General features: G+C 44.0%; 3 protein-coding genes and 1 pseudogene across 4 annotated transcripts in view; 3 read left to right on the plus strand and 1 right to left on the minus strand.

Moving 5' to 3' along the window:
• Nucleotides 1–4,933: 4,933 nt before the first annotated feature.
• LOC308174414 (uncharacterized protein) lies at nucleotides 4,934–7,154 on the plus strand (the record flags this gene model as incomplete). The annotated part of the gene is made up of 3 exons (XM_080549493.1): nucleotides 4,934–5,015; nucleotides 6,562–6,688; nucleotides 7,000–7,154. Exons 1-3 carry the CDS (start codon nucleotides 4,989–4,991, stop codon nucleotides 7,152–7,154), a joined length of 309 nt encoding a protein of 102 aa, XP_080405619.1. The 5' UTR covers nucleotides 4,934–4,988.
• Nucleotides 7,155–19,174: 12,020 nt separating this feature from the next.
• Nucleotides 19,175–39,306, plus strand: pora (P450 (cytochrome) oxidoreductase a). Its single transcript, XM_080549902.1, has 16 exons — nucleotides 19,175–19,187; nucleotides 21,549–21,744; nucleotides 25,900–25,948; nucleotides 27,985–28,113; nucleotides 28,218–28,367; nucleotides 29,282–29,406; nucleotides 29,553–29,642; nucleotides 30,228–30,326; nucleotides 30,792–30,908; nucleotides 31,104–31,222; nucleotides 32,014–32,195; nucleotides 34,884–35,033; nucleotides 35,245–35,512; nucleotides 36,131–36,276; nucleotides 36,456–36,541; nucleotides 38,690–39,306. Exons 2-16 carry the CDS (start codon nucleotides 21,572–21,574, stop codon nucleotides 38,832–38,834), a joined length of 2,028 nt encoding a protein of 675 aa, XP_080406028.1. The 5' UTR covers nucleotides 19,175–19,187; nucleotides 21,549–21,571; the 3' UTR covers nucleotides 38,835–39,306.
• A 2,793-nt stretch (nucleotides 39,307–42,099) lies between these two features.
• On the minus strand, nucleotides 42,100–45,110 carry rhbdd2 (rhomboid domain containing 2). The gene is made up of 4 exons (XM_080549679.1): nucleotides 44,566–45,110; nucleotides 43,262–43,666; nucleotides 42,833–42,980; nucleotides 42,100–42,686 (listed from the first exon to the last, which is right to left on the minus strand). Exons 1-4 carry the CDS (start codon nucleotides 44,750–44,752, stop codon nucleotides 42,200–42,202), a joined length of 1,227 nt encoding a protein of 408 aa, XP_080405805.1. The 5' UTR covers nucleotides 44,753–45,110; the 3' UTR covers nucleotides 42,100–42,199.
• A 19,343-nt stretch (nucleotides 45,111–64,453) lies between these two features.
• Nucleotides 64,454–72,089, plus strand: part of LOC308174979 (myosin-4-like) — a 17,645-nt pseudogene continuing 10,009 nt past the window's right edge. Inside the window, exons 1-8 of the transcript in view lie at nucleotides 64,454–64,660; nucleotides 64,877–65,020; nucleotides 65,257–65,413; nucleotides 65,533–65,560; nucleotides 70,746–70,863; nucleotides 71,397–71,489; nucleotides 71,565–71,628; nucleotides 71,719–71,817. The product of the transcript in view is annotated as a myosin-4-like (transcript). The remainder of the gene's footprint in view (nucleotides 64,661–64,876; nucleotides 65,021–65,256; nucleotides 65,414–65,532; nucleotides 65,561–70,745; nucleotides 70,864–71,396; nucleotides 71,490–71,564; nucleotides 71,629–71,718; nucleotides 71,818–72,089) is intronic.

The raw sequence follows: 72,089 nt of genomic DNA on the forward strand, positions 1-72,089 counted from the left end.
TGTTGGCTATTTTTGAGTTGAAAAATGACATCAGGGAGTTACAGTGGTCAGTGGAGTAGAAGTGTGGGGGAAGGGAGTCGGGGGGGCGGAGTGAGTTGTTGACCACTGAGAACAGGGCCCTGGTGTTCCCAGCACCAGCAGTGATTTTGTCTGTAAGATATTGGGATTTGGCTGAGGAGAGGGCGTCTTTGTAAAGGAGGATGTGGGCATGGTGCATCTGTTTGTGAACAGTGAGACCGGTTTTTCTTAAAAGCCGCTCCAGCTGACGTCCTTTGGCTTTCAGCAGACGTAGGTGAGGGGAAAACCAGGGGGCAGAATGGGGGAATGAGACAGTCCGGGTTTTGAGGGGCGCGAGTGAGTCCAGCAGAGTTTGGAGTCCATCATTGTAATGAGAGACGAGCTGATCAGGGGTGCATGGGGGGGTGATGATGGGGAAAGTGTCGATGCCTGTTATGAGATCTGCTAAATTAATATGTTTGATGTTGCGGAAGGACATAGTACGTGACTGTTTGGTTTTGGATAGAGACAAACTTAAGTTAAATGAAACAAGCATGTGGTCAGAGATGGGGAGGTCAATAGCAGAACAGTTGAGGGGAGTGACACCTGAGCAACAGACCAAGTCCAAAATATGACCTTTAGAATGGGTAGGGAAATCAATATATTGTTGGAGACCAAAACTGTCCAGGCAAGAGATGAAGTCCTTAGTGAGAGCATGATTACTATTATCCATGTGAATATTTAAATCACCTAACAGAATTATGTTGGATGAGAGTGAACAGATGTGGGTGAGAAATGTGTTGAATTCATCAAAGAAATCCTTGTTTGGTTTGGGTGGGCGGTAGATATTAACTAAAACAGTTGGGGTAGGTCCATTTAGTTGTAGAGCCACAGACTCAAAAGAATGAGACACTGGCAGAGTGACAGGAGAGACCTTCCAGGACTCGCGGTGGATTATCGCGAGACCCCCCCCTCTGCCGGTGAGACGGGGCTGGCAGTTGTAAACAAACCCAGGTGGAGTAGACTCGTTCATCTGAGAGAAGTCATTGGGTTGTTGCCAAGTCTCTGTTAAACAAAGAAAGTCATACTTGCGGTCGAGGAGGAGGTCCTGCAGTAGTTGTCCCTTGCCAGTGAGGGAGCGGATGTTAAATAAACCAAATTTGAGATCGGAGTGCTGGTTGGAGAAGCCGACGCTAGCCGACCTGGCCAGGCCAGCCAGCGCGCCACGGTCCACTCTCCTGCAGGTGTTTCTCGGAGGGTGGCGGCGGGTGGAGGACCAGATGGAGCTTATTGCAGTGGAGTCGTCGATGTGGTAGCTTCGTCCGGCTCCTCGATGGATGTACCAAATGACCCCACCCACGGCAATTCTAGTGTTAAATCAAATAGCTGGCATCACCAAATCCACCTACATGTGCTTCTATACTCACATTTTTTAAACATGGTTGTTTGGATGTTTGTCCTGTTTAGTCTGTGTTCTGACCCAATGTCCCTCTACCCTCCAGGTTGTTATGTGTGGCAGTTCCTACCTGGTGTTGTTCATTGGAAACTTCTTCACGACACTCGGAGTGGTTTACCACAAGTACACGCACAACCAGGACAAATCCAAGAGCCTATAAGACTGGAAAAGAGAAAGATATTTGGACATTATGAACACATCTGTTCATGGAAAGGAATATGTGCAAATGGTGTTTTGTACTAATGCACTTTTTATATGTCTATTTTATGCGTTTGTCTTGTAAACAGGTTACATCTTTTTAACACCTTTTTTACAAGTCTATTTTATGCTTTGTCTTGTAAACAGGTTACACCTTTTTTCTAATGTGTTTTGCTGTTTTTTTGTTTTGTTCCTGTTACATCCAGCATTTCTGACGACATTACTGTCTGTGAAGATCTGCATAACTTTGAGTGTTAGTAATATGTATTGAACAGTAAGAAAATGTAAGCCAAAGAGTAAGTGCACTCACAATCATATACCTGATATTAAAACAAATGCAATTCATCTGTCTAAGTGGCACAATAGCCTCCCCCACAATAATAATTATAACCCATTAAGTCTGCTATCTTTCAGTAAAATGCTGGACTAAACTGTCAGTGTCATTATTACATTGTTAGTTTGCATACTTTATTTTTGTCCTGGGTTTAACATGATGTGATTTAGACGCATCAGTCTCTGGCATCGCCGAAGAATCTAGGTTTATTGAGATATTTATTATTTACCTGAATCTCTAACTTTACATATTAAGGGCTTTTATTCCGGTGTGGAAAAATTCAAATTTCAGGAACTTTCGCCAACACCGGTAAAGGCCGATTTAAACTTCTGCGTAAAATCGACGCCGTAGCCTTGCGTCGGCCCGCGTGGGCCCTCCTTGCCTACGGAGAGGGTTGACGTGCACATCTCCAAAAATTTAAGAAAGCGTCAGTTTCTACGCAACCATAAGCTCTGTGATTGGTCCGCTTGGTAGCACATGATTCCGACAAGATTCCGACTCTCTCGTCGGCCAAAATGCGGAAGCCATGACAGAAATGTCATTTACTTTTTCTGTAATTACTTATTAATAAAGATTTGAAAAATTATGATAACCATCGTATTATCTTAGTTTAATGTCATTTCAATGCATCATAGAAACAACAAGCATAACAACAAAAAGATCGCTATTATGCCGCTTTGAGCTTTGAGCTCCATTGAGTTCCTAACCGGAAGAGGCACAGCACAGGGGCATAGAAAACACACTGCCACCTAGCGATGTGACGGTGTAATTGCAGCGCGGCCTACGCAGAAGTGTAAAGTGCGAGACCCCTTACGTAGGCTACGTAAACTACGCACGTAAATTCGACGCAGAACTTTAAATCGGCCTTAAGAACTCATATCACGTGAGATTGCGTAACAACGTTACAGAGAGGGGTCCAGCTGCAGCAGCAAAACGTGTACTAGTGTGTAGGAAACTGTACTACCATATATGGCTCGTATCATCGGTAATCCCATGTGCTTTAGCGTTATCATAAGTAAGTAACACTAAGGTAAAGATTAACTATATGCTATTTTCTAACTTTGTCAATGGATTCAAGAAGCTGTATTTACATTTACATTTACATTTTTGGCATTTAGCAGACGCCTTATTCCAAAGCGACTTACAATCAATACATTTGAATGCTAAGCATTCTGTGCATATAGGTTGCATATTGAATATTTTGAGCTCAGGTCATATTTTAAAGCAAGATTAATTGAAGGAATGAAAAATTGAAATATTCAATTTTGTGAACGTTCTTTGGAGTCATGTGATTTCAACAAGGATGTCCATGTTGGAAGCCTGCTGTTTTAATTATATTAAGTTATATTCACATAATTATATTTTATTCTCCTATAGACCAACACAACATTCCCAGATGGAGTATGCCTTGAGCTCAAAAGACGGGACTTGTCACAAGGCAGGGGGGTACCCTGTCCTTAGGTCTCATTTGCAGGTCCACCAGAGGTCTATTGTACAATATGGATATCTATATTATAATATATTTAATCATTTGAAACTCTCCAAGTTTCCTTAAATGTTTTATCTATTTACTTCTTATATTTGCTTTTATTCATTTTTTTCTTCTTCTTATTGTGCTCCTCTGCCTCTCCACCACTGTTGTATGAAATGTGCTATACAAATAAACGTGCCTTGCCTTTCAGTTTTGAAGACCGAATTTGGATGTTTAGTTCACAAATAAGTATGAATCATCCTAAACAAGAACAGGATCTTGTGTTGAAAGTAAAAAAACATTCTCAGAAAGCATGAAGAAGGTTTTGTGATGGACGCGCTACTCTGTGTACCCGAGTAATCGTTATATGAGGTGACTCACAATAAGTTGTGTATCATAGCCCACACCCTGTATTTTTGTATTTTTGTATACTATCACTATATACGACATATTTATCATATATGTATCATAGCCTGTAAAATTGCACATTGTATATAATCTCAATGTATATTTATATACATCTGCACATATACATCCAGTCACCATTGTATGTCATTGCACATCACCCTACCATTTGCACTTTACTGTATAGATTGCTGTAAATACTGCTACTTATCACTGCAATATAATTGCTATTTGTTGCACTTCTGGTTAGACGCACAATCATTTCGTTGCATTTTCTTGTAGCCTACTATGTAATGACAATAAAGTGAATGTAATCTAATCTAATGTGTCTGCCCTGGGGGCAGCTGTACACATGCTTCTGATCATCCTGATCCCAGCAGTCCTTAATACAGCCCATACAGTAGCTGTGTCCACAGGCAGTGGTCTACAACATATTTGTACTACCATTGTACTAACACAACACTTCTAGTATAGATATCAATTGAATTTCAACCATGAAACAAATCATTATTGACCCTTTACTGTGTCCTCCAGTCACAGTGGCAATACTTGTTCATAATGACTGATGGTTGAAACTCAGTTGATTCTAGAAGTGTTGTCTAGTACAGTGGTAGTGGAAATCATGTTTAGCCTGGGAAATTATATTGAGTACAGTCCATTATGTGTCCGCTATACAGTACAGCAAGGTCAATTTTGATATTACGAACCCTTAAAAACACATATTATACATTGAGATGATTATATGATGATTATATGTTTATATAGGTACAATTGGTGTTGTATTTTATATTGTTGGAAAGCCTGATTAGTCACCTTTACAACCTTTACACGAAAACGAGAGTGAACTAAGGGTGGGTTAATATAATGTAATATAATAATATTAATAATTAATAATAATAATAATAATTAATAATATAATAAGGCTTTCCAACGATAATAAAAAATACTCGGCGGGCCACTTGTTGATTGTGACGCACAATGTATTATGACGTATTTGTGTTCCACTATAAAACCACGGTGCGTCTTGTCATCGATCACAACTGGGTAGACATTGATTGTGGTGGGTTAACACCTCACATGTCACGTTGTTTTTCCAGCTTCATACGTTGGATAAAAACAACTAGAAGATGGAGAATAGAAGAACCCAAGAAAAGGTAAGGACACCTATTTGAAAGCACCGTCTCAAGAGCGTAAATACGCCTATTCATAGTTTGCAGTCAACGTGACTGGCGCAGAGCCCTGGCGGCCATAATGGAAACTCCGCAGACCTGCAGACCTGCAGCACCGGCCTGTCATTAACCACCTGTTTCAAGCGACGATTAATTAGATCACCTCTCAAAAGAAGAAAAACAAGCTACACTTTTTGGACACTTGTTGATCCATATAGATCCATATAGATCCATATAGAGACCCTAGGCAGTATTTCAATCAGTAGAAACAGCTGGTCGCTGCCAGAGATGCAGTAGGTGATGTTTACATATCTGTCTGGTGGAGAATCTTTCCCCTCACACTGCCGCCAGGATGAAAGCGAACAGAAGTACAGACAGTTGTCGGTTTTTTCGATTTATTAGTTAATAGTAATAAGCGACAACAGATTATGATTTGTTTGTTTGATCATAAAAATAAACAAAAAATAGTTCCGCAACTGAACTTCAAATGGACTGTTGCCTAGTAACCTGAACAGTGAACACAAACATGTAGTCTAATTAACGGCGGAGTGATACATATAGTTAAAAGTCCCAGTGCTGTTAGACTGTATATCGTAACTCATGGAATGCCTCTTGTCCAATCAAATGACTTGGTCGGAACTAACTGTTGTATAATAATGCTAATGTTAGCTAGCTAGCTAAAGGACCTACACAACCAACTCCAAGCTGGTCGCGTCCACAACAACAAACCATGTCAGAACGATTATGCAAAGATAATAATGACCAAAAATGTCAAAGTCAGCTTTATTGTCAATCCAATATATGTACAGACATACAGAGGGCTGAAATTGCGTTTCCCTCTCATCCACGGTGCATAGCAAACAAAAACAATAAATAACAATATGATACGACCAGATTAAAAATAACTATATATACAAAAAAATCCTAGATAAAATATTTGAAATGTGCGGTACAAATGTACAGGGGTGGAATACAATATGAACAATGGTGCAATAGTGGTAATTGGCTCAGTATAATAGGGTAAAGTGGCTAAAGTACGTAAATGGCGTTGCCATTATGACGACACGTGCAAACTATGAATAGCACGGTCAAGTGTAATCAGGGTTGCCAGATGGGATTGTCAATTTCTAGCCTAACCACAGTCTAAAACCCGCCCAAATGCTTTTTTTTCCAGCCCAGTGTTATCAAAAGTAGCCCAATCGGCGGTAACCCGCCCCATCTGGCAATCCTGAGTGTAATAGGCCTATATAGCACTGTCAAGAAGAGTAGTATAGTATAGCACATATAACACTTAACCCCTGGGGTTGGGTCAGATCATTTGATGTATCTCTGATTTCCATTATACTGTGTGTCCTCCTGTCAAAGGGCTGTACACCCATGTCTTATCCTAACATGAACAGAACAAGCCTTTTGCTGTCGCCTTCTGACTGATTGTAATTTTAATCCGTTTTTATGTGATCCCGTCTGAAGCTACTTTGACTTCACGTAACAAGTTGACCAGAATGTCGATCTGAACTCTGTTGTGTTGCAGATGAACAGGAACAGTAGTGGCAAGAAGAGTGCCAAGAGCTCAGAGAAGGGCTCGGAGAAGGCCACCAAGGCCTCCAGCGCTAGGAAGAGCGCCAAGGGCCTTAAGAAGAGCTCCAACACTGATGCAGGTGAGAGGGTTTTTCTGTTTACTTCTCCCTGTAGAAGTCCCTATGTTGATTATTTGAAGACTTGTTTGATGAGAAGAAAAAAATGCCTTTCATTCCATTAAACATCCAATCACAGACAATGATAATGACTTGAACATCATTCCAATATCCACATGCTAACATTCATTATGAATGCAAGGCTGGGAAATGACTCCATCATGGTATGCTAGTGTGAATATTGTAACACAACCATTGATTGTCTTAATGTACTACAGACTAAATGTCATAGGTGGCAATAAAACCCCAGAATCCTCTCTGTTTGGTTCTTTTAGCTCCTTCTGTGATGTCCTCCGCTTCCGGAACGAAGTGTGAGGACAGAATGAAGCTGCTGGCGGAGGAAGGTGTGGTTGGTGCCTTAAACATCAACGCAGATCAGGCCTCCTTCCCCATCCTGATGAGCTTCATGAAGGGTCTCAGTGATGAGTAAGTATTATGCGCTCTACTGTATCTATGCTCCCTATGTTTCTATACACACCCATATTTTGCACCCTGCGCATAAACAGTACAACAAATTTGAGCCAAGACCAAAGAACTGAAAATGTTGACTTGTTTCTTCACCAGGCAGTGGACGGTGATCCAGGACGGCATGAGAGACCCTGTAAGTGTATTTGATGTGTGTGACTTTAGAGTTAGCAGGCATACCATACCAGTCATTGTTTGTGTTGTGAATCAGTCAATCGAAATGATTACCTTCTTTAAGCTGAACACCAACTAATTCTTCACTCTCTTTTGAATGAACACAGATGACCAAGGTGAAGCTTGACATCACGGGTCGGAAGATTGTGAAAATAATCGCCGACACGGCCATAGAGGTCCTCCTCCCGACTCTTCAGCGGGTCATAGAGATGAGTGAGGTCAGGGAGGCTGCAGTCTCTCAGAGTGGGTCAGGGCTCTCCTCCACCACCTCCACTGAGTGGAAGACCAGCACATCAAGGTCTTCCTCTGCGAGGTAGGCTATAATGACTGCTATGATCATAACATCACAAATAACTTAAATCAGGGGGTAAACCCACACTAAGCTCTTTTTTTTACGTTGTTTTGTTTTAGAACCCAATGTTTGTTGCACAGTTAAAGTGTTGGACTTTATCAATGCTGATAATACAATGGTTTTTGTTGGTGATGAAATGTTTTGGCCATAGACAAAATACCAACAATAATCAGAATGAGTAACAACGTACTGTAAAAAGTCAAATCTCTCTCCACTACATCAGAGTCTGATGTGAGCCACCAACTCTTATGCTTTTATCCCCCAGGGATTGATAAAGTTGCATTCGATTGAATTGAATGTCATATTTGTCTTTATTTTGAAGTTCCCAGACTTTGAGGCAGTGTGTGTCCGGAGGATCACCCCCCCTGGATGATCCACTCCAGGTCCACTTTGGGATCACAGAGGACACCGTCCTCCAATCACTGGGCTCTGTCTCCTCTGGCTCATTTGATCTGACCAGACCTGTGGTGAGAGACGTCCTGAAGCAGGTGAACTCTGACGTCTCCTTGATAATCTCCTTATCAAGGTCAGATAAGTCCACCCCGATAGTCTGCGACAGGGACACCACCATGTCCGCGGCTAGGAGGATGTTGCACGTGGTGTGCACCAAGCTCCGGGAGTTGGGGATCACCAAACCATTGGTGCCAAAGGTCAAGGTCACGACCTCTAAGACCGACCTGGGGCCAGTGGCGGCAGACGTCATGACTGCCATCGTTGAGACGGTGGAGTCATGCAGCTCAGCTGATCAGGAGGGCGTGCAGGGAGCAGCTGACATGCTCAGACAGTTGGCAGAGAAGATCAGCACGATCAGCTCTGTCTCTGATGAGGACGGATCCTCTGCTGGAGCGCCGGGTAGACGCGTGTCCTCCTCTCGCAGTGTGGGACACCTCAGGAGTGTGAAGAGTGAGGAGTTTCACTCCGAAGCCACCAAGGCCGTGAGTGCAATTCTGTGCCGGAATAGCTCTATATCTATAGATATAAACACGGAGGAGGCCTCAGGCATTGTTGATGAGTTTGTGGCAGACATAAGGTCTATCACTCACTCAGCTGGGTCTGGTGCTGCAAAGGAGGAGTCTCTGCCTGTTGCCCTGACCCTAGTTCAGAGGCTTCAGAGAAGGCTGAGAGCGTTTTACGCGCGGCTGGTGTCTTTTAAAGGCACAAGCCAGAAGAGTAAACTGCCCTCAGACCAGGATAGATTCATCCATGGATCTACTCTGGTAAAAGCGGAGTCTTTTCGCAGTGAGCCTATGTTTCCATCCAACTCACTGGTTGGAGTAGAGCTGCGTAGAAGTCAGAGTGAATGCTCTCGACCCATGCTGGCTCTCCAGAGCCCTCCGGTGAGCCAGCTCGAACTCGACCGCACCACCAAAGAGGTTCTGAGCGAGATTCTCGTCTCTTATAAGACAGAAGACGAGAAGACAGCCTCCGCTGGACCAACGGCGTCTGATGAGTCCCTTGCTGCCTGCGAGTTTGTGGACAACATGGTAACATGGTTAATGGAGTACTCCTCCTCCTCATCAGAGAGTTTGTGCGTGTCTCCGAAGGCAGTCGTGAGCGAACTGTCCAAGGAGGACTTCCAGAGTCAAGCCACTGAGAAAGTGAGGGATGTTCTCATGAGATCAGAGAGATGCTCCCTCAGTTCTTCCCACCACTCTGGGTCAACTACCTCCTCCTCTCTGTCACCTGCCAGTGCTGACTCGTCAGCATTAGACCTCGTCGGCATGGTTGTGAACAGTGTGAAGAGCCTGTTCCAGGACGAGGAGTCCTCAGCTGGTCCCAGTGTGCTGCCCACACACACTGAGGCCTCTGAGGTGTCCGAGGCTGGTGGGCTTAGTGCTGTGTCGGAGCTGAGACTGTGGTCTACAGCGCAGTCCATCTGCAGAGATCTGAAGAGGAAGCTGAAGGAGTTCTTCACTCGGCGTGAGATGCATGCCACTGAGCAGAGTGCATCGATGGCTGAGGCTAGAGACAGCATTAGCCAGATCCTGGTCGCCATTCAGGGTGACATGGTGGCACAGTCAGGGAAAATGGAGACCTCAGTGGAGCTACAGCAATGCCACAGTGCTGTAGGATCTCTGCTGGAGAATGTAGAGAGGGTGTGTAGTGAGGGTAGTCTCACATGTCAGCCTCCCACAGAGCTTCCAGCAGAAAGCAGTTTCCCTGTCGTCAGAAGCGCGACCTTCGATCGCACCTCTGACGAGTCTGTGCTGGAGGATTCCGTCGATGATTCCAAACAGCGGATGGCCGACGTGGTGCAAGTCCTGATGGACCACATGGACCCACTGGTTCTTCAAGAGGTCACCTCTCTCGGAGCTGACCTCACCAGACGGGAGGAGCTGCTGTCCCAGGGGGGGATCCGCACCCTGACCCTCGCCCTTGTGGACAGACTCCTGGAGCTGATGTCACTCCACAGCAGTCTGCCAGTGGCCGTTGGGACCAGTGTGTCGGACAGTGTTATGTACAAACGGCCACCGGCAGAGAAGCGTGCATTGGTGTGCAGTCAGGTGGTCTCCGCCTATGCGGAGGAGTCGGTGAAGCGTTTGCTTCTTCAGCTGTTCGTCCCTCCCTCATCATGGAGCACGGGGGTGGAAGCTTCCAACAGCAACGCCCCGACCAGAGTCTCCAGCCACAAGAGCCTGCTGTCCACCAGCTCTTCTGAGATCTACAACGACACAGTGGATCTGTTCTCCCGGGCCCTGGTCAACCAGGTCAACCAGGTGATGGCCCTCTCAATGGGATCCGACACCTCCACAGCCTCGGTCACACAGCCTCAGAGGGATGCTAGTGGGAAGAAGAAGGAAGGGAAATTCAGCAAATTCCTTTCAACGATGAAGCGCAAGCTCAAGGTAAAACAGAAAATATACAGTGAATTTATAAGAGGGCCACATTCCACATAATTTCACATTAAGGAAGTGTAATGTAAAGGTAAAGTCTTACCAGTTTATCATAAAACAGCAGACAAGCTATGCATTGTTGTTGTAGGAATAATGGGGTTTTAAGAGATATGTTCTGTCATTGATTCTTCTTCTGTAACAACTGATATAGTGCAAGAGGACCAACCGGGTAGGTGTCCAGCCTCCAGCCCCAGGACAGGAGGACATCAATGATGGTGTCCAGCCTCCAGCTCCAGGACAGGAGGACATCGAGGTAAGTATCCAGCCTCCAGCTCCAGGACAGGAGGACATCGAGGTAAGTATCCAGCCTCCAGCTTCAGGACAGGAGGGCATCGAGGTTGCCCACGACGATGGACACAGCAGAGGTAAGTCAACATGTAGAACACATAGACCTAGGACATACTAACCAAACGAATGAAGTACTCTATTCTGTAGCTATAGGCCTGGTGAAGCTCATATGAACTCTCTCTCCTCTCTCTAGCGGCCAGCCCAGTGACAGCTGAGACAACGCCTTGTGAGGAGAGCGGAGCTTCAAAGAAACAGAAGCGTTCCCTCTTCCAGAGGATGCTGAAGAGCCTTGGGCTGCTGAGCTGCTGTCGGGGGACGGAGGCCGTCTGCCTGGAGACCCTGTAACCATCTTCACAACGATGGACACAGCAGAGGTAAGTCAACATGTAGAACACATAGACCTAAGGACATACTAACTAAACTAATGAAGTATTCTATTCTGTAGCTATAGGCCTGGTGAAGCTCATATGAACTCTCTCTCCTCTCTCTAGCGCCCGGCACAGTGGCGGCTGTGACAACTCCTCCAGAGGACGCTCACAACTGCAAACAGCCTTGGCCGGAGCTGCTTTCCACCGTGAATAAAAAATGTGCATTCTATTCCTTTTGCTTGTGCATTTTTCATATCTTATGAACTTGTTATGCTGAAGATTGTGTAACTAGATAAGTGATCTTAAATATCATAGCTAGAAGCAACTGCGATTACAGCAACAAATATAGTAGCTAAGCATGTTTACAGCTATGCCTGAGGCAATATCCCAATAGAAATGTAATCATAACAAGAATCATATACAAGAATCATAACAAGAATCATGTACAAGACATATAATGAATCATTAGAAATATTGGCTCCTGCACAGACTCCTCATCGCTTAGTGTGTGTGTGTGTGTGTGTGTGTGTGTGTGTGTGTGACTGTGTGTCACATGACATATGCCATGTCTGCAGTCTGAATGAGCTTGGATTAATGTTAAATGTTCTATTTTTCATTCCTACTGCGAGACGGTAGGAAGGAGAGAAGGATAAATGGACAGGGGAAGAGAGAAAGAGGGAGAAGAAAAGAATAAAGGATGGGAGGGGGGGGAGGATAGAATGAGAGGTAGGTATCTCAGACTACAAAGGCAAACCAAGTAACATGGTGCATATTGAAGCCTCCCTTCAGGGGAAACTGAATACCTTCATTAACACCATAGCTGATATGAGGGCCCCCTCTGTACAGGAGGACTGTGTGCTCTCACTATCTGTGGCAGACATGAGTAAAATCTTTAAGCGAGTAAACACCCACGCACAGCAGCCGGCCCAAATGAGATTACCCGGTCTCATCCACAGAGCATGCGCAGACCAGCTGGCACATCTGTGGGGCCATTCTAGGTCTCGAGACAGATTAACCCATCTACCTACCGACTGCAGCCCCCCCAGATCATTGAGATTTTCCATCTTCCCGGCTCAAAGTGATGAGGACACGTCCCTTTTTCTTCCCCACGCCTGCACCTCCCCACGCCTGCACCTCCACCCCCCCGGCTGGTCTACACTGTCCGGTGTCTGCTGGATGCTCGTTGGGGCTGTGGGGGCCTTCAATACCTGGTGGACTGGGAGGGTTACGTCCTGAGGAGCGTTCTTGGGTGCCTGGCTGGGATGTCCTTGATCCGGGACTCATCCGGGACTTCAATCGGCTTTGTGGTGGTCGTCCTGGCTCCTATGGGAGGGGGTACTGTCACGGTTCCACCTGGACACTAGAGGAGAGACCGATTCATGGACTGATAAGCACACAGGTGCATCTTATTGTTTAATTTAGATTGACTAACCCTAAACGCTTCTGTTTTTGCTCCAATTTTTCACCAGTTTAAATCAGAGACCTAGTACTTTTTCTATGCCTAAACAAAAGGGCTATTTCTCTCAAATTGTGTTCACAAATGTGTTTAAGTCTGTGTTAGTGAGCGCTTCTCCTTTAACAAGATAATCCATCCACCTGACAGGTGTGACATATCCAGATGCTGACTAGACAGCATGATTATTGCACAGATGTGCCTTAGGCTGGTAACAATAAAAGGCCACTCTAAAATGTGCAGTTTTATCACACAGCACAATGCCACAGATGTTGCAAGTTTTGAGGGAGCGTTGCCTCTCTAGCGTCCTGGTTTCCTAGGTTGAGACCGAGTGTTTTACATTTTCGAAAGTTCGTTCCTGTCTACCCTGTGGATTATTCTAAGTAAAGTGGACTTTGCCTTTTAACTGCAATGCCTCGTCTGGTTCCTCTCTGCCCCTGGATCCTACACCTCCCAACCTTTGGCATACTCATGATAAACTGAAAATAGTCCCTTCACATCGACTCAAAAAGGTGGCTTTTCTTCCTCGGGCGGCTGAGGACATGTTCCATGGCACCTAAGCTCCTCGCCAACATCCTGTCTGTCTGCATCACCGCCTGGTATGGCAATTGCACCACTCAGGACTAGGGATGGGAATCGAGAACCGGGTTGTATAATCATGTTTATATACATGGCATGAATTAACATTCATTTGAATGAATTTCAAAAGATGAAAATGACAACGTTAGTTAATGAATATCTACTGTCATCATCACTTAAGTTAGCAACAGAAAGCTAGGTCAACGTTATTGTTAACACGATAACGTACAATTGTTGGCACCACACACTGTTACTGAGGGTAAATATCCTATGCTAATAATATTAGTGCCACGCAGGCAGGCATAGCAGATTTTCTATTTGATCTAAGAACCCCTAAATGAAAACGAATGCTGTACAAATATTCTCCCATTTCATCCATTTTAGATGTTTACAGACAGACTGTTGCTACGGATAGCTTTGAAGCTACAGCCAGCTGCTCGAGCTTATTTTATTTATGTTCAAATGTTATGTTCAGATACACTGAGACTCAAGATAATAAAAAACAGCTGCATTGACGCTGAAAACCTGTGTATGCCTACTTTTTTCTACACAGAAAATTCGATCAGGAATCAGGAAGCCCAACAAAATCAAAGTTCAAAGGTCAAAGGTTCATCCCGCTCCTGTATGTCTGGTAGATGCTACCAGAGAGCCCAGTCTGACATAGATTACAATAGATGATATTATTGCACATAGCTGTATTTTACAGTGCCTGAAACCCTTATATTGTAATGTTATGTTTTGTCATAATCTATTGCTCTTTAATATTGGTACTTATTGTACAAATACATCACGCAATTTAGTTAGGGTCTATTTTAGCATGCAGGAAGATTTATTGTATGTACATTTTGTATAACATTGTTGAGCCCCCGTGTGAACCAAGCATCTCACTGCATTCAGTGTACATGACAATAAAGAACTTTGTACTTGAGGTAGGTAGGGAAGGAAGGAAGGAAGGAGGAGATACAGTAGGGAGGGAAAGGGAGTACACTCTGTCTGTACTCTCTGTCGATTCCCAATGGAATACCCTGGCCTACCTTCCTAAGTTTCTAGCCTCTGCTCTGTTCTCCATACCAAACAAGTTCACTGTGTAACACTGTATCTGTCTCTCAGCTTAGTGTTCAGCCACCCCTAGGACCAAAACAAGTTTAGCTGTCACATCCTTGAGTCTCTGGGTGCTTCATCATCTTCATCATCATCATCATCATCATTCATCCTTAACCACCACAACCACCACCTTCATCATCATACATTATAATTATCATCATTCATCATCATCATCATCATCATCATCATCATCATCATCATTAGTCTTCCTTCATTGAAGTGTACAGGGTGCATGCAGGTTAGGCTGTCATGGCTGAGTTAGGGTTAGGTGAATATTTTAATATCATCCTATTTTAATGTCATCCATACAGTAGAGTTACTGTAACTCCAAAATAGGAGGTTTGTAGTTTCAAGGCCAGAGAGGTGAGGGCTAGGTGGTGGGGGTTGTGGCGGTAGGGGCGGGGAGGAAAGCCTATACTGTATTCATTCCAGAGTCGTTTTGATTGTCCTTGTCTCTGTCCTTTTCTGTTCATGAGCAATTACCTGAGAGGACTTGATAAGGAAGCCATGATATGTAGAAATGGGAAACGGTGAAAGGGACTCAATTATAATCATGTGTGGCTTCCCTACCGCCTCACTTTTTAGCTGATATTGTGGTTATTCTTACAACTTTGGAATGAGCTCATTTTTAGCTCTCAAAATCTCTTGTGTGTCCTCAATTATGAATCATCTATCTAATGGAATGAGCTCATTTTTAGCTCTCAAAATCTCTTGTGTGTCCCCAATTATGAATCATCTATTTAATAGTATATCTTCCTTTTGGGACTGGCTCCTCAGGGAGAATAACCCATTTAGACCAAGGTCTGCTCAACCAGGTTATAAGAGATAGGAAAGGATACAGGGAAAGCTCAGTCAATTTGATTTGTATTGTGACATTGCCTGCCTACTTCCATGTGACTGCTGCTCCAGGTCTCTCTCTCTCGTGCTGATTGAGTGGTGTTTACGGTACACTGCGGCCAGAACGGCCAGTTATCGTTTGAGTGCTTACCACTTTACCACTAACCCAGTTCAGTCCAAAGGTAACGCAATCTGTTCCACAATCCGGTCAATGAGACTGTTGTCTGTTCGTCTCCTCGTGCGGTCCGTTGTTGTGTGACGTCGGCATGAAACGGTGTCGGCAGACAGCTCTTGCAGAGGAACACAAAAAGTGACATGACAGGCTGTACAGGGGTCAACAAGATGGGACACACATACTCTGTAATAAGCAGCTCCTTTAGCAGTCTGGCTCCTTAATCAGGCTCATCACCGGCTGTCCCTCACTCCGTGTTGGGCTGCTGGGCTTTAGATCTTATATACATATGGGCTTTAGATCTTATATACATATGGGCTTTAGATCTTATATACATATGGGCTTTAGATCTTATATACATATGGGCATATACTCACCATCAATTGGAGTTACAGTGCTATAGGGCAGTGGTTCTCCAACCTCTCCTTGGGGACCCCCAGCCGCTCCACATTATTTGATCTGTTCCACCACCAGCACACCTGATTCAACTAATCAAGTACAAAGCAATTGAAGAGCATCAATGAGTAACGGATATCCTTTGGTGGAGAGATCCCCAGTCTAAATGGCGTCTAGAACAAGGCGGATGAATGAATGAATGAATGAATGAATGAATGGTCTTTATTGTCATTAATATAGTACAGGTACCATACAACGACATTTGGGAGGGGGGGCTCCCCTGGTGCTAAATATTGTATTATTTAGTCATTTAAAGGCAATATTATTATTATATTATAATAAGATGGGTTTTAAAAATATTTGCTGAGGTTGCATCCTTAATGTAAACTGGCAGTGTATTCCATAATTTGGGTGCATAAAATGAGAATGCAGCCTCACAAAATCTCTTCTTTTGTACATAGTGTCTAGTCAGCATCTGGATATGTCACACCTGTCAGGTGGATGGATTATCTTGTTAAATCATTCCCCTTAGGGAGGGGAGAGTGGACGGAGGGGGAAAGGGTGCAAAAATGGTGGCATCGTATAGCATGCAAAATTGTGAAAAAAATGTGATATCGATGAAGAGAATTGATCGAGGTAAACTCTTTATACCACTTCGGATGCCGATGGGGGTCCGTTGGCTCCTATGAGGTTAAGGCCTTTAAAGGTCAGCAGGGCTTCTTGTGGGTTGACAATGAAACGGTGAAGAGTGTGCACTGTGCAGATTTGGAGTCTACCGGCTAGGAGCATCTGTCTCATCACCGGAAAGGTGCTAACGTTAATAGTTAACCTGTGCCTAACCCTTACCATACGTACCAGGCCAGAAATCCAGGTGTCATAGGCCTAATTGACTCAGATCTTAATTTTGAAACCCATATTAATAATACTATTAAAACATCCTTCTATCATTTAAGAAACATTACTACGGTACAATCTTTTCTCTCCCAGGCAGACACTGAAAAACTAATGCGTGCGTTTGTCACTAGCAGGCTAGGTTACTGTACCCAGCAAGCACCGACGGACCTGGACGAATTCAGACTAGTTAGTATCTGGCCCAGAATATCATCCTATTTCAACTTAAAATATAAAAATATATATATATTTTTTTAACAGGCCTATATTTGTCGGGAGAAAATACCCAAATGTGAAACCCCAGCAACAACCCGTCAACTCTGTTGTGACGTCATCTATGTTGTGACGTCATCTCTGTTGTGACAGACATCAGAGTGGTTTTGATAAAACGGGCCGATTGCGTCACAGTGATGAGCGTGACGTCACAGGCGAAAACGACATAAATACCGGAGGTTCTCCGTTGTTCAGACACTCCCCTTACCACCATCATGCCCCAGGGTTAGACCTGACCTAACCTAACCTAACCTAACCTAACCTGACCTGACCTAACCTAACCTAACCTAACCTGACCTGACCTGACCTGACCTGACCTAACCTGACCTAACCTAACCTGATCTGACCTGACCTGACCTAACCTGACCTGACCTGACCTGACCTAACCTGACCTGACCTAACCTGACCTAACCTGACCTGACCTGACCTGACCTAACCTGACTTAACCTGACCTGACCTAACCTGACCTGACCTGACCTGACCTGACCTAGCCTAACCTAACCTAACCTAACCTAACCTAACCTAACCAGGGTTAGCCGGAGGAGGAGGAGGGGAGGCCGGAGGAGGCGCTAGGACCGAGCCGGTAGGCTGGGCTCGGCAGGCGGTGTTACTTTAAATCATTCCCCGTATGGAGGGGAGAGTGGACGGAGGGGGTAAGGGTGCCTTCCTCACCCTCCCTCCACTCCCCCCTCCCTAAGGGGAATGATTTTCCCTCATTTTGCGTGTCTGTCTGTACGCACAGAGCCACACAATAAAACCTGCATCAATTGGAGATCACCTGCTCTTGTCTTCACTGGTAACATAAGCAGTTATGGAACTAAGTAGGAATTAGAAGGGTAAAAGAGAACTGATAAAATATGAATAAAACATTAATAGAATGTAATAAAGATAAGTTATTGCCTCGCAGGGCACTACACAGTGTATTCAGCTAAATGGGACAAATAAAATGTTAATGAAACTTAGCTGATTGATGCGTCTTGCCATACAAATGCGTAATGGGCTACAAATTACAATTAGCCTACTCTGATTGGTATGGTACCAATTTTGACAAAACGTAGGTGAATTAGGAGTCTTGTTATAGAGATTGTTAGGAGCTTCGAGGTGACGCGATTCTCCTTTATTTAACTTGTGATGGTGCAGTTAGTGATAGTTTGTTATCATTAAAAACGGAATAATAGGGTGCAAAGAGGAGAGCGCGCATCAGACCTCACCTTTTGGGCAATAGACTGTTTTGAAGTAATACTGTCAAATCCTTGAAATGAATCAAATAAGCACTACAAGCTCCGGTAACTTTTCAGCCTACTCAACTCTTGAAATAAATGCAAAATGCTAAAAAGTAAGTGAAGTTGTTCAGTGGCACCAATAACCTTGTTTTTTCCACACAAGGTTTAGGTCATGGTGAAGTTTAAGATATCCCCCTAATATGGTGTATGTGTGTGTGTGACCTGGGGGTCAGATCCATGCACCACAAGCTTGAACCAGGTGGAGGGGGGGAGAGAGAGGGAGGCAGAGTAATGGGGAGACAGTGGGTGGCCCTGTGTGTGTGTGTGTGTGTGTGTGTGTGTGTGTAGATTTCAGCAACACTGAAATATGCAAACCTAACTACCGCAAGCTCAGTTGACTACTACATTTACTAGTCCACTAACTTTATGTATTAAACATCTGTCTCCAGCAGTCATTATCATAAGAAAACAGGTATATAAACATATTTAAATATGGATGTCAAGAGATTCAGAGAATTTCCTATCAGCTCCGTGTTGTACCGTCTCGACAACTAGTATTGATACGGAATGTCCTGTCGGCCACCGTCGTCTACTGGGCAGAAGAGACCACCTCTTCTGTGACGGATACGAACCATATATGGTAGTACAGCTTCTTCTTAGGCTGTGTTCGAAATGGCATACTAGCATACTACTCATACTAGATATGACGTAGATTTTGAGTATGCAGTGCGTTCACACTGTAGATGATGTGAAATTTGAGTATGCAAGAAATGTAGAAACTAGATTTTCGGTCGGCTGGTATTGGCATACTTATTATGAATTTAGTAGGCAGTATGCAGTATATACTAATTGAGTATGCTAGTATGCAGTATGCTAGTATGCCATTTCGAACACAGCCATATACTTGGAGGCTCGACACGCGACCGCTCAGCGCACGTCAATGACGTCAGAAGGGTCTACCTTTCTGCCCAGTGTGTGAGTACAGAAGTGAAAGGTAAGGATATCGATATTACTCTTGAATTAACCAAGTGTACAAGGTTTTAATATGTTGAAGAACGCTCGTTTCCCTTCAGGTTACTAAAGCATGCATAGCAAAGTTGTAGCTATTGTAAGTTAGGGTAGCGAAGCCGGTTATATGTGAACTAGCTACAAGCTCTGTGTCTCTGTGTGTGTGTGTGTGTGTGTGTGTGTGTGTGTGTGTGTGTGTGTGTGTGTGTGTGTGTGTGTGTGTGTGTGTGTGTGTGTGTCTGTGTCTGTGTCTGTGTCTGTGTCTGTGTGTGTGTGTGTGTGTGTGTGTGTCTTTGTCTGTGTGTCTGTGTCTGTGTGTGTGTGTGTCTGTGTCTGTGTCTGTGTGTGTGTGTCTCTGTGTCTGTGTCTGTGTCTGTGTGTGTGTGTGTGTGTGTGTGTGTGTGTGTGTGTGTCTGTGTCTGTGTGTGTGTGTCTCTGTGTCTGTGTCTGTGTCTGTGTGTGTGTGTGTGTGTGTGTATGGTGTGTGTGTGTGTGTCTGTGTCTGTGTCTGTCTGTGTCTGTGTCTGTGTCTGTGTCTGTGTCTGTGTCTGTGTCTGTGTGTGTGTGTGTCTGTGTCTGTGTCTGTGTCTGTGTGTGTCTGTGTCTGTGTCTGTGTCTGTGTCTGTGTGTGTGTGTGTGTGTGTGTGTGTGTGTGTGTGTGTGTGTGTGTGTGTGTCTGTGTGTGTGTCTGTGTTGGGTTAGATCAAGTGCAGTGGTTAGTATTTGGGTTAGATCAAAATGGCTATTTGGCTGTTTTATGATAAAGTAGCAGTGGTTCAACCATCCTCCACTAGTGTTACTGTCTAGCCAGGGAACACATTGGCAGCATCCTAGGCTTGTTGTGTACTACTGAACCACAGTATCACTGTCTGCAAGTCAAGAACAAAATGTGTTTTGGACATTGTAGGCTACATAATGTAGGTCTGATGCTGGCAACACATCGTGACGTTAGAATTATAAGGTTATATCTCCATTTTTGGTCAAAATTGAGTTTTTTACATAATCTGATCCATTAGGTGTTCAAAGGTTCCATCTCACAAAACATAATGGAATGTAAAAACGTTGACGCTCAATATCTCTGAACTACCCTAAACGGAGATAGAACCGTATCATTCTAAACGGAGATAGAACCTTAGCATTCTAAGCTCACGCGATGTCATGGGGGAATTTAATTCAGTTAAAACTGGCCAACCAAGACTGGGTTAGTTGTTTGCATTGACTTCTTGGCCCCACACTTCCAGACTGCATAAAAGAAAATGTCATTTAACAAAGTCATCCATCAAACTGTAAAACAAATCTATATCTGCCCACAGCGTGCTAGTGATTATACCCAAGGCTTTAGCATGTGACTCATTAAACCGTTGATATTGTGCAAATACTTATATATATATTATACTCATTATTAGTCTACAAAGTAACCAGTCTTATTTGAATCTTTACCTATAGCATGTGTTTCTGATTAGCCCCTTAGGCTATCATTACCTTCATGACCTTACCAGCATTTCCCCCACATATTTATACATGCCTCATTTTTTATACTACTAGTCTCTAATTTATACATCTGTATGTACACCATACGGTATATAGCTACCTTAACGGTACATAGCTTACTGTTATCCATCTCTTGTATATACCTACTACCTACTGTACTTACATACTGTAATCATCACTTCATAACCTTACATGTCCTATTTTGTCTACAATATAATGTTTTGCCCTATTATTTTATTACTTTATTTTTATCACTTCTGGTTAAATGCTGAACTGCATTTCGTTGTCTGGTAGGCCTACTTGTACTCTGCAATGACAATAAAGTTGAATCTAATCTAATCTAAACATGGTATAGTGAAGAAATAGTACATCTTGAACTGTTGGTTTTCGGTGTTAGTATGCCCTCTTGTGTTCAAATCTAGAACTCCACCGCCAATAAACTGGCTTTGTGTGTTTACATCAGTTGACAGACAAATGTTTTGCTAAACAATTAGAAAATAGCTAATAGGGAAATAAAGTATGATCTGCTTTTAATTTGGTCATGCAACGTTGTCCCCTGGCCCGTAAATGGAGCAGAACAGAGGCTTATCCAACTATTATTAGCCTAAATAATCTGGTATAGGCTAGTTTTAACTTTTATATTTTAACTCCACATATCATTTGGGTTCTAAACTACATATACTTATTTACCTTTCCATCAAACCCTTCCAGGCCCTCATTGCCTTGAAGCAGCTGTAACTTTGGCCTTACACCGATAGGCCTACAACTGTAACCTTACACCGATAGGCCTACAACTGTAACCTTACACCGATAGGCCGACATTTGATCACATTATCAAAAGTCATTCTGTCCTCAGGTCTTCTCCCTCCCCTGGTGCACATGGAGGTAGACAATGTGGACCCTGTGGCCCCTGTGGACCCTGAGGAAGAGGAGCGTCTCTTCAGTAACCTGGACATATTCCTCTTCTCTCTCATCATCGGCCTGCTGGTCTACTGGTTTCTGAATCGTAAAAAGCCTGAAGTCGTCCCTGAGTTCAGGAGGCTCACCACTGTGTAAGTGTGAATTTTGACAATGGAATGTATTGTTCTTTACTAAGAATAGTTTGACAGAGTCTTGGCAATGATTACCTCAAAGTGTAGAAAAAAAAGAAGAGGAAACATTTCAAAAGATCAATTAGATTGCTCTTTTTAATGACATTAAGCATTTGGTGGATTTAGCAGTACTTCAGTTCAGTGTGTGTGTGTTCGTGTGTGTGTTCGTGTGTGTTCGTGTGTGTGTGTGTGTGTGTGTGTCCCAATAACCCTAGGAAATTCAAGCACCCACTTGTGACCAAAAGTCATTTGTATTTTCTTACCATGGAACTTGAAGCTGAGTTGAAAGCAAACATTGGCAGTGTGCTTGTGCATGTGCTGCCGAGAGACCACAGTGTGGTTGGCCGGGGCAGGGGTTCCAGCATTTTAATGTGTTGACCTCATGTAGGCCTAACTGAGGGAATGTGCGTGGTCACATTAGTTTACAATTGTTGTTGTTTTTTTTAGTAGTGGTTGAGAGCCTTGGATGCTTGTATAGCTAGTATGATAGTTAGGAATGATGAGAGTCAGACTACATGCAGAAAGTCATGTACTTTGGCAGTTGCAATTGTTTTAAATGTCATTGCACCTACATTATAGGGTTATCTGTTTGTCTACTAAGTCTTCTTTTTATGAATTAACTGCCTGAACAAAACATGACTTAGGGGAGACTATGAAAAAAGCACTTAAAGAAACAGGCAGTCCTTTGTGTGGAGCATAAGTTTTACATTTGAACAATTTCAATTCAAAACATTTAAACAGTCTGAATAATGAAAGCTACATTATTCTATTTTGACTTTACCATCCTTCAAATATTTTATAAACAAAACCGTTGGAAATGGTAGGCCCACAAAGTGTTCACTTGAAAGAAACACACTTGAAGCCCGTGTCTCGCCAACGTCAGTGAAAGCCTTGTTCTTTTTATTGTCTCTTCTTGACTGCTGCCACAGCGTAGGCGGGTAGAACTTGGCGTCGGACTTGATCAATAACAGTTGCCCGTGTTCATCTGTAGGCATTTTTGCTCTGCGTGTTTGAATCAATTCCCCCCCACGGGGAAATATTCAAGACCCCCACTCCCCAGTCTCCCTCCCTCCCTAAAAACAATGGACTTCAAGGGGATTTTTAATTGTTGGAAATGTTTAACCAGCCTGTGGGTCTTTCCCTCTCTCTCTGAATGGGAACAGTGTTGAGAGAGGCTCAAACCCACCAGTTAATTACTGGACCTCACTCACTCTCTCTCCCCCCCGAGAGACCCCCCCCCTCCCTGGCTCCCCTCCGCACCACCAAACTCCACTGAAGGAAATATGCAGGAGGAAATGGCCCACAACTGAAGCTATGAACATTCCAGGAAGGAGGGTTTGTTTCGGGAGTTGCAGGAAAAGGAAAAGCTACCTTGTCGTTTCCTTGTGTGCCCTGGCTCGCATTTCATTGTGGTACTTTTTTAGAGGAGGCGAAGCCTTTTCTTTTAGTCTTTGTGGAAGCTTTTTTGTCTTTGGTCATATTTGGATCAGCACATTTCCACTGTGTGCCAGGGAGACTCAGCGGATGCTCTTTTCTCCTTTGAAAGTTCCTCCGAGGTGGAAAGTTGAGGCCAAAGTCCAGCAACACTCTGTTCAGCCTTCTCTCTTTGCGGAAGCCGTCGCTAATTTGCCTTTGTGGAGCCGTGAATGGAGCAGGGCTGTGTCACAAATGGCGACCTTTTATGATAGATTAGGTAACCATAGCAACACACTCCCTCAGCTCTGGGGTTTGAAATGCGCCTCCATTCAAGCTTGCCTTTTCTCTCTTTAAAAAAGGGGAAAAAAAGGGCTATATTTATGCTGTTAATGGTTGCCACGGTGACTCAGGTCTTGTAGTCCCTACAGATTGTAAAGGGAAAAGAGGAGGGGATGTAGTGTGTGTGTATGTGATGTGCGCACGGATGTGTGTACAGTATGTGTGTGTGCAGAGGCATGGCAGCGTGTTTGCATGTATGCGTGTGTGTCGGCTGCTCGTGAAGGGTGGATTTATAGGAAATGTCACTATGTTCTCGGTGCCTTCCCAGCCTCACTGCCAGATGTGGGTTGCGCCCGCGCGTGAGTGGGTGAGAACGGCCAAAAACCCGTCGGCGCCGAGGAGAACACAAGCCCTGGAGTCGCCCGGACAGCCAGCCAGACGCTGCTGCTGAACAGTCATGGCTGCCTGCGTGTTTTGATTCCACCCTGGAGAGTGCAAGAGAGGGAGAGCTTGGGTGGGGGTGTGTGGGTGTGTGTGTGCGTGTGCGTGTGTGTAAGGCTGGGGGAAGAGAGAGACTGAAAATCGGCTCCTGCATCAGCATACGGGGTATGGAGATGCCGGCGGATAGTTAGCTCTTTTACCCCCCATGTCCCCCCCAGAGGGGCTTACTCACGTGTGTGATCAGGTTGTGTCCCACTGTGGATTCAAACAAGTGTGTGGGGGTTGCTGGAGAACACTGCCTCTAGCCATGGGATGTGTGTTCTCTCTGCCCAAAGAGAGACAGGCAGCAGCAGCCAGGTCAGTATGTGTATATGACAGCTTCTTCTAATGGCTTTCACTGTCTTGTCTATCATGTTGATGTTCTCAAGGGAAGCAGTGCATGCTATTCCTGGAAATGGCAAGTCAACATGGGATTTAGCTGAGCTTTCTTGTTGCAGTTCATTTTCTTTGTTTATTTTTTTTCTCCAAACTAATTAAAACAACAAAGCGGGCGGAGGGATGGGGCTAGAGAAATGGAACCACTCTCTGTTTCATCGACTGACCATCCATGATGAGTTTGAACCAATGTGTTTGTTGTTTTCTTGCGTTGTTTACAAACAATGGAGTAAAACAAGCTTATATTTTGGGTAAGACGGTTGAACGAGGCAAGTTATATTCAAGATCCAATTGCTATATATGATTAATTTAAATGTCCCAAAAAATTGATGTAGCAATTATAGATCGCACCTTTTAAGCGTACAGTAGTGTATGCAATTGAAGCAGTGTATTTTGACCAGTGAGTTGATAATGAAGAGATTAAGACATTTTTGAGATAATAATAATGTTGAAGAATGTTGTAGGACAGCCTGTCATAGAATAGTCTCCATTGAAAGTACAATAGACAAAGACTGCAGAGTAAGTAAAGAGTTGGTCACTATGCCCCTTATTATTCACTGCTACCATTGACAAGAAACTGAAAGTAAAAGTAATCTAGAAAATGCAGTAGAATAGTCACTTTCTGAGTCATATTTGATCCTTAATTAGGTAGAAATAAAAAATAAATAAAAAAAGTCTGACTGCGGAAAGAAATCATCTTTCTGATTTGATTTGGTTCCCTAACCCTAGATATGGGAATATCTAGACCTAGAGTAACAATAGTAAAACAAAAACAAAATTGGTGAGAGGATGCAAATTACATTAAATACTCTTCAACTGTGCAAGCCCTGTTTGGCATGCAATGCTCAGAATGATTGTATGATTGCATAGACTGAATGCATAGACTGACTATGTATGAATTTCTTTAAATTGCCTATTTGTGTACTTTTCGGGTTGTGTCTTGATTTAGAATGTGCAAGAGTGTCAGTCAAGAGTGCCAACGTCTTCTTGTCTGGTTCAGTGTCACTGTCATAGTAAACTTGAATACTGGGATCACTTCACCTCCTCTTGCTAATTGCATACATCAACAGCATTAACGTGTATTTCAATTCATTAAAATTGAAATACTGAAATACCTCATGCACAAGTATTTTTTTGCTTCAGACCACATACAGTAGAGTAGACTATGTCATTGACATTATCCAATGCCTTCTTTACCGTTTTCGTTTTACTGTTTTACCGTTTTACCGTTTTCGTTTTACTGTCTTTGTAAAAGGTATTTTGTACTTAGAAGGGCTTAGGCCTATTTTTGTTCTGCTTTCCATTATTTGAGAATGGATTTCAACATTGTGGTACATGTGAACGGGTGTGACCCATAAGAACATCTCTCCCACAGGGTCAGAAGGGGTTGAGAACGCCAGAGTAAAGAACATGTTCTGCTCTCCCTCCTCAAACAGCCTTTCATTTAGCAGCATAACAGCCATGTAGTGGACACAATAATTAAGTTACCATGCCAAAGTTTAGCTTGCAGCTAGCTAACTTCCGCTTCATGCCATTTTCTTCCAGAGTCACCCCACAGCGAGAAACCAGCTTCATTGAAAAGATGAAGAAAACGGTTAGTGCTTTTTTGCTATGACCAAAATAGAATGCCATTATTGTCAATCGACAGTAAATGTATGATGATGTATTGATATGATATCTCAAGCCTTTATTTCAACTCGGGGACCACTGAGGGAGACCCTCATTTTCGGTGGGGCCGAGTGTACAGGATATACAAATACATTACAACATAATAAATACATAAACATACATAGTGCAACAATAAAAAAACACAATAATAATAATAATAATAATAATAATAATAATAATAATAACAATAACAATGATAAATACACATTTCAACAAGGATCAATCAAGGCAGGTGCAAATAGATACACAATGGTCCATAGTCATTGCCTTGAATTGACCAATAGTGAAGACTTAACAGTGAAGAAATGTTCGGTGGCAAAGCAGCGCCTTATAAATAAACAGATACCAATGTTATTCGTAAATAACATACATTTAGTTTTACTAGTGTTCAGAACCAGTTTAAGCTTGAATAGTGCTTCTTGAAGAGCATTGAACGCAAGCTGCAGTCTTTCAGTGGCCAGTTGTACACAGTCTGCTACACAGTAGCCAATCGTATCGTCAGCATGTGTTTGTAGGAGTAAGTGATGGTCTTCTGCTGTATTGAAAGCATTAGATATATCGACAAACAGTGCAGCACAATGCTTCTTCCTGTCTAAAGCAGATATGATGTCATATTATTATTATTATTATAATATAATTTTTTTTGTGAACATTTTATCCCTTTTTCACCCAATTTGGTATCCAATTGAACCCAACCTAGCATCCAATTATCCCCTGCCTATTGCGTAGGATCCGCCGCACGACCCTGTGGCCGGCAGCCCCAGAGGAGATCGCCAGGCAGACTAGCTGACTGGCTCCTCGAGCCCAGCACCGTTATTCCGGCACCGCTGTTGCGCGACGGATCCTTGTCCGGAAATAGTCCTATACGGCGCCCTCTGGAGCGGACGCTCAATATGCCGCTCCCTGTGTGCCTCGGCCATATCCGGGTCTGGCGAGACCGGGATTCGATCCCAGTCCCCGGTGGGCAGCTTGCACTAGTGGCTAGTGCTTAGACCGCTACGCCACCACGGGGCACATGATGTCATTTCTAACCAGAGTGACAGCAGTGATTGTACTACGCTTAGCTCTAAAACCAGATTGAAGAGGATTAAGAATTGAATAGTTGGAAAGGTACGAATTAAGTTGAGTGTTCGCTATGGTTTCTAAAATTATTGCCAGATATGAAAGCTTGGAGAGTGGACGATAATTATTGAAATAGTCAGGGACGTCTCCTTTATGTAAGGGAGTCACAAGGAGTTACCAGTGCTAAGGCAGAGATTCAATATATGAGTTAACTGTTCAATGATAGATGGAGATGCCAATTTTATCAAGAAGGAATCCAGATTATCCTCCCCAATTGGACATCTGGCATTTATGGCTTGCATGGCCTCCAGGATGTCAACAGCTCATACGGGTCGGAAGGTGAAAGAGGAAGTACAGTCTACCATATTCATACAGTCTACCATATTCATACAGTCTACCATATTCATACAGTCTACCATATTCATACAGTCTACCATATTCATACAGTCTACCATATTCATACAGTCTACCATATTCATACAGTCTACCATATTCATACAGTCTACCATATTCATACAGTCTACCATATTCATACAGTCTACCATATTCATACAGTCTACCATATTCATACAGTCTACCATATTCATACAGTCTACCATATTCATACAGTCTACCATATTCATACAGTCTACCATATTCATACAGTCTACCATATTCATACAGTCTACCATATTCATACATGAATTTGGAGCAAATGGAGGGTCAGAATAAGCTTTCTCAAATAAATGGCCGGCACTAACAAAATAAATTAAACGCTTAACAAACTTCTTTCACGTGCTACTTAACTAGTCAATATGTTGGTGTCTGCCTATTCAAACGTTGTGGCTAGTAAGGATCCAGGTGAGAAACCTCTCTATTAACGATGACTATTGAAGACCCTCTCTCACTTTGCCTCTCCAGAACAGAAACATAGTGCTGTTCTACGGCTCACAAACGGGGACCGCTGAGGAGTTCTGTGGCCGCCTGGCCAAGGACGCCCAGCGGTACGGAATGAGGGGGATGTCAGCTGACCCCGAGGAATACGACATGGTATTAGTCTCATTGCCTTGCTTTTTCATGTGTGCGTTAATTATGCTTATGTCTATTTATCCAAATGTTTAATGCAAAAAATGTATTCTCCTTCCTTTCCTCAGTCAGAGCTACCTCGTCTCGCTGAGATCGAGAACTCCTTGGCTGTGTTCTGTATGGCCACCTATGGGGAGGGAGATCCCACAGACAATGCTCAGGACTTCTACGACTGGATGCAAGAGACAGATGAGGACCTCAGCGGTGTACAGTTTGCGGTATGTCGGTATCTTATTTGAACGGAGCGTACTGTAATAATAGGTTGTCTTCAATTCAGAATTGAGTAGAATAAGCGCCCGGTGGTAGTGCAATAACATGCAACAGGACTTTTTGGCGTTGATGAGCGCCGGTCTCATGTTTAACACTGAAGGGATTCACACAGAATGAGTCATGTTGCGTCCCTTAACAAGGGATTAAGATGTCTGTGAGGCTTTTCCCATGTGAAGAGCTCTTTTGGAATGCACACTTGTGCTCAGTGTGCCAGTTCCCCTCCAAACTTGCTTACCAAGTGGAAACATGTGGTCCTGCCAAACAGAGGCTCTTCAAGGCTGCCGGGGCTGGAGAGCACTGGCAGGGTCTGGGGCTCGCAGACTATGAAGTCTCCATCTTGCGTGTGTGTTCTCATCGACATCACCGCTGAACAATTTCAACTGTGGCTTCCTCTAGTTCTTTGTGTGATTCCCCCGGAGACAGCATTGTGATGTGGTTGTGTTTTTTTTGGAGTCCACATTTTCTTATTCTCAACAGTGTAATCCATCCATCCATAAACAGACATTTAGATTACGGGTCTGTTTGTCTGTCTGTCTATCTGCCTGACTGTCTATCTACCTGACTGTCTATCTGCCTGACTGTCTATCTGCCTGACTGTCTATCTGCCTGACTGTCTGTCTGTCTGTCTGCCTGTCTATCTGCCTGATTGTCTGTCTGTTTGCCTGTCTGACTGTCTGACTGTATATGTTGTAATTAAGTAGAGGTACAAATTAATGGAAATACTGTTACTGCATTTATTGTCAATTCAGGTTTGCATCATAATAGCTGTAGCTAAGTCTTCAGATTATTTTTTTACATTCAAACATGAATTGTGTTACTGTGACATTCAGTTTCTTTTACCTCTTACTCTACGTGTTTCTAGGTGTTTGGCTTAGGGAATAAAACGTACGAGCACTTCAACGCCATGGGCAAGTACACAAATAAGAGACTGGAAGAGCTGGGTGGCAAGAGGATCTTTGACCTGGGATCCGGGGACGATGATTGCAAGTGAGTGCTGAACTCTACATAGTGTAAATGGAACAAATGCATATTCTTAAACAACGAGTGATATTGAGGGCTTTTTTATTGATTGTCTGCATTTCTCTCAACCATGTTTATTACTGTGTTACAATCTCCCTGCCCCTCTCCCCCAGTCTAGAGGAGGACTTTGTGTCGTGGAAGGAGCAGTTCTGGCCTGCGGTCTGTGAGCATTTCGGAGTGGAGGCCACAGGGGATGACACGAGGTCAGTCGACTGCTCTTCTCTCTTTTCTAGTCAGATTTGTTACGAGCCACAGTCACACACAATGGCACGACTACGGCTGATGTCATTTTAGAATAGAAAAAAACAACCTATTTACATATTAATGACCAATTCAGATTTCACTCATTCTGATTCAGTACATTTACTTTGCATTCTACTTTGATACAAAACATGGACTGTCTTCTACTAATAAATGTCGATGTTGAATTGATAGAGCATTGCCTGTTGCATGTTTCAAGACAAAACAGCCGTTAGCTTAATTCACAAACAACTACAGTAAGAAGTATCTTCAATGTCACGTTTTCACAATTCAAATTCAGTTTATAGGCATAATAGTCAGACATTTGAAGGCCTCCTATGTGCTTTGAGGCCTTTCCACTGGGTCCTGTTGAAACACATTTCTATGGCACTCTTTTGTGACACACATTTGCATCACAGAGAGCAAACCGCACGAGACGCCTGCCCCCGCCTTTCCTCATTGGCAGGACAGTTATTTTTAGCCTCCATAGGTGTGAGTGGCGGAGATGCAGAGTGGAGGTAAACCACCTGTCCTTTTCTGTCCTCTAGTATCCGGCAGTACGAGCTGGTGGTTCCGACCGACGTCAACATGAATAAAGTGTACACCGGGGAGATGGGCCGCCTCAAGAGCTTCGAAAGCCAGAAACCGTGAGTTGGCAGACAGACACACAAGGGGTGTGCAAACATGATTGCAGAGCTGTATCATCATCAGCTTGGCTAATGGGATGGAAAACAAATATTATTGTTGCTGCTCAGGGCATATAAGGGTATAAGACTGTTTTAAACAGTTTCTCTTAGTTTGCATCTCAATTCTCTGAAGGACAATGTCGTCCACAATAAATATCTATATATATATATATTTTTTTAAATCTGTATTTAAGATGTTCATGTTCAGTCCATGAAACTAGCCCAAAGTGTGTCAACTAGTAAGGTGTTGAATTGACATGAGAGGATGTTAGTCCTTTTCCTGCATTTATTATCTCCCATTCATCTCCCTTGCCTTTTGTAAATCGGCATAGAATTGTATTATAAGCTAATTATACCGCATACGGCCAGCGAGCCTTGAGTTTGACACATGTGCTCCAAGTGATTAGCTTTGCAATTTGATTACAGACCTTATGATGCTAAGAACCCCTACCTGGCAACTGTTTCCGTCAACCGCACGCTGCACAAGGCAGGGGACAGGCATCTGATGCATCTAGAGCTGGACATTTCAGGGTCAAAAATCAGGTAAGCTCATTCCAGAAAATAAATCTTGTCTGTTAATAATTATATTTTGGGACCATATCAATGGTGGCTTGATGAGAAATATAGAACAAAAAAATCTGTGTTATTCCTCATATCTCAGTGTGTAATGACAGTGGTGTTTACTTGTCAATAAAGACTAATGTTCACTCATCCCTCTGTCTCTCCCTCTCTATGTAGATATGACTCTGGAGACCACATTGCTGTGTACCCAGTTAACGACGTGTCAATAGTGAACAGAATAGGCCAGCTCCTGGACGTAGACCTCGACACTGTTATGTCACTCAACAACCTGGATGGTCAGTTGTCATCATGTCTTTTTTTTTTTTTGTAAGTAATTTGTAAGTGGGGCAGTCCCACTCATATTTTTCATTTTTATTGATAGATACAGTGAAGATTTAGACAGGAAGGATGGGTGAGAGAGAGAGGAGGGATGACATGCAGGATATGTCCCCCTGCGGTTACATGGTCAACGCTTAACCCGCTACGCCACCTAAGCGCCCCAGTTGTCATCATGTCTTAAGGATATGATGTAGGCTGCTTTGCGTTGATATTTGCATGGGAACAGATATTCTTTCCATCAGCTCTTACACAATGTGCCCACATGAAATACAACATTGTAACAGTGAAAAGCAATAATACACTATACATGACTATTCTTGTCTTAACAACATAATAAATAGAAGCATTCCTCCTCCAACGGTTAAACCCCAAATTGAGTACCAATCCCGCAGTATAAATGCAATTCAAGAGATGCTATGGGATCATTTGTATAATTTCAGCCTATAGTTCTAAAAGTAGCGCGTGTGACGAAAAATGGTTCCCAGTAGCGTGTCTTGCCGTCTGTGCGTGTGGTGCTTGGATTCCACTGAGCCCAAGCAACAGGAACGCGAGCCAAGAGTAAAAGTATTGCTGCTTAAAAAATACTGGCACTGATAAACTACAAATACTGTGGCTGAATGAAGTAAAGAAGTAGCTATACATTGACCATCCAGGCACAAAAGGGGAAGTTTTAAAAATGACACAGTCAGTGTCACAGTCAATGTTTCAGATTAGGTTCAGCTTTTCTGTATCTATTTCTACATTTCAGAGGAGTCCAATAAGAAACACCCCTTCCCTTGCCCTACCACCTACCGCACGGCCCTAACACACTACCTGGACGTCACCAACCCCCCTCGCACCAACGTCCTGTTTGAGCTGGCCCAGTATGCCACTGACCCCAAGGAGCAGGAGACCCTGCGCAAGATGGCCTCTGCCTCCCCCGAGGGCAAGGTGAGTACCCCTGACTCCACCGACAACCCACAAGTTCACAAAATCACCTGGATGCGACATTATCCTTTCTACCGTTTGATTGCTCGTTTTAGCTTACAAGGAATGGTGCGATCAGTTTTAACATGAAGATATTCAATGTCTTTCCCCCCCCATTGTGATGATTGAAATCGATGAGATGAAAAATTCATTGCGATACTCTTTTTTTAACCCTTAAAAACCGACAGGATTTAGGGTTAACCCTAACTCTAATTAATAGTAGGGTTAAAAGGGACTTACTTTGTGTTTTTTGTCTGAGAAATAAATAAAATAATCCTTTTCAGTCATGATTTGTCTGCAGTCTCATTTTGTTAGAATTGTTATTTCATAGAATTTTTTTGAAAATCGTATTAAATCGTGAGTTGAGCGTATCGTTACATCCTTATTACCTATTCTCTGTGGCACTATGCTGAAGTAGGTACTGTTGCATAGTGTAAGCCTGTATGATACCTGCTGACAGGGTCTGGTTAAAAAGTCCGCAAGTAGGGCAAAATCATTTTTCAGTTTTTTCCAGATTATGAAAGGGTAGATTGTAAGCTTTAAAATGATGTGTCAGACATTGAAATCTGAAACAAGTGGAAGAAGTCATGAATATTTGAATGTTGATACCCTCCAAATGACCGTTTTGAGAAAACCAGGCTCAAAGTCTTCACAGAGTTTTTTCACAGAGGTAATGGGTGGGAACAATAGCTGGTTAACTCCACCCTAATCACTCCCTCAAGACAACCACCCCCTCAAGACAACCACTCCCTCAAGACAACCACTCCCCCATTACACTACCTGTCATTATCTACCTGTCATCTGTCAGTGGGGTTGTCAGTTAACCCTCAGGAAACAAACTTGCAGGGCTGACATGTTTAAATTGCTAAATAATAATAATAATAATAATAATAATTCAAGATTCATGATTTTTTTATTGCCATGTGTGCCAAAAGTTTATTACATCCCATTACAAGTACAAGAGAGTAAAATTCATGGCAATGGAAAAAATTAGGCAAGATACAATTGAGCAATACAATAATAGAATGGTAAAAAATAATAATGTTGTGTCCGTGTGTACGCATTTATCATTATAGTCCATAAAGCATCTAGTGGGACTTCGGTGTAGTTCCTTCCCATCCCATCTGGGCATCAAAGCTGTAATAAAAAAAGAAGACAGTACATTTAAAATGATTGCCCACTGTTACCAACACACCACTTTTACGAAATACTACTATGTTCATAAAATAGAATTGCTTATACAATGACTGACAAATACCTGAAGTGCTGGTGACTCACATCAAGGTGTCATCTCTCAGAACCTCTCACCTTGTCATTCTGTAACACAAATTTCAGGTCAGAGGTGTGGACACACTGCTAGTGTAGGTTTTCCATAGACTCTCAGTGTACTGTACTTGTACTGTAAGAAGTAGGCTAGTGAAATAATTTCAATCCACAGTATTATTCTACAGCAAATCTACAAATCAATGAATTAATCATTATTTTTGATTCCACACATTACCGTTCATTACAAAAGCATTTACTTTTTCTATAATCTATTATATCTCTAATAAAGTTAGCTAGCTAGCTAACAAGCTAACACTTGTTTGGCTAGCTGGTACACACAAACACACTAAAATGGTGTATGAAACATACTATACAGTATGTTGCATGTTTAGTAGGTCTGCAACAAATGTATTTATTCATTATGTTTTATCTTTGACAACCTATTTCTTCCTCCCACCATCTAGCCTATTCGTTTCGTAGAATTCTAAGTATAGGGGTGGCATAGGTGAGCACACAGTTTCAGTGGTTTGATAACTGATGCTAACAACGGGGCTATCTATCTTACTCACAAAACAACAAATAACTATTTGGCTATCCTAAGTAAACAACACAAAATCCTGGTACACAACACATGTAACTCACTAAAACTTACCCAATAACACAATAGAAGGTCTGTCTGCAGACGACTGTGCCATGAATAGCGAACTGATGTGGAGGTCAATGTCTGAAATTCCATTGTCTTCTTCGTCATCGTCAGATTCGGAGTTCCCGTTATGTATAATCCAATATGAAGGAGTTCATTAATTGCCCACTGTCGATATTTCTGCCTGCTTTTGAAATTCTGTTGATAGCATTAGCGAGAGCTTCAGCATCCAGTTTGTAAACAACAAACAGGTCCACACGCACATGGCTACTTAAATACAGCTGGGGTGGGTGTGGCTACACACACTGCCACACTAATACCCCCCACCCGACTTTGCTAACTAAATGTATTTAGTGAATGTAAAACTATTGGTTATGATATCGAGTGGGTTCGTCCTATGCCAAAAAAACCCCAAAAAAGAATCACAACAAGGCTTGTTTGGCTCGATTGCGAGGTTTCACAATTACCGACATGAGGACCTTTTAATGAAACAGTGTCACATGTACACTAGGCTCCAGTTGACTCAAACCACCTCATCTTCTCAAGCTCAAATGACTTATTCAACTCCTCTCTTCTCCTCTCCAATTTCCTCAGGTCGTCACTGTAAATGAGAATGTGTTCTCAGCTAAGTTATTTGATAAAACAGGTTGTTACACCTGCAATGGTATTAACTGTATGCTCTCTCTCTCTCTCTCTCTCTCTCTCTCTCTCTCTCTCTCTCTCTCTCTCTCTCTCTCTCTCAGGGTCTGTACCAGAGCTGGGTGCTGGATGATCAGAGGAACATCCTGGCTGTGTTGGAGGACATGCAATCTCTCCACCCTACCATAGACCACCTTTGTGAGCTACTGCCCCGCCTGCAGGCCCGCTACTACTCCATTGCCTCTTCCGGCAAGGTAAGCTAACCTAGCACCCTTACCAGCCCAGCTGCTTAACAACTGTCAGAGAGAAGCTTCAGTGGCCTAAATGCCAAATATCACTCACCAATAGAGAGAAGCTTACAGTACATTCACATCTCTCCAAGGTCAGTTATTATTAAGATGAACAATAAGATCTCATTCCGGATTGACAGGACCAAGCATTTACTGTACTACTTCATCATTGCAGGTCTACCCCACAACAGTGAGCGTCTGTGCCGTGGTGGTGGAGTACCAGACCAAAACAGGCCGCACGTTCAAGGGAGTGGCCACCAACTGGCTGAAGAACAAGGTGGTGAAGGACAACGGGCATAAAGCCACCGTGCCCATGTATGTGAGGAAGTCCCAGTTCCGCCTGCCCTTCAAGGCCAGCAACCCTGTGGTAATGATTGGACCAGGCACGGGCATCGCCCCCTTCATGGGCTTCCTCCAGGAGAGAAGCTGGCTTAAGGAGCAAGGTACTACTACTGTATAACCAAGCTACCACTGGGATGGGCTTCTCTGAATGAGTCTGTCGTGGTCCTATTAGGCTTCTGCTATTTCTCGATGGAAACATAAACCCCTTTCACACATAAGAGCCTAAATTCCATGGAATTTACCTGGTATGGGGTATGTGTGAACGCGATTTACAGGGAAATTTGCTCAGGCAATTACCCAGGTCAGGACCATGTGTGATTCCATGGAATTTACCGGGAAGGCTTAGGTGTGAACAGAAGCCTGAACATTGCCTGGTCCGGCACGTAAAGGGTTACGTATATCTGACGCAAGCCGTTTTCACGTGGAACAATTTAACCAATCACAGCGAGTAGTTTCTCACTTTGTACTTTTGTGTAAACCCGGGAATGCAATTGACATGTGTGAAAAGGCGCAACACGGTAATCTAAGTGCATTTAGCTCATGTGTGAACGGTGAAAATCACTGGCGGGCCCGGGTTGGGATTCCATGTAATTTACAGGGAACTTTGTGTGAAAGGGGCTCTAGACTATGGCTAGGTAGGGAGCTCGTACAGTACTTAAGTACTACAGTACCAGTACAGTACTTAACAACCTCTCAAATGTTTTGTGTTTCACCATCAGGGAAGGATGTTGGCGAGACAATACTGTACTTTGGGTGTCGTCACAGAAGTGAGGACTATCTGTACCAGGAGGAACTGGAGGAGTTTGAGAAGACCGGGGTACTGACTCAACTGAACGTGGCCTTCTCCCGAGACCAGGAGCAGAAGGTGCGGTAACAACATGCCAACACATTTGTTAACTCTCTGTATGTGGAAGCTGTGAGGTAGGCTACTGTGAGGTAGGCTACTGTGAGGTGTGAAATCTACGGTGTGCTACACTGCATTTAATACTGCATATCATTCTTGAAATAAACTGTCTAATTAATTGTCACATTTTCAATGCTCAGGTATATGTGCAGCATCTCCTGAAAAAGAACAAAGAACATTTGTGGAAGCTGATCCACACCGACAATGCTCATATCTATATATGCGGGTAAGAGCCATTTCATACCACTGATTGTTCAACTTTTGTACTGTATACAGTATGTGCTAGGAAAGCAAAAACAAAGTAGTCTCAGAGGAGATGAAGGAAGTGTAACATGATGTTGAACCACATTGTAGGATTTCTCAAAGAAAGAACCTCTAATTGCCCTGAAGGGAATTTGCTTTAAACATGGACAAGCTTCGATAATCATAAAAATACCACAAGACATCACAACTCATCACAACTCGGGGACAAAACAACTATCTTATGTCTCCCAGCACAGTCTCAAGCGTTGAGGTGATACTTACGGGACATTACACAAGGAGAGCTGGATAGGCCCGTAGAAGGGCAATAAGGCAGCAGCAGGACTGGTATCTGCTCCAGCTGTCAGAAACTGACTCCATGAGACTTGTGCTCACAGCCCAGCACCGTGCAGCTTGATTGGCATTTGCCAGAGAACACCAAAATTGGCAGGTTCGCCATTGGCGCCCCGTTCTCTTCACAAATGAGAGCAGGTTCACATTGAGCACATGTGACAGATGAGAAAGAGTTTGGAGACGCGGTGGCGAACGTTATGCATCATCATCTAGCATGATGACTGCTTTGGCGTGTTAGTGATGGCCTGGGGAGGCATATCCTTTAAGTGTTCCCTTAATTTCTTTGAGCATATATATATATATATATGTGGTCAAAAGTTTACATATATTTGTAAAGAACATATGTCATGGCAGTTTCCAATAATTTCTACAACTCTTATATTTCTGTGATAGAATGATTGGAGCATATACATCTTTGTCACAAAAAACATTCATGAAGTTTGGTTCTTTTATGAATTTATTATCAGTCTACTGAATCTACTGGGTAAAAAATATGTGTGTTTTACATCACATGTAAATACATCAAGCATGGTGGTGGTAGTATGGTGCTCTGGGCCTGTTTGGCTGCCAATGGAACTGATGCTTTACACTACAGGAAGTAAATGGAATAATGAAGGAGGAGGATTACCTCCAAATTCTTCAGGATAACCTGAAATCATCAGCCAGAAGGTTGGGTCTTGGGTGCAGTTGGGTGTTCCAACAGGATAATGACCCCAAACACACATCAAAAGTGGTAAAAGAATGGCCTTCCCAAAGTTCTGACTTAAACCCCATCAAGAACATGTGGACAGTGCTGAAAAAACAAGTTGAAAAACAAGACAACATGTCAGAAAGCCAACACATTTAGCCGAACTGCATCGCCTATTGGAACAATGTGCTTTGGATTGACAACCAAAATATTACTTTTTGGCCACAACCAAAGAAGGTATGTTTGGAGAAAAAAGAGTGAAGCATTTGTAGAACACCGTGCCAACTGTTAAGCATGGAGGTAGGTCCATTATGCTTTGGGGCTGTGTAGCAGATGGGGACACAGGCAATATTGTGCGTATGGAAGGAAGAATGGATTCCACCAAATATCAAGACATTCTAGAGGCTAATGTTCGAAGGTCAGTCCAGAAATTGAAGTTGAGAGGTTGGGTATTCCACCTCCAGGAAAGACGGATGAAGGTTTTGGAATGGCCATCAAAGTCCCCAGACTTGAATATTATTGAAAGTCTGTGGAGAGATCTGAAACATGCTGTGCATGCAAGAAGGCCGAATAATATTTCTGAGCTAGAGGTGTTCTGCCAGGAAGAATGGGGAAAAATTCCCAAAACAAGAATTGAAAGACTCTTAGCTGGCTACAGGAAGCGTTTGCAAGCTGTTATAGTTGCCCGAGGAGGAGTTACAAAGTACTAGCTGACAGGGTTCCCAAACATTTGCACAAGGCCTTTTTCCTTGTTTTATTACTTAGAAACTGTAAAAAGTAACATTTTTTATCTTGCTTTAAAATTTGATAAAATGTGTAATGTTTAACTTTGTACCATTTAGGAAGTTAGGTTGGCTTCTTTTCAGTTAGATATTAATTGTAAAATACATTTTGACTAGGGGTGCGCACATTTTTGCACCCCACTGCATTTTTAAATATATATAATATATATATATATATATATATATATATACGTATATGATATGATATGATATGATAACAAACAGAACAATGCAACAATAGATTACATGAAATAAAAAAACTAATGAGACACACATGTGTGCCCTAAGTTAAACATGTTCCCTTCCTCAGGGACGCACGGAACATGGCACGGGAGGTTCAGAACGCCTTCCATGAGATTGCTGATGAGGTGGGAGGCCTGACACACACCCAGGCAGTGGCTTACATCAAGAAGCTGATGACCAAGGGCCGTTACTCTCAGGACGTATGGAGCTAAACTATATGAAACTAACAGATATGAAACTAACACAACACCATGTTCTCACAACCCCTTATGTCAATTGTGATAGGGGTTTAGGGTTATTGGTCATCATCACCTTTTGTCTGTCTTTGGAAGTTAACATGTCATCTGCACATTAATAGATGAAAGATGTATCCTTTTAATTATTTTTATATCTAAATCTGTAGGTTCATGACCTCACTACAGGCTTTTGTGGAGACTCACTGAAATTGGGTGTATTCCTTCAGGATAAATTTTGTTTATTTTGTGTGATTACTAATTGGTGTCATCTAAAGCCCAATGCACACGGCGTGCGAATTCGATTCCATTGTTTTGAATGCATCTCAATGAGACAATGCACACGGCGTGCGATGCGATATTGTCGCACGACAACATTCGATTCTCCATTCACATTCATTCATTGGTGTGAATTGAGAATCGAATGTTATCGTGCGACAAAATCCCACGCCTTAAGGGTTGGAATGCATCGGTTGCTGTACAGTGTGGGGCTATATGGGTATATATATATATAATACTATGCTAAATTAAAATACTGTCGACATGTACTGTAGGCATTACTGGGACATCAAATGAAACGAGAGCAGATACCTATAGGGTTAGTGGTGTTGGGTATTGTATCCATGAATGTTACACCTTTGTAAGTAAACGCAGGAGGGCATACAGTTTATATGTTTGACGGTTATGATGTGTAGCCTCTAGACATATGTGTATCATGCTGTGAAGATACACATCCCCACAGGTGGATTTTTGTTGTATATTTTACAAGATAGTTCACTCCAAAATCAAAGTTGGTCAGACGTTTTTTTGCACCTCAAAGGTTATCTAATGTTGAGATGATTATGGATATTCAGCTATATTGATTGGTTGAAAACCAATTGGTTGGTTCTTTTATTAGGAGAAACCCAAAATGCACACAGACTGTTGTCCCAGACAACCTATTTCCACTGTGGTCCTTACTACTATATATAAGTATAATAATAATAATACTATTATACGAAGAATACTTTAAAGAATACACTACAATATACCCGCCATGGGCTCTGTATACAACTGTAAAACTGTTAAAACTTTAAAAACACCACTGGACTAGGAGCATTCATTTGGCAGTGGGAGGTTAATCCACAGAATATCTGAATAAAAGAAGGCTGTACCCTTCAATACCAAATGAATGGGAAAGAAAGGCATCATTAGGCCTGTAACAATTATGAAATAATCGTCTAATGGCGATTATTTGACGTGATCAAGTTGTTTTCCTCTTAACCGCGGTCAATCATATTCATGGTCCTACTTTTGTTTTCATAATAATAACTTGTATTTGTATAGCACTTTTCCTGCAAACGTTGCAGCTCAAAGTGCTTTACATTATTATTGAATTATTTTTCAATACAGTGGAGAAGCCAGCATTTAAAGACATGCGGTACTCTTTTGATGGCCCATACAAGTTGCCTAGTAAGACTTTAATCTCCAATACTGCCATTCCAAATTTGTACAAGAAAGTGAAGGGAGACAAAATAAAGAGACATGGTTTACTTCATAGGTTGCTCTGTTATTACATTACCTGGGTCACATAACAGTGAAACGGTAAATGGATTACATTTATATAGCGCCTTATTCCAAAGAGCTTTACAATAGCCTCTCATTCACCCATTCACACACACCAATGGCGGCAAGCTACCATGCAAGGCGCCGGCCCGCTCATTGGGAGCAATTTGGGGGTCAGTGACAATTATAATTGTCAATGACAATTACTTCTGAGAATGAAATGAATTAATTGTCCAGAACATTTTTTAATTGTTACAGGCCTAGGCATCATCTAAAATTGTGAAAATAGACTGTGCTTATCTTTCCCATTCATTGGAAATGAATACATAGAGGTAGGCTATAGCTCCACTAATATCCCACTTATGAAGCCTGAAAATATCTGACTTATTGGCAAAATGCATGGTGTACTTTATTTAATGTCCTTTTCCAGATCTGTAAAACATTGCTGTCTGTGAATTATTTCCATGCACTAGAAGGCTCATGTTAATACAGAGTATAAAACAATGCGTCACATATGCATAGCACATTGTACCTTGTATTGAGTTCATACACATCTCAGATAATGTCATAAATTGCAGTAAGTGTTTAATTCATTAACTGCTACAGGTATGTCTCATCAAGTAGTGGTTTACTGTGAAAAATACCTAGAAAACAATGTTAAGGTGGACTTTACCATTGCATTAAGGCTAACATAATAGTAATACATTAACTGTCATTTGTGTTGAAATACAGTCATCTTTATTTCTGGTATATGTCTGAAAGTCTGGGGTTTGTGTTTTGTTTTCCTTTTAAATTATGCTGAAGGTTGGAGGCCTAATACAATATGTTTACTTTTTCTGAGGTTTCTGTTGTATAAACTGTATGAGATGAAATCAAGTGAATAACATAGTAGTGTGTAATCTCTCTCTAAATCCCATTGCAGTGTAATGTTTGCAGTGTGTTATTGTTGTTTGTTTTTTTGTTTTTATTGTCCCTTTTTCTCAATGAAACTTAAACCCCCTAACGTAGTGATACAGTATAGAATCACATATGGCAAAGGGAACTGCAGAGGAAAACCTGTATTCAAATGTCTGTCATTCTATCAAGAAATTGGTGCCTTTTTACATTTCTCTTTTCTCTTTCATCCACTGATATCAGATAACATGTTTAAACATGCCCTCATACCACTTGATCCAGTTTTGTATGCAACAAAGAAGTCATTTGTATATAAACAGTATTATAACTTGAAAGCATGTGTTTTTAAACAAATAATAAAAGGAGGTCATGGATCGGATTTGTTTAGTCTGATGTTGTTTGTCTTATTTCCTGAAGTTTATCATTTCCCTGATGTTACAATAATTTAGTAGCATCACTTTACTCCCATGTCTGAATGTATTATGATGCATTGAAAGGTTAAAGGCAGACCCCCCCATTAAATTGATCTAATGTTAGGGTGAATGGATGCTATTTGTGTAAGTAGCAATGGAAATACTGATATTACATTTGTGATATTGAAACAGTTAAGAAATGTTTCCAAAATATTTATTGTTTGATTAACATTTTGAACAATGCAATACTTGAACAAGCTATTTGCAAGATGGCAGTACAAAAAAACACAATCACAGATTTTAAACATGTGGGGTGGGGGATGTTAAATATGATATAAAGCATTTTAACAGTTGTTATAATTTATTGTCTTCAAGCCCAACATATCAGTGCAGAAACAGTGGACGTTCAAATCCTGCCTCAAACCCCTCCAAACATATGACATATGTGTATACAGTATAGTATTATATACTATGTGTCTATATATTAGGCTTCTATGGAACAGGTGCCCCTGGGTGAACAATCACAGAGGCTGGCAGTGACTCTGACATGTGTCCTGGCACACCTGGGGAACCTGTTGGCCAGAGAGGGCCACTGGCCGACTGACCAGCAAACATAGTCAGTGGACTGAGGTGAGAATGCTGCGAATGTGACTGCGGAACCACCGGTGTCCAGTGACTACTAGTCTGAGAGGAAGCAGTAGGCAAATGCCCATGCCCAAAGCTCTGTTGGTGATTATGCCTGTGACCTTGGCTATGGCTGAGACTGTGATCGCAGCTGTGCTCGTGACCGTGGTTGCAGCTGTGCTCGTGACTGTGTCCGTGACTCGCAGAGGGAGCGATAGGGCTACCCTGGGTGGTGTAGGAGGAGTGGGGCCACCCTTCAAAAGTTGTTGGTATGGTCCCTGTAGCCTGCATGCTGGAGGTAGAGGATAGTGGCGCATAGGCCTGGACTGGGTAGGACCCAGGGGTTGGGAAGACTCTGCGATCAATGAGAAAGAGAGAGTAGCAGACAATGAAAAGTAGACTACACGGATGTACTGTATATTTGTTGTCGTCAGTAGGCAGTATGAACCTCCGGTCACGGGCATACTGTAGGTGACTGAGTTGCCTCTGTTCAGTACTCACCGCGGATGGAGGGTCTTCCTTCTCTCCTCTAGTAACGCAGGGACGTAAACGACGCCGATGCTCCTCAGAAGCCTGAAAGGCATTTTCTTGTCCAGCACTGCTGCCCTGGCCTCAGACATGTTGAGAAGTGACAGCCAGCCCTTTCCATCTGTTCCACCAACAGGTTAAAGAGAACGTGTGTAGGAATCACATGGTGATCGCGAGGAGATTTTCCTGACAAACCGGACAAATTCTGAGATAGGGCAGAGAATTTTTTTTCGGTGCATACAGGAGGGACTCCTTTGTAAAAAAAAAAAATTTGCCTAGAGAAAATAGACGATTAGAGAATAGTTTCACAAAAATATGACCTCAAAACAGTTACTGGGTATACTCAACTACCCTAAGTGCACTTTAGAGGGAGCCTTTCTCTTACGGTTGAAGTAAGGATACAGATCCACCCTGTGATGATGGCCACGGCGTTGCAGAGGAAGACAGTGTGTGGGATGAGGAGTGTTACGATGAGCAGAATCAGCCAGGGCAGGGCTATGGTGGGCACACTCACTCCGAAAATAAAGGCTCTGGCCATGCGAGAGTGCATAGTGGTCACACCCATAAGGGAGAGAGACACGGGGACCAACCCCCCCATCTGGCTTTGGGAGGAGGCATCAAAAACGAGGAGCTCTAGTAAGGTGTACAATACCCCAGTGCAGACAGACAGGAGGAGGAACAGGAAGAGGAAGCGGACAGTGCCCACGCTCTTCTCTAAGCTGCTGCAGAGGGCCACCAGGACACCAACACTGAGCAGTAACTGGGTCACACTTTCATGGTAAAAGGAGTATGTCAGGAGCTTGTGCACTGCAACAGAAGAGAGTGAACACATGAATGACAATGTAGACCTACAGTACAGGCCAAACGTTTGGACACACCTTCTCATTCAATGCGTTTCCTTTATTTTCATGACTATTTGGTACATTGTAGATTAGATAGAATAGAATAGAATAGACTTTATTGTCGTTGTACAGTTGCCTATACAATGAAATTGTAGTGGCTCTTCCACAGGTGCAAAAAAAACACAAAACATATACACAGATTCTCACTGAAGGCATCAAAACTATGAATGAACACATAGGAATTATGTATTTAACAATAAAGTGTGAAATAACTCTAAATATGTCTTATATTTTAGATTCCTCAAAGTAGCCACCCTTTGCTTTTTTGTTGTTAATAAAATATATAATAATAATATTAAATATAATATGTGTTAATAATAATATGTTATTATATATATAATATTATTATTATATATTTGATTAACAACAACAAAATTATTTTATTAACAACAAAAAAGCAAAGGGTGGCTACTTTGAGGAATCTAAAATCTAAGACATATTTAGAGTTATTTCACACTTTTTTGTTAAGTACATCATTCCACATGTGTTCATTCATAATGTTGATGCCTTCAGTGAGAATCTACAATGTAAATAGTCATGAAAATAAAGGAAACGCATTGAATGAGAAGGTGTGTCCAAACTTTTGGCCTGTACTGTATACATCAACAGAGTGCATTGAAATAGGCACTCATAGGCTAGCAACCTGACCACACACATCATTCAAAATCCACATATATTTCACATGCTAAACCTGTGATAATCTACACAACTATTGACCAAACTAGGAACTATATCATGGGTGTACACATGCTGGTCCATGTAAAGGGATTCTCAGTACCTCCGGGTTTTAACTGACCAACTTACCATGCCCATTGACAAAGACACTGGTCCCAAGACTGAAGACATCCTCTGATATACCCCAAGATGAAGTGATGGTAAACAAAACAAATGATACTGCGATCACAGCTACGATCCCACTGGTGAGAGTGAACTCAGGGGTGAAACTTTGGAACTTCTGAGATACATCTTTCCAAACCTTTCGGGAGATCATTTTAGTATTTTTACTATATAATTAAATATGTCATGTAATATGTAATTATTTCGTTTTGACAGTTTTACTGGTGTGATAGAGGGTGTAAGCCACAACAATCCAAAAATTAAATTAATTACAAATTAAACCAGCCTAGCTGAGACTTCCGTGCTGGGCGCATGAAACACATGTAATGCACAACCTTTGCGCATATGAAATCCTTTATCAATGAAATTGACTTGAGCGTGTTTGAAAGGATCTATTTGGAGCAGTTTCCGACCAGCGACTTTCTACCTGTTGCATAACGGCTATCAATTTCCGAATTGCTCAAATGTTTCGGTTGCTTCAGATTTACAAGCTGAATCATAGGAAACGCTTAGTTCTGTTCTGGGGACGCTTTTTCGTGGCGTTAAAATACGTTTTTGCACTCCATATATGGTTCGTATCGTCACAGAAGAGACCACGCCCAGTAAACTACCGTGTCTGAAGGAAGACAAAAAGCACATGAAAACATGAACGAAAACATGGCACATTAATCAACAAAATCAGTTTCCACATCAATGTAAATGCGCCAGCGTTAGCTCATGAGCTAATTTCCATCTGTAGTCCATATAGTAGTGGGGATTATTCACCAAATTCATTGCATTGCGATATTTTGCCTTGACTATCAAGGGTGTCATTGATTTTCAACAATGAATGAATGGTCTTTATTGTCATTGATATAGTACAGGTACCAAACAACGAAATTTGGGAGGGGGGGCTCCCCTGGTGCTAGGAAAAAAATACTAAAAACAAGAAGGGAGAAGAGCTGGTTGACATAAATAAAGGCTATGTACACTATCCACTATACTATACAAATAAAACACTGTGCTGTACTCTATGCTATGCTATAAATATCCTAACATTTCCTATCTCTGAACCTTATGTGCACGAGGGTTTGTCATATTGCACATAGTGTTATTGCACATTCATTTAAAGTGTCGCAGTTTGCAGGTTTGAAATGTTCACAGTTGTGTTTCAGTATTGCACTTGATTACAATCTAGTAGCTGCCATCAAATTGTCTAGATTGTCCAGGGCCTAGAACCTAGGTCTTTGCTGTGTTCAGGGCCTGAATGGCCCTGGGGTAGAAGCTGAGCTTCAGTCTATTTGTCCTTGCGAACATGGTCCTGAACCGCCTGTCCGAGGGCATCCGAACAAAGTGTTCGTTCCCAGGGTGGGATGGGTCTCTGGAGATCTTGGAGGCCTTCCTGAGGCAGCGTGTGTTGTACAGCTCTTCCAGAGAGGGGAGGGGGGCGCCCGTGATCTTCTGGGCCGATCTCACGACTCTCTGTAGCGCATTCCTCTCTGCGGCTGTGCAGCTGGAGAACCACACGCAGATGCAGTAGGTGAGGATGCTCTCCATTGTGCAGCGGTAGAAGGTCACAAGCAGCTCCTGTCCGATGTGGTCTTTCCTGAGGACTCTCAGGAAGTAGAGTCGCTGTTGTGCCTTCTTGATGATGGCTGCTGTGTTGGTCTTCCAGGACAGGTCATCCTGTATGTGCACCCCCAGGAATCGGAGGGTTGAGACTCTCTCCACGCTCCCTCCATCGACGAGCAGGGGCTGGACCTCAGATTTTTTCCTCCTGAAGTCCACGATGATTTCCTGGGTCTTTGACTGGTTCAGCAGCAGGTTGTTAACCTTACACAGCTTGCTCAGCTGCTCCACCTCATCCCTGTACGCCGCCTCGTCCCCCCCCGAGATGCAGCCCACCACGGTGGTGTCATCTGCAAACTTTACGATGAAAAATCAACAAAAATCAACAACGTTGAAAAATCAGAAAAACTTTTCAGAATAAAAGTCTGACCTTTTGGATTGGATGTCAACTTGTTCCCCCCTTTCACCGGCTGCCGTCAAATATTGTTTCAACATTGTTTTAACTCTAGAACTGCTTTAACAGTGGCCTTAGGGGATCAGATGACCCCTAGTCTTTAGCATGGGAAGCTGTTACTACACACACAAACCACAAGATGGCGCCTCTTGGCCTGCCTCCGCAGCCACAACCTGTGCTCCATTTATTTATCCAAAATAAGTTGCCACGCTTCTGCTTATGATCACATACATGCGCTGTTTGTACATAATATGGGCAAGTTACTCTCCCAGTCCTGTTCATTACAATAGCTTGCTTTTAGAAAATATATATATTTTAGTTTGTTTTTTATAATACTGAAAATACCACCGCTCATCCATGATCAGACTAAACTGAGGGGCTGGAACTGAAGAGTATCAATAGAGAAAAACAGCATCCGCACACTCAAATCTGTGCAAAGAAAAGTAGTTTATTGCGAGCTTTCAGTCAAAAACCTTCTTCAGGTATAAAGCAGACAAGTGAATGCAGTGGTAATACCAGTCTGGTAGAAAGGGTTCAAACAACTAGGGACCATAAGACCTCCAAGACCATGAGGCCTCCTACATGGAGATCGAGGCCACCACGCAAGTCCCAAACACTGAGCTCTTCGTAGAGTCCTGCAAAGCCACCCCAGCTGATGATCCTAACTACCACATCTTTTACAGCATCATCGAAAACGGGTGAGAGAAATAACAACAAACATGTTCAATGTCAGAGGAGAAGACCTGGTACAATGTGTGACTGGTGAGGCAGTAAGATTCGGTTAGAGCTCCGATTTAGAATGACATTAACTAACTGAAAGGAACTCTTCTCTTTCCAGCTGCATGGAGGATGACACTGTTCAGATGTATTCAAGCCACCAATCTGTGTTCAAGTTCGCTATGGAAGCATTCAAGTTCATTGGGATGTATGACCAGGTATGCAAGTTGTTGGAATTCAGTATGTTGATATACTACTATAATGTGAGTTTACACACTGTAGCAGATTCAGGCACAGAGGGAGGTCGACACAGGGGAATGGGTTTAGGCAGAGTGTTTATTTACGAGTACAGCTCAGAAACACGCCTCTGGCTCCACCTGCAGGCCAGAACGCGCCATGCTCCCCACGTACACATTATCATTTTCACACACACACACACACACACACACACACACACACACACACACACACACACACACACACACACACACACACACACACACACACACACACACACACACACACACACACACACCAAGCTGATTGAGAGAATGCCATGAGGGTGCAAAGCTGTCATCAAAGCTAAAGGTGGCTACTTTGAAGAATCTAAAATATAAAACATATTCTGGTTTGTTTAACACTTTTTTGTTTACTACATTCCATATGTGTTCTTTCATATTACTGTCTTCAGTATTAATCTATAATGTAGAAAATAATAAAAAGAAAACTATTGAAAGAGAAGGTCCAAACTGTTGACTGGTACTGTATATTAGTTTTACATACTCCAATTTACAGGCTACATAATTATATTGTTCTACTGCCTTTTTTTCTGTCATTGTCCTTTTAAACTATTTTTGCGTATGTAGTGCTGTTTATTACATTGTTGTTTCTTTTTATTACATTGTTGTTTGTATCTTTATGTCCTATGCACCAACCACACCAAGTCAATGTCCTGTATGTGCCAATATACTTGGCAATACAAATGATTTTGATTCTGATAATTGTGACACAGGTCATTGACCTTTTGAACCATGTGTGTTCTGTAGGTGTACATCAGCTGTTCTGTCATTCTGTGTGAGGCTGGGAACCCCAACACCAGATGTTCTCAGGGATGCACCAACTCCACCTCCTCAATGTACAACTCCTCCATGTCTGGTCACCACCATCACAAGAGAGAGGCCGTCCTCCAGACAGCCATGCACTCCGTAACCCAGGGTCCCCTGCGCATGAAAAGGAGTCCTGAGAGCACAGGTAATTATGACACTACAGTGTCCCAGTTCTCCACCCTTTTCCCTGAACTGTGCACTTGTGTAGTCCCCGACATGGATTTAAAAGCATAGAGTTGGTCTAAGTGCACATGCCCTTAAAAGTAAAATACACATATACTAACAAGTATAACCTTGCTGATATTTACAGTTGTTTCTCAAATGTGACATTAGAGCATGTGACAGAGCGCTTTGAGTTGCATTTCATGAACGAAAGGCGCTATATAAATAAAGCTTTACTTACTTACTTACTAATGTTTGGTTTTCCATGTTCAGATTAAGCATAATAAGCCTTTTTAACTCAAGGAATTAGAAAACACTGCTATGCATGACTTAAGTTTCCTTTTCTTATGGTCAACTGGTTCTCCAGCTGCACAACCGCGGAGAGAAATGCGCTACAGAGAGTCGTGAGAACAGCCCAGAAGATCACCGGCGCCCCCCTCCCCTCTCTGGAAGAGCTGTACAACACACGCTGCCTCAGGAAGGCCTCCAAGATCTCCAGAGACCCAACCCACCCTGGGTACGAACACTTTGCCCGGCTGCCCTCGAAAAGGCGGTACAGGACCATGGCCGCTAGGACAAACAGACTGAAGCTCAGCTTCTACCCCAGGGCCATCCAGGCCCTGAACACAGCAAAGACCTAGGTTCTGGGCCCTGGACAGTCTGGACGGATTGATGGCAGCTGCTGGATTGAAAAAAATCAGGTGTAGTGCTGAGGCACAAATGTGTACATTTCAAGCCTGCAAACTGCGACACTTTAAATGAATGTGCAATAACACTATGTGCAATATGACAACCCTAGTCGTCTTATCTGTACAGTATAGTATAGTGGATAGTGTACATAGCCTTTATTTATGTAAACCAGCTCCTTTCCCTTCTTGTTTTTTTAGTTTTTTTTTCTTTCCTAGCACCAGGGGAGCCACCCCTCCCAAATTTCGTTGTTTGGTACCTGTACTATAGCAATGACAATAAAGACCATTCATTCATTAATATGCTAAGATGGAATTTGACATCACTCTCCCAGTTGGAACAAGCCTATTATGATGTCATCAATAATAAAAACTTCATAGCTGTGTTATTCTAAAAAACAGTACATTTCAGAGCATCGCCTCTTGGAGACCATTGCCTCTTGATTTTACAGTATAGTAAATTGAGTTTATGAGAGGAAATACTCACATAACGTGATCAGATGAATCAAACCCAAAGTGACCCAAATGCCCCCCAAGGGCAATTTGGTCTGAAGGAAGACGATGAGAACAAGGAAAAGAAGAAAACGAATGCAGCTTTTGCATTTTTTCACCTGGCTGCCCTCCTCACTTGCTGTGGAGGATGTTTTGGAAAGAGAAAGGAAAGACGACACCACGACTCAACTGATAAGCCTAACGCAAATGACAACCACAGCAAACCTACCTCTGGACGAAACCACAGCAGACCTACCTCTGGACGAAAGACAAAAGGTCACTCACCAGACCCAAGAGACCCTGACAACGAGCAAATGACAACCGGTAAAGAAAAAGAAAGCAAGGGCAGTGGTCAAGTCATACCTGAAAGGTCCAAAGGCAGCCGACCTTCTTCAGCTCAACAGACTCCAAAAAAAGTCTGTGAGCTGACCACAACACAAGACCCTACCCTGCATCCACCTACAACTCAAAGCTCTTGTAGCTCACGTTCGCGGACCTCCCTGAGAAGCCTTAAAGACCGTCAGGATGCTACAGTGGACTGGCAGCTGCCAGGTGTCCCCTCCTCATCTCTGTCAGAGGAGCAGAAAGGGAGGAGACCAGTGAGCAGAAGACAGGGGTGCAAACTGGTCATGGTCCAAAAAGGTGACACTTTTTTTTTGCCCGAAAAAAAGACCACTTTTAAGATAATTTAAGACCTATTGAGCAAGTATTGGTATTAGATTTGTTGATTTGTTCGATTACATTTGTTGATTCTTTTCATTAGCAATGCTGGGTGATCTGTTCTGTTGCATATTGAACAATGATAATGTAAGTTAGCCTAGAGGAAGCCTTTTCAACCGAGTTCTTGAAATACCAACAGCTGGAGCAGGCCATATCACAACTGGGTTACAGATGTAAACTTTTAGTTGTCATATTTGGCAGCCTGGGCCATGTTCACAAGCTTGTTGTCAGAGGCCTTCAAATGGCTGGCCTATCTAAGAGAAGGGCCAAACAGTTAGCAAAGTATTGCTCAGTATCTGCTGTTATTGGTAGCCGCTCAATATGGAGAAGGCAGTGCTTCTTGTACACATGAGCTTTATACTGTCTGTTTTACAGTATTGATACTGTATGTCAATCCACTGTTATCATTTGGTGTGAATAACATCCTATGTGTAGGCATAACTGGTTGTCAATTCAGCACTATTGTAACTGACTGTTTTCATAATGTCAAAATGCAATGATAGTATTGATGTCCTTTAGATAATGTACATTTATGTGGACATAAATAAAGCATTTAAAATGAGTGTGTGTGTGTGTGTGTGTGTGTGTGTGTGTGTGTGTGTGTGTGTGTGTGTGTGATTCTGGTAAGGAGCAAACTATAATAATAATATTTAGAGGTCAGAAATACAGAGGAACTTACAATGTTTTGTATTTCCTCCTTTTTAGGCTCGGGCCTGTCGCCTCCTGCTGCACCAAGTAAATAAGAGTGTGTGTGTGTGTGTGTGTGTGTGTGTGTGTGTGTGTTTTCTACCTCCTTTGTTCTTAATGTGCATTATTTTAGATTAGCTTCAACCCATTCTGCTCTCTCCCCTGCAGCTGGTCCATCGTTCACCAATGAAGTGAGGAAGGCCATCCTGCATGCCCTCTTCTTTACCATGGGTTAGTGTGACATCACACCCTTTACATTCTGGAATCACATGTCTGAGCCGTTATACCCCTAGACACTTGTGTAGATATGGAAGGATTGAATAGGTATTAAGAAAGATTGTGAAAATTCATTCCACCAAGTCTATGAGAGGATCAAGGAGCAACCGCCATATTGGGTTTACATATGGAATCCTCTGAGATCCCCTGAAGGGTTGTTTCTGACCAGAGCCTGTGTGTCTCTCCCTGTCCTCCAGGCTTTTGGTTCTTGTTCCCCATGTTGACCGTCCTGCCTCAGAACTTCTCTATGACCCACTACCCGCTATCTGTCCCACACACATCTGTCATCCCTGTGGCTCCCAGCGCTAAGGTAAGACATGGCTATAACCTACCACTGTACTATGGTAAGACATGGCTATAGCCTATCACTCTACCAGGGCCAAGAGTTTTACCTGGTCAGGTCATGTGATCAGGGAAAACCCCTGGCTAGTCTTGACAGGAAAGAGGACCTGGGTGCTGATGGGGCACTGATAGCTGCCAGTAGCACCTAGACCAGTACCAGAACCGGCACCAGGCTGTACCTGGACCACCACCAGGTTGTATTGTTGTTATTGTTGCATCATAACGGCGCTTGAGATTCTCTGTTGGCAGGAAAGAGTACCTGGGTGCTGAAGTACCAGGCTGTACCAGTGCCAGTACCAGGATCTGTGCCCATGCTGGATGCAGAACAATGCAGAAATAACTATACTATAATAATAATTTATGGACAGTGTGTATGCTGATAATATGCAGTTCCTATTCCTGGATGCACGGTGTACAGGTTTTTCGCCCTTGCATGCTTGCTATGCGCCGGTGGTCTTCGGGCCTCTCCTCGGGGGCCCCTGGCCTCTCCGCGTGCTTGGTCTGTTCCACCGCTGGGGCACCTGCTTGGCTAGCCTGGTGCGGGGCTATCATGGTCTGTGCTTGCTTGGCTGGGCCGGGTGTGCTGGTGGTGGGGCGGGTCGGGTGTGTGGGGCGGCGGGGGTCCCCCCGGGGGGTGGTTTGGGGTCCCCCGCTGTGTGCTGGTAGGCAAACTGGTAGTAGTCGCGATATGAGTAGAGGGCTGCAAGGGACTTTTCCTGGCTACACAGTGTACAGGTTTTTACTTTTGCCTGCTTGCGGCTCTGTCATTATGTAAAGCGCATTGAGTCGCACCTTGAGAAATGCGCTATACAAATAAAACTTGATTTGATTTGATTTGATTTAGTCTTGATAGAATAGGGTGGATTGTGCTTTTTAACACCTCCTCTACCTTCTCTTGCCTAATATGTGATTATGTGTGTTCCTTGCAATGGAGACTTCTTAAAACCCTAAACCTTCTCGACAGGATGGAACTACCGGTACTGACATTGACTCTGCTTTGGAAGATTTACTGAAAGAGATCAAACTGCTAAAGCAAAGGGAACACCAGCAGAAAGTGGTTTCTGAGGTGAAAGGCCTGCATATTTCATTCTCTCTGTCCCTCCAATCTCTGTGTCCGTGTTCTTAGCTTTGAGCCCACAGACAGTGTGTGTTGAGGGATGTGACACAGGTATTCAGTCTGTTTGTCTCCCCTCACAGACGATACAGAGACTACAAATGGATGTCAATGAGGTTAGAGTCAGAGTGGAGAGGTTAGTGTGTAAGCATGGTTGATGTATGTATGTTTGTTTGTTTGTTTGTTTGTGTGTGTGTGTGCGTGCATGTGTGCGTGCGTGTGCTTGCGTATGCATAGAGCTAGAAACACACAGTAGACAAATCTCTCTCACAAAACGGACAATAAAGTTGACTTATTTGATATTGTGTGTAGAGTGGACTCTGAGCTGGATGTGTACCAGGAGCGTGTGAACAAGGACCGTGTCTACCAGGAGCTTGTGTACCAGGAGCGTGTGTACCAGGAACATGTGTACCAGGAACATGTGTACCAGGAGTGTGCGTGCCAGGAGCGTGTGTACCAGGAACATGTGTACCAGGCACATGTGTACCAGGAACATGTGTACCAGGAACATGTGTACCAGGAGCATGTGTTCCAGGAGTGTGTGTACCAGGACCATGTGTACCAGGAGCATGTGTACCAGGAGCATGCGTACCAGGAGCATGCGTACCAGGAGCATGCGTACCAGGAACATGTGTACCAGGAGCATGTGTTCCAGGAGCGTGTGTACCAGGACCATGTGTACCAGGACCATGCGTACCAGGAGCATGCGTACCAGGAGCATGCGTACCAGGAGCATGCGTACCAGGACCATGCGTACTAGGAGCTTGTGTACCAGGAGCATGTGTACCCGGAGCTGGCAGACCTGAGAGCAGAACAAGCCACTGCCCAGTCTGTCAGTCCAAGGCTGACCCATGAGATGAGCTGCCTGAAGAGAGAGACCACCAGACTCAGACAGAGGGTGGAGACCCAGGAAGTCCAGAGCGCTATGGTAATGCCAGCACACATCTCCTCTTTTTTCCTATAGCGGCAGCAACTATTGTATGGCAATAAAGTTTGTCTTAATCTGAATCTGACTCTAAACCTGAGTCTGAACTTGTGTTTCCTGTAGCTGCAGCGGGAGCTGTCCTCCGTGCAGGGGACCCCTCCTCAGCCCTGTCCTACAGTCTCTGCCCCAGTCAACACTGGACTCACCCAAGAACCCAGAGAAGCCATGGAGAAATGGTTTACTGACAGAGCGGCCCAGGTAGGAGGAGGAACTTGCCCCTAGACATTGATCTAACATCGCTGCAAGAGATGTAAAAGTGTGTGCGTGTGTGTGTGTGTGTGTGTGTGTGTGTGTGTGTGTGAAACAGAATATGAAAAAGGATGTTCAGGGTTGGGGCCCGCCAATGGCAGACAAAATGCCAGACTTCGCCTTAGATTCTCAAGGTTGGTGACATCATTAATAATGCTCCTAATTTGTTGTTGTTTCTACACATTCTTTGTTAATACTGAATGTGCTGAGACCTGTGTGTGCGTGTGTTTGTGTGTGTGTGTGTGTGGGGGGGGGGTTTGTGTGTGTGTGTGGGTGTGGGTGTACCTGTAGGTGCCAGTGTGGTAAACTCGAGGTGTTCGGGGACATACCACCCCTGGTCGGCGTGGTTTCTTTCTTTGGTTTCAGTCTCTTTCCCAGAGAGTCCAAGGACAGTTATCCAGGTAACACTACCTAGCTCTCTTTCTCTCTCTCTCTCTCTCTCTCTCTCTCTCTCTCTCTCTCTGTTTTTCCATCCATGACCAATTCTAACCCATTCCACTCCTCTCTCTTCCTCCACACACCCCATGACCTCTCCTCCTCCCAGGGTAACCCATTACTTCCTGGTAAGTGTTGGGCATTCCAGGGATCGCCGGGTACAATGTCAGTCTCCCTGTCCCACCCCATCAAAATCACCCATGTGACTCTGGACCACCTGCCTCGCTGTAACTCCCCTAATGGTCAAATCCACAGCGCCCCCAAGGACTTCCATGTCTATGTGAGTCACCTTTGACCTATGACCTGTCCCTTGAACACTTAACCCCTAACCTGTAGAATGAAAATCATTTAAATTAAAGTGTGACATTATCTACAGAGAAGTACGTTGTAGAAGTAAAAGTGAGCTGCTATTCTTCGAACCCCATTTACACCTCATATTAACAAGTGTCTTGTGATCAGATCACATATGATGACATGTGATCTGGCCAGCTCGCATTAGCAATGCACCATTTATCTGACTTGCGTGTCTGCATTGTGATCGGATTTTGTTTACATGTCCCTTCCATGGGCTCACGGTCACATGTCTAATTGAAGTTTAACAGAATGTGACATTTGTCCAGAACAACCGCTGTGTCCAGATTCCATTTACACTTGTCTGCGATGCAGACACAATGCCAGCTCCTCCGCCTCTGTATGTGGTTTCACAGATCGGATCACCGTGTGTCATCTCTCTCTCTCTCTCTCTCCAGGGTATGTCTACCTACACTCAGGAGAGAACCATACTCGGAAAGTTCACTTATGACCAGGATGGAAAGCCCACCCAGACCGTCAAAGTGGAATGATAAGAGACAAGTCACTGTAGATCAGTGTTCTCATCCATATCAGACAACCTGATGACAACCAGACCAGGAGTCAAATTAAATGTGATAACACCCAAATAATTCAGACATACGTTAACCATATTTGATTACAATAGCTACACGCACAACTGACTAATTACTTGGAAAATTTCACAGCTGTACATTTTGTGTCAACTGTTATTCTGGAATGATTTTCTGAAATTATATTCCATTGCATTCAAGAGTTAGGATTGGTTTTGCCTCAAACACTGCACTTCAGAGTCTGTTTATTGCAAAATACACATTGTTTGACCATGTCAAATATGTGGTAGAGTCTAGATACATAAAATGAAAAATGGGTGATCATCTGAACTGAAATGACTTGCATAGAGCTTAAAACGCAATATTGAGACAATAGCTAGTTTCACAGCTTTAACAGATCTAGGGAATATCAAAAGCGCTAAATTGCACTGGCTTTTTGAACAACTTATAAAGAGTCAATGCAGAGTAAGCAGGTATACAAGTTTCACTGAAGAATGGGCATACAACTTCATACTTGAGAATACAGATCTGTCAGACAAGTCAAAAGTTGGGGGTCCTACAGAGGTCAAAACATGACACCATCTTATAATTTCACATATTACATGAAGCTAGTTTAGTTTTTTTTTTCACACACACACACACACACACACACACATGCGCGCACACACACACACACACACACACACACACACACACACACACACACACACACACACACACACACACACACACTCAGTTTCAGAATCTCACACATAACTTCACTGCAAAGTAATACTGGTGACCCCAAAATATATCGTCAGGGGGAAGGGTTATTGGTCAGGGTTAATGCAGGGGTTAATGTGGCCTGGATAGTAAAGTCTGAATGAGCCTCTTCAAAAGGGCCTAGAGGTCTGTTTTATGACGCTCTGCCAAGTGTCATTTCACATCCCAGATTAGCTTCTTACTGTAGGAACATTTTAATGGTTTAGTCAAGTTACAAAATAAGCTGATATCAGCCAACAGGAGAGACCTTTCCACCAAACGCACGCTGTTAGTGATAAAACCACTATGTGACTACACTAATAATCATAACTATGTGACCACACCAATAATCATAACTATGTGATCTCCAAGACTACTGCAGAAATACCTAAAATATACTACTACCAGACATCGTGTGCTGTCACCTTGGGAAACCCCCCACCCCCAGTGCTCCATATCTAACCCTGACCCTATATGGAGGACCAAAGCTGCCATATCTGATCTGATTTATTAGGATCCTCCTCAAACACATTTCCCAGTCATGCATGGACAATGAAGTGACTTCTGACTTTTGACTTTTTTAAACAAAGACCAATAACATCAACAACAAAACATATAACAGAGGAGAAAAAAACATCAACATACATAACAACAAACAACAACAAAATAAATACAAAATAATAAAAGTCAGCGATGCTCAATCCACGCACACAACGATAAATAACACAAATATAATAAAGAAATACTCAGGAGTACCGGTGGTAACTACACACATCTAATGCGTATGATGTGTTGCTTCACTTGTTTTTTGAAATCGATTTTATTCTCTGTTTTAGAGATATGACCTGCGAGGGCATTCCATTCAACCATAGCTCTGTACAGCACTCACGTTGTTTCAACTTCGTTTTAGTTTTTGGAATTGTGTAGTTACCATGGTGACATGTCTGGTGGGTGTGTGTGTGTGTAGTTACCATGGTGACATGTCTGGTGGGTGTGTGTGTGAGTAGTTACCATGGTGACATGTCTGGTGTGTGTGTGTGTGTGTGTGTGTGTGTGTGTTGTTAATGGTGACATGTCTGGTGTGTGTGTGTGTAGTTACCATGGTGACATGTCTGGTGGGTGTGTGTGGGTGTAGTTACCATGGTGACATGTCTGGTGGGTGTGTGTGTGAGTAGTTACCATGGTGACATGTCTGGTGTGTGTGTGTGTGTGTGTGTGTGTGTGTGTGTAGTTAATGGTGACATGTCTGGTGTGTGTGTGTGTGTTTGTGTGTAGTTACCATGGTGACATGTCTGGTGGGTGTGTGTGTGTGTGTGTAGTTACCATGGTGACATGTCTGGTGGGTGTGTGTGTGTGTAGTTACCATGGTGACATGTCTGGTAGGTGTGTGTGTGTGTGTGTGTGTAGTTAGTTACCATGGTGACATGTCTGGTGTGTGTATGTGTGTGTGTGCATCAGAGCTGAGTGCAAGCTGCCTATACAAACAGACAGGAGTTTTCAGAACATTAATATTTGTTATAAATGAAAGAAGTGATGCTTTTAACCTCATCAACTTTCAGCCAGGAGAGTCGGTCATGCATGTTGTTTATGTTTGTTCTCATTGTGCCCAGCAGGACAAGCTGCTCTGTTCTGGTCCTGTTTGTAGCTTCTCTAGATGTGTTTTAGTGGTGCCTGACCAGACCACCAGGCGGTCATCTAACTGTGATAATACCATGTCTGTAGTAACAGTCATCTAACTGTGATAATATCATGTCTGTAGTAACAGTCATCTAACTGTGATAATACCATGTCTGTAGTAACAGTAATCTAACTGTGATAATATCATGTCTGTAGTAACAGTCATCTAACTGTGATAATACCATGTCTGTAGTAACAGTCATCTAACTGTGATAATATCATGTCTGTAGTAACAGTCATCTAACTGTGATAATATCATGTCTGTAGTAGCAGTCATCTAACTGTGATAATACCACGTCTGTAGTACCTGACCAGACCACCAGGCAGTCATCTCACTGTGATAATACCATGTCTGTAGTACCTGTTTGGTTAGATGTGGAGTTAAAAAGGAGAATGAGATGTGAAATTGACACACTTGTCACACAGCTGCTCTGAGCAACATTATCGTATGTATCACGGTGTTAAGGTTAGGGTTAGGGTTAGGGTTAGGGTTAGGGATGTTAGGGTGTGATTATCAACTGTTCTGAGATCATGTCATAGGTTCATTGTTTCGAATGTGGTAATCCTCCCACTCTAATCTTTTTTTTTCTTTCTTTTCTTCTTTCTTTATTGGACAGAGACAGCAGGACAGACAGGAAGTGAGGAGCAGAGGGTGTGTCAGCAGGGCATGTATGCACTGTAGGCCATGGTTCATCTGCACCTAGGCCCATCTCTATGTCCTATAACTCTCCCCAACGACCCAATCTGGCCTGGGACGGCTAGTATTTCTGACACCTCGGGTGCTGATCATGGCTATATTCAGCCCTTTATATACTACTGAGCTGAAGGAGCCTCTGCGACCCTAAGTAATGTCTGAAGGGCATTAAAAGGGCCCAGAGGTCTGTTTTATGACGCTCTGCCAAGTGTCATTTCACATCCAAGATTAGCTTCTTACTGTGGGGACATTTTAATGGTTTAGTCAAGTTACAAAATATGCTGATGTAGCCAACAGGAGAGACCTTTCCAACAAATGCACGCTGTTAGTGATAAAACCCCTATGTGACTACACCAATAAACATAATTATGTGACCACACCAATAATCAAACTATGTGATCTCCAAGACTACTGCAGAAATACCTAAAATATACTGCAGTCCATGACAGTTTAATTTGTTAACTCAATCCAGCTGGCGGTTAATAACATTTCTATGAACAGTTTAGCCAGGTGCTGTCATTTAGGGGTCAATAAATAACTGTACACAGAAATACATCCATAAATAAACGAGTGACGAAATACGAAAATAAAAACTGTTGGTTCATACCAATCAATTATCGCTTGAATGCTGAAAGGAATCTTTCCAACATCTTGTGGAATCAATGCCATGACCAATCGAGGCTGTTTTGAGAGCAAAGGGAGGCCCTGCACAGTATTAGTAGCTGTCCTAATAAAGTGTTCGGTGAGTGTATGTTTGATTTGTTTTGATTCCACTGACTTAGTCCATCACTGGTCTGAGGAAACCCCAGAAGGTCACCAAGGACCCCAGCCACGGTCTGTTGACTCTGTCCCCTCCTAAGGACCCCAGCCACGGTCTGTTGTCTCTGTCCCCTCCGGCATCCGCTCTAGGACAGACAGGTAGTGAGACAGACAGGTAGTGAGACAGGTAGCGAGACAGTTTTTACCTCCATGCCATAAGACTTTTAAATATCTAACAGATGCCAAGTCCATTTAGTTGCACAGCCTGGTCCAAGGTTGGCAGGTATTTTGTCATTCCACAGCCTGGTCCAAGATTGGAACAGTATTACTAGACAGCTCACAGAGACGCCAAGGTAAAGCTATGCAGAAGAATTTCATTTTGATCCAACAAGTAATGAAGACTACAGTTTCACATCCTACTACGTCCTACGCTTTTGATTTGATCGCTACATAAAGTTGACTGCTGTTATGACATGTAGTGGTTCTGGGCCTCAAGACATGGTGGGCTGGATGACAAGACTAAATATCTGAGGCTCCATTCATCCCGTCTGAGGGGAAGTCCTGTGGTCTCCACAGTGTTAAGCCAGAGACAACAGCTGCTGCTTAGAGGAATGAACAACCTCATACTGAACAACCTCGGACTGTGTTTAACTCATTCATACAAATGCATGAAGGAACACTTTACATTTCTAATGATTTACAACATTTATAATATTCCCAGTGTTCTAGGTCAAACCTGTTCAATAGAAGTGTTGGATATGTTTCCTGCCCTCCCAAGGACCCCGTACCACAACAGCAGCCTCCCCCAGGACCTCGTACCCCCCAGGACCCTGTACCCCAACAGCAGCCGCTCTAACGAACCCCCACCCTTGAGTCTTGAGCGTCGGGGGTGTGGTGGCATGGCCACGGGGGTTATTGATGTTCTCTGTTGTAATATACTTGTCCTGTCCTAGACTGACTCTCTGTTCCACAGTCTCTGGTGTCATTTAATCGTAAATCTGATTTAAGGGTTGTTTGGAAACAGACTTAAAAATAGAGTGTGATCTGGTCCCTAGAAGGCCGTGTTCCCTGGTGTCCAGCTCAGATAGCAACAATCCCAAACCTGCCGTATCTTAAATAGAAGACATTGCTGAGGGGGCATTTGAAATAGTTTAATCATGTTACAAAAAATAGTGCACTGAGCCAACTGGGCCACTCTACTCTCCCCCACCACTCTACTCTCCCCCACCACTCTACTCTCTCCCACCACTCTACTCTCTACTCTCCCCCACCTCTCTACTCTCTACTCTCCCCCACCACTCTACTCTCTACTCTCCCCCCACCACTCTACTCTCTACTCTCCCCCCACCACTCTACTCTCCCCCACCACTCTACTCTCTACTCTCCCCCCACCACTCTACTCTCTACTCTCCCCCCACCACTCTACTCTCCCCCACCACTCTACTGCCCCCACCACTCTACTCTCTACTCTCCCCCACCACTCTACTCTCCCCCACCACTCTACTCTCCCCCACCACTCTACTGCCCCCCACCACTCTACTGCCCCCCACCACTCTACTGCCCCCACCACTCTACTCTCTCCCACCACTCTACTCTCTCCCACCACTCTACTCTCCCCCACCACTCTACTGCCCCCCACCTCTCTACTGCCCCCACCACTCTACTCTCCCCCACCACTCTACTGCCCCCCACCACTCTACTGCCCCCCACCACTCTACTGCCCCCCACCACTCTACTGCCCCCACCACTCTACTCTCTCCCACCACTCTACTCTCCCCCACCACTCTACTGCCCCCCACCTCTCTACTGCCCCCACCACTCTACTGCCCCCACCACTCTACTGCCCCCCACCTCTCTACTGCCCCCACCACTCTACTCTCCCCCACCACTCTACTGCCCCCCACCTCTCTACTGCCCCCACCACTCTACTCTCCCCCACCACTCTACTGCCCCCCACCTCTCTACTGCCCCCACCACTCTACTCTCCCCCACCACTCTACTGCCCCCACCACTCTACTGCCCCCCACCACTCTACTGCCCCCACCTCTCTACTGCCAAAATACCTAATATATTCTCAACTCAGTTGAATTTGTTAGCTGATCCACTACATGGCCAAAGGTATGTGGACATCATTTACCATTCAACCATGTGTGCTGATGTGTCCATGTTGCACTGGCTCCGACTAGGGGGGGGGGGGGGGGGGGTTGGGGGGGGGGGGGGGGACAGAGGGCTAGAGGAGACAGGCCTAATCTGCGAAACACGAAAGGTGTGTGAACACGAAGGGAGGGAGGTCTATTTAACAGACAGCACAGGGTTGACAATGGACTCCATAACAGAGGGACCAACAAAACCGGGAGTAAATTTAGGGTTAGGGTCAGGGTCAGGGTTAGGGTAAGGGTCAGGGTTAGGGTCAGGGTCAGGGTCAGTAACATTTGGAGTCATGACTGACGACTCCCCGACGCCTCCTTCTGGCGACTTTGAGAATTTTTGATCCGGGACTAATTACCAATGATTGTCACCTGTTGTATGTTTGTATGTGGCTATTTAGGTGTGTCCCATTTCCCCGTTCCCTTGTCAGTCGATCACTCGTTTTATGTGTTTGAGAAACTTTAAGAATACTGCCTGTTCATGTACCAGGTACCTTTGATGTTATTCTAAGTTATTTGTTTGTTTTCGTTTTCTCTAGCCGTGTACTTACACTTGGAGCCTGATTGCTCACCTTTACTTTTTGTCGTGTGTAACAATTATTATTTCAGTTTTGAAGTTATTAGTTGCCGACCGTGCTGAGCCTTACTGCTCCACTTTATGTTTTTGCCTTGTCGCTTGTGCACCTTTTCTCAAGTAAAGAGAACCTTTATCTTACTTACGCTCCGTCTCCTTACTCTGAACTACACTGCACCTGGATCCAACACACACATAATAATAATAATAATAATAATAATAATAATAATAATAACTTTATTTGTATAGCACTTTACATCAAAGTGCTTTACAATAGGTAAGCAACAATTTAAAACAACTATTTCAATTTAAAAACACATATAATTTCACAGCACACATACAATAGGTAAACAACAATTTAAAACAATTTTAAAACAAATATTTCAATTTAGAAACACATAATTTCACAGCACAAATACACAGGCTATGACATATAGACAACAGAAAACAGGTGGGTCTTTAACTTGGTTTTGAACACTTTCACTGAGCATGCCTGTCTGATGTCCAATGGAACACAGTTCCAAATACTTATTGAACTTTAATAGAATCGTAACAGTAGACCATTACTGCTTCAGGCCAGACCTCTGTTTCTGGCATTGCAGTTCCCGATTTCTGTGCAGCTTTTGACACTGTTGATAATGTCCTTCTAGAACCAAGGACCTCCATTGGGAACCACTAGGGCTAATAGTTAGACACCAGTTTGTTTGTCTCTTGGTTGAGTAACCCTCAGCTCCCTATGAAGTCCAGTTTGGTCCCGTAATCCAAGATTTGGATGCTGTGATTGGTCCAACCTAAATGCCCATCAGTCACTTCACTGAGAGAATGTTTTTGGCACAGCAGACCATGATGAAGTTATTGAACTTCATATGGAACTGAACTGCTGATATGAACTGAACTGCTGATATGAACTGAACTGCTGATATGAACTGAACTGCTGATATGAACACCATATCAGCAGACCATAATGGAGGTCAATGAACACTATATATTTTCTCTCTTGAAAGTGACTCAGTTCTGTTGACAAGTTGTTGAGGGACTGTGAAGTGCACCAGCTCCATGTGAACATTATTATGGGATGTCCATCATGTTAACAGATAGGTTAATAGGGAGGTTTTGGTGGTACAGAAAAAGTGTAATAGTTATCAGAGTTTATTTTATTTTATTTTTCATCAGGATTCGTATTATGCACATTGTACATATTGATGCGAATACTTTGAAAGATATAAGAGCAGAAGAGGTACAAAAATGTCATGTGTTTGTTTTCATAAATGCCCATGTTGATAATTAGACCTCCATGTGAATAATTGCGCTTTAGTGCAAGTATAACAATTATTTAAAAAAAGAAGAAATACCATCTTCAGTAAGACATCTCTGCACGTTGTAACATTGGATTGGTGATTCTATCTTAAAAGTTGTAGGAGGAGTAGCAGTAGAAAGATCTGGAATAGTGACAAGTATGCAAGAGAAGAGAAAGAAATGAATATCACATATCAGAAAAGGGTTTAGGGCCTTAAACAGCTGAGTCTCTCACCCAGTCCAGCTCCTCCAACAGTGTGGTCCATAATTAACTTCTGCTTGGTTGGCACTCTGGAACCAGATATAAGGAGCCTGAGGCCACAGCATCCACAGGCAGATTCATCCTCTGTGGTAAGACCCTCCACCTCCTTACAAGATTTCTGTGTCTGACGCAGTGACTACACTATGAGACTGTTAGTGTTTGCTGCCACATAGGACTTCACATGATTAGCTCTGGAACAACTCATGCGTTCTATTCAACATTGAAGTGGCATTACTTTATTACATTGTGACAGATGTTGAATTATTTTGACTTCACACAGTTTGAAAGAAAGTGGCCTTGTATTTCGCATGTACAGTATATAGCAGGACATTGAAGTGGAAATGTCAAGGTCCAGCATGTAGTTACATGTCGGCCATACTGAACATTTGAAAATGTGCATATGCTGTTTTCTAATAGCACTATACACGTGCATATCCTTCCAATCAAACCAAATGTTAAATACGCACATGGAAGTCCAGTGTCCAACCCAACACCAGATATTACATAATGCTAAGCACTCTTCTTCATGGACACATCTATACATGTTGGAACTTTAATGGTGCAATCTTCTAACTTGTTTCTGGTCAGAATGGGCCTCTACTTTCTGAGGTGTCCTGACATACCCAGTATTCACCCTGTATTTTATTATTGTATCGTCTTTGTTTGCTTCCTAGCTGACTGTAGTATCTTGGGCCACAAAGAAAACGATTTCATCTGGGTGGAGAAAAAACAAGGTGAGATATTTGAGTGTTTACATTCTAATAATACATTCTGTTCTGCCTCTAACTCTGGGGAGGGTTAGTAAGACTCAAACATGTTTGTTGCTTAATCTTTCCTAGTGAGCCGCCACCATGAGTACGGACGCGGAGATGGCCATTTATGGCCCAGCTGCCATTTACCTTCGTAAGCCAGAGAAGGAGAGGATCGAAGCTCAGAGCAAACCCTTTGATGCTAAGAACTCCTGCTATGTGACTGACAAGGTGGAGCTGTACCTCAAGGGCACAATTCTGTCCAGGGATGGTGGAAAAATCAGTGTGAAAATCTTAGACACTCAGGAGGTACGTCTTTAACCTTTAACCTCTTGCCAAACTGCTGCTTCCATGAGCAGGTTGAACCTTTCAACACACATAGTTATCAAAAATATTATTGATCAAAAATAATTTCCCCTTTAATATTGAAGTACTGTGGAGGATCGTAAAGCACTGGTACTGTAAATAAATCAATTGCCCTTGTACCAACATTGAGTGTAATCTAGATTTCCCACTGTGTTTCAGACTAAAGACTTCAAAGAAGATGATATCCTGCAAATTAACCCCCCAAAGTATGACAAGATTGAGGACATGGCCATGATGACCTACCTGAATGAAGCCTCTGTGCTGTATAACCTCAAAGAGCGTTACGCAGCATGGATGATCTACGTAAGAGATACATACACATCAGTGAACACCAGAAACCTAACCCTTAGCCTAACCCTAACCCTAGCCCTAACCCGTAAGAGATACATAGATGTCACTGAACACCAGAAACATAGCACACATTAGCAAACGCAGAGAACATAAACATACAGCAAATCAGTATATTCAACAATACCTAAACTTCCACATTCCAGCTAATCTGACTTGTTTAATTCCCATATTTTATCCACTTTATCCAGACCTACTCTGGTCTCTTCTGCGCCACGGTGAACCCCTACAAGTGGCTCCCCGTGTACGACCAGGCAGTTGTGGACGCCTACAGAGGGAAGAAGCGTATGGAGGCTCCACCCCATATCTTCTCTGTCTCTGACAACGCCTTTCAGTTCATGATGACTGGTATGAGCTCTCATGGATGGATGGATAGTTAGATGTGTGACTTTATGATGATGTCTTGAATGCAATAATGTACCAAAATCCAGGGGATGAGTCTGACCAATGTGTTTCTTTGCTTGCAGATAGAGAGAATCAATCCGTCCTGATTACGTAAGTTGTTCACTAACATTTTACTTTTCAAAAAGTGGGAATATTTGAGAACATTGACTTGGTTATAAAACGTTTTACGTTAACGTAAAAGTTACAGCAACGTCATTTTATTTTCTTGCTTAATGAATGCTGATAATATCCTAACATCGAAGAGCCATGGTGGTGGCAGAAGTGGCAAGAACTGAGCAGGAACGCCTTAACATAAAGGCGGTGTCCCAGGGCCAGCAAGGACGCTGGACGTCATGGGAAGGTCTCACAAACAGGCCCATGTCATGGTCTGACCTGTGGAAGATCCCCCAAGCTAGGCTCAGCTTCCTGATCAGAGCAACATATGACACCTTGCCTTGTCCCCGAAACCTCCACCAATGGTTTTCTGCCGAAGAGACCTGCCCCCTTTGCAACACCATCAATGCGAGCCTCCAGCACATCCTGACAGGCTGCAAGACAGCGCTGTCCCAAGGCCGCTACACATGGCGACACGACCTGGTGCTGAAAAAGCTGGCAGAGGTGGCAGAGACATGCAGACAGGAGGCAAACAGCAGACCTTCCGCTCCAGACAGACATCCCATCCAGTTTGCAAGGGCTGGAGAGAGAGTCAAACCCTCCCGTCAGAGAGATACAGCAAGACTCCTCGCACCGGGTAGTGAGTGGACCATGAGGGTCGACCTGGGGAGACAGCTCCAGTTCCCCAGGGAGATCGTGGAAACATCGCTCCGACCAGACCTGGTCATGTGGTCAGAGGCTTGCAAGACAGTCCTTCTGGTCGAACTCACTGTCCCTTGGGAGGGTGGTTTGGAGGCAGCCAACGAGCGGAAGCGAGCCAAGTATGCAGATCTGGCGGCGGAGTGCAGGGAGGCTGGCTGGAAAGCCGTAACGTGCCCTGTGGAAGTGGGGTGTAGGGGCTTCGTAGGTTCCTCAGCTGCTCGCCTACTCCGTGACATAGGATGCACAGGAGCAAGGCATCGGAAAGTCATGAAAGAGCTGGCTGAGGAGGCGGAGAAAGGCAGCTTCTGGCTGTGGCTAAGAAGGAAGCATAAGGGTTGGGGGGCGAACAACACCTAGGGCATCAGCAGGGGGTGGCAGGGAGAGATCCCTGCCATCGCTCCGCCACCAGGAGATGTACTGGGGTTAAAGGAGCGAAACGTCAATGACTGGTGGTCCCCAGCTGATGACCCAGTTAGGCCCACATAGGTGTTCAGTGAGGTGTCACAGCACACCTGTTCTAAAGGCACTGTTGGAGGTGCGTCAGGCAGCAATGCCCAGCAGGAGTACCATCACCTGTATCATGATTTGTTTAACCTGGAAGCATCCAGTGACTACTGTGAAAGGGCAGTTGGCATCCAGGGAAGACTGGAAGACAGCCAGGAGAGACTGGATGACCGCAGGAAAGTCTGCACCGGGAGTGGACGGCTAGTTACCTCACCCACTTGTCCCATAAAGGGACACCCTAAAACTGACTACGAAGACAAATAAGAAAAAACAACCCGATGGCCCTCCGAGAGGCGGGATGGAAGAAGGGCCAATTCAAACGGATTTCTCGGTAACGACTGGAACGGACATAGACAAAGATTCTTGGATTATGAGAAGATGCAGGTGTGGGTGGGAAAAGGTGACCACCTTCCGAGGTCTACGGATCCACCAGGGAAGGAAAAAGTGTGAAGAGGGAGGCCATCAGCAGCAACATTGCACTGCAACCGCAGGTCAGACAAGAGGAACCCAAAGCCAGGTGGCAAACCACAGTGCTGAGGGATCCAACGCTGCTGAGGAAAGGCAGGCGGAGGACACAGGAGGGCCCTCGGTGGACACCAATGCCTCTGAGGGGGGCACCGCTGAAGACACACACAGAACACAAAGCAACCCCAACAGCCAGGGGCAAAGCCGGAGAACAGAGAGGAGAGAACCTGGAAGGAGGCAGCTGGTCAAATGGCCAAAGGCAAACGAGGTTGCAGTCTGGCAGAAGCTGGACAAGGACCTCAGTTTCATCCTAGATCATTCACTGCGTGGCCAGGTGGACACCAAGTTGAACTGCATTGGAGACATCTTGTATGATGAATGCAGAGGCAGATTTGGAGTGATGGCTAAAAAGCGGAGATCAGGCCCAATGCAGAAGGGGAGAAGGGAGAGAGAGATTGAGCAGTTGGTGAAGAGGCGGCGTCAACTCCGAAAGCAGTGGAGGAAGGCAAGTAGAGAGGAGAAGGAGGGCCTGAAGCCACTGTGGGAGGAGGTGAAGGTAAACCTTGCCAGCCTGCGAAGGGCGGAGCGCATTCGCAAACGCAGAAGGCGGAAGGAGAAAGAGAGGAGTAACTTCTTCAAAAATCCCTTCAAGCATGCGAGACAGCTGCTAGAGGACAAGAGAAGCGGGAAGCTGGAGATTACTAGACCGGAGCTAGAGAATCACATCAGGGAGCAATACAGTGACCCAGCAAAGTCAACTCCGCTGGGATCCCCTGGATATGTTCCCCGCCCAGCTCCCCCAGCTTTCCTGTTTAATGCTGCTCTCCCCAAACTCAGTGAAGTAGCAGACGTGGTCCGGAAGGCAAGAGCATCCTCAGCCCCAGGCCCCAACGGGATACCATACAAGCTGTACAAGAACTGCCCAGGAGTCCTGAGACACCTGTGGAACCTGTTGAGAGTGGCTTGGAAGAACCAAGTCATCCCTTCAGAGTGGCAAAGAGCTGTCACAGTTTTCATCCCGAAGGAGCAGAACTCCACTACCATCAGCCAGTTTAGGAGTATCGCTCTCCTCAATGTTGAAGGGAAGATCTTCTTTTCCATCTTGGCTAAGAGGTTGACCAGCTACCTCACAAGTAACGAGTACATCGACACCAGCTGCCAGAAGGCGGGTGTGCCAGGCTTCCCAGGGTGTGTGGAACACTCTGCAGTAATATGGGAGCAGATCCAAAGGGCGAAAAGAGAGAGAGGTGACCTGCATGTCGTGTGGCTGGACCTCGCCAACGCATACGGGTCTGTCCCCCACCAACTCATCGAGTTTGCCTTGGACTTCTTTTACATCCCAGTCTGCATTAAAGCCCTGGTAGCCAAGTACTTTGAAGACCTCCAGATGTGCTGCACCCATCAGGACTTCACAACAGGCTGGCAACAGTTGGAAGTAGGCATTGCCATGGGATGCTCAATCTCCCCCATCCTGTTTGTTGCAGCCTTCGAGATCATCCTCATAGGGGCCAGGAAGATGGTCGGAGGAGTGAAACTGCCCTCAGGTGAAAGGCTACCAGCGGTGAGAGGCTATATGGACGACATCACCACCATTCTCCAGACAGCAGCGTGTACAACAAGACTGCTGAAGAGAATAGACGAGCTTGTGAGCTGGGCGAGGATGAAGATCAAACCCCCCAAATCACGCAGTGTGTCTATCAGGAAAGGAGTCAGAAGCGACAACACCATCTTTGTCGCAGGTGGTGAGGACATCCCATTGCTGGCAAATCAACCCGTCCGCAGCCTGGGTCGAACCTACACAGCAGAGCTTTCTGACAGGCAGATGGGGGAGACGGTGAGGAAGCAGCTCGCAGATGGCCTGGCCAGGATCAACCAGAGCCAGCTCCCCGGAAAGTACAAAGTATGGTGTTACCAGTTCATACTGTACCAAAGGGTGATGTGGCCTCTGAAGATGAGCGAAATCCCCTCCTCAGTGGTAAGCAAGATGGACGGGCTGGCAAACTCGTTCATCAGGAAGTGGCTGGGACTGCCAAGATGCCTCTCAGACGTGGGCCTCTTTGGTAGGAACACGCTTCAACTGCCACTGCGATCCATCAGCTCTGGATACAAGCAGGAGAAGGCTCGGTTGGTGCTAGAGCTGAGGGAATCCACTGACCAGCTGGTGAGAGCAGCGGGCACCCAGATAAGAACTGGAAGGAAGTGGAAAGCCCAAGAGGAGGTTGATTTGGCAATCGGCCAGCTGAAGCACCGCGAGGTGGTCGGCAGAGTCCAGGAGGGTAGAGCAGGCCTTGGAAGGGGCGAGACTCCCTTGTTCTGGTCAAAGGCTTCCAAAGAAGATCGAAGAGCCATGGTGGTGGCAGAAGTGGCAAGAACTGAGCAGGAACGCCTTAACATAAAGGCGGTGTCCCAGGGCCAGCAAGGACGCTGGACGTCATGGGAAGGTCTCACAAACAGGCCCATGTCATGGTCTGACCTGTGGAAGATCCCCCAAGCTAGGCTCAGCTTCCTGATCAGAGCAACATATGACACCTTGCCTTGTCCCCGAAACCTCCACCAATGGTTTTCTGCCGAAGAGACCTGCCCCCTTTGCAACACCATCAATGCGAGCCTCCAGCACATCCTGACAGGCTGCAAGACAGCGCTGTCCCAAGGCCGCTACACATGGCGACACGACCTGGTGCTGAAAAAGCTGGCAGAGGTGGCAGAGACATGCAGACAGGAGGCAAACAGCAGACCTTCCGCTCCAGACAGACATCCCATCCAGTTTGCAAGGGCTGGAGAGAGAGTCAAACCCTCCCGTCAGAGAGATACAGCAAGACTCCTCGCACCGGGTAGTGAGTGGACCATGAGGGTCGACCTGGGGAGACAGCTCCAGTTCCCCAGGGAGATCGTGGAAACATCGCTCCGACCAGACCTGGTCATGTGGTCAGAGGCTTGCAAGACAGTCCTTCTGGTCGAACTCACTGTCCCTTGGGAGGGTGGTTTGGAGGCAGCCAACGAGCGGAAGCGAGCCAAGTATGCAGATCTGGCGGCGGAGTGCAGGGAGGCTGGCTGGAAAGCCGTAACGTGCCCTGTGGAAGTGGGGTGTAGGGGCTTCGTAGGTTCCTCAGCTGCTCGCCTACTCCGTGACATAGGATGCACAGGAGCAAGGCATCGGAAAGTCATGAAAGAGCTGGCTGAGGAGGCGGAGAAAGGCAGCTTCTGGCTGTGGCTAAGAAGGAAGCATAAGGGTTGGGGGGCGAACAACACCTAGGGCATCAGCAGGGGGTGGCAGGGAGAGATCCCTGCCATCGCTCCGCCACCAGGAGATGTACTGGGGTTAAAGGAGCGAAACGTCAATGACTGGTGGTCCCCAGCTGATGACCCAGTTAGGCCCACATAGGTGTTCAGTGAGGTGTCACAGCACACCTGTTCTAAAGGCACTGTTGGAGGTGCGTCAGGCAGCAATGCCCAGCAGGAGTACCATCACCTGTATCATGATTTAACCCTAAACTTTCTGTGTATTAACCAGTGGAGAATCCGGTGCAGGAAAGACCGTCAACACCAAGCGTGTCATCCAGTACTTTGCCACCATTGCTGTGGCAGGAGGAAAGAAGGGAGAATCATCTGGGAGCTCCGGTAAAATCAAGGTAAGTTGTGCTTGTGTGTCACCATTTAGAGTAAGTTGAGGTGAATGACTGAAAACACGTCAACCTTTCTCTAATTTCCTCTAGTTTGACAGGGGGCTTGGGGGGGTATATCTAGTTTGACAGAGGGGTTGGGGGGGTATATCTAGTTTGACAGAGGGGTTGGGGTGGGTATATCTAGTGGGTATATCTAGTTTGACAGAGGGGTTGAGGGGTATATCTAGTTTGACAGAGGGGTTGGGGGGTATATCTAGTTTGACAGAGGGGTTGAGGGGTATATCTAGTGGGTATATCTAGTTTGACAAAGGGGTTGGGGGGGGTATATGTGCTGTTGGGAGCCAGTAAGCTCAGAGACAGCTGGGTGGAACCCTTGGCTTTAGACTGAGAGCCAATCACATTTCACTAAAGGATTGTTCATGAGGTCTGTACCTCACTATAGCCACCTTCTCAGCAAAAAGGAACAGATGTTATTGAAAGAGACATGAAATATGAGAGATTTTCAGTTACTAACGCTTTAGCAACTTTGTCTCATTCAGGGGTCTCTTGAGGATCAGATCATTGCAGCTAACCCCCTGTTGGAGGCTTACGGTAATGCCAAGACTGTGAGGAATGACAACTCATCTCGCTTTGTAAGTATGAGGAAAACACTTTGGCAGTTGTAGTTTTTTTGTTGACTGATTTCTAACCGCCCTGTTCTACCTCAGGGTAAATTCATCAGGATTCACTTCGCTACGTCCGGCAAACTGGCTAGTGCTGACATTGAGACTTGTAAGTTGGTATTAGTCATTTCTCCATACTTACTCGACAAAAAAAGGTTTTGCAATACTTTACATGTTTCTCTCCTGTTCTCTCGCTCAGATCTGCTGGAGAAGTCCAGGGTGTCCTTCCAGCTTCCTGATGAGAGGGGTTACCACATCTTCTACCAGATGATGACCAACCACAAACCTGAGATCGTTGGTACGTCAAAGCAGAGAGCAGGGAAACTAGCTCAATGCTGTGAAAGTGAAATACTCATTTAGTAGCTGCGGCACTAAGTAGAGTCAGAGATATCTAGGTAGAGAGAGAGATATAGATATCTATGTATAAGAGATATGTAGGTAGAGATATACAGTAGATATCTATGTATAAGAGATATCTAGGTAGAGATAGAGATAATCTATGTATAAGAGATATCTAGGTAGAGATAGAGATATAGATATCTAGGTATAAGAGATATGTAGGTAGAGATA

The sequence above is a fragment of the Nansenia antarctica genome (assembly GCF_963989245.1).
Source record: "Nansenia antarctica genome assembly, chromosome: 20".
Taxonomy (NCBI): Eukaryota; Metazoa; Chordata; class Actinopteri; order Argentiniformes; family Microstomatidae; genus Nansenia; species Nansenia antarctica.

Excerpts from the sequence above, each read along its gene's own strand:
- pora (XM_080549902.1), top strand. The coding sequence starts at position 21,572 with ATGGAGGTAGACAATGTGGACCCTGTGGCCCCTGTGGACCCTGAGGAA. Across the intron at positions 25,949-27,984 it reads TTGAAAAGATGAAGAAAACG|AACAGAAACATAGTGCTGTT; the intron begins GTTAGTGCTTTT and ends TTGCCTCTCCAG. Across the intron at positions 31,223-32,013 it reads GTCACTCAACAACCTGGATG|AGGAGTCCAATAAGAAACAC; the intron begins GTCAGTTGTCAT and ends TCTACATTTCAG.
- rhbdd2 (XM_080549679.1), bottom strand. The coding sequence starts at position 44,752 with ATGATCTCCCGAAAGGTTTGGAAAGATGTATCTCAGAAGTTCCAAAGT. Across the intron at positions 43,667-44,565 it reads TGTCTTTGTCAATGGGCATG|TGCACAAGCTCCTGACATAC; the intron begins GTAAGTTGGTCA and ends CTTCTGTTGCAG. Across the intron at positions 42,687-42,832 it reads AGGAAGACCCTCCATCCGCG|AGTCTTCCCAACCCCTGGGT; the intron begins GTGAGTACTGAA and ends CATTGATCGCAG.